The sequence below is a fragment of the Myotis myotis genome, unplaced genomic scaffold (genome assembly GCF_014108235.1).
Source record: "Myotis myotis isolate mMyoMyo1 unplaced genomic scaffold, mMyoMyo1.p scaffold_m19_p_6, whole genome shotgun sequence".
Lineage (NCBI taxonomy): Eukaryota > Metazoa > Chordata > Mammalia > Chiroptera > Vespertilionidae > Myotis > Myotis myotis.
The window spans coordinates 58049153-58103804 of record NW_023416368.1 but is presented as its reverse complement, the minus strand read 5'-3'; the positions used below and the strand labels follow the sequence as shown (position 1 = coordinate 58103804).

The 54652-nt window shown below is 44.7% G+C and overlaps 1 long non-coding RNA gene across 1 annotated transcript; it reads right to left on the bottom strand.

The window, feature by feature from the left end:
• Positions 1-23148: 23148 nt before the first annotated feature.
• LOC118659359 lies at positions 23149-53280 on the bottom strand. The gene is made up of 3 exons (XR_004968503.1): positions 52576-53280; positions 48962-49181; positions 23149-23954 (listed from the first exon to the last, which is right to left on the bottom strand). It is a non-coding gene; the product is annotated as an uncharacterized LOC118659359 (long non-coding RNA).
• Between the last annotated feature and the right edge of the window lie 1372 nt (positions 53281-54652).

Below are 54652 nucleotides of genomic sequence, written 5' to 3'. Positions count from 1 at the left end.
TGCAGGGGCCGCATCTGATGCCCGCCTCATCTCCTGGCACATACGTGCTGCCTGGGATTATGCCCGTAAGGCTCCGTTAGAATTGCTTGAGATATGTCAACCCTCGGCACAGTCGCCAACGTCTCACTTGTTTCCTTGCTTTCTTCCCTTAGTTCGTTGCAGTAGTAACATTTCTGGTAATCTTTAAAATGTCTCCTCTGAGTAACCTTTCATGGCTGTTTTCTCTTTTCTGAGAATCACATGCAAAGAGCTCTGACTTGCGGATTGTCACTCAGCAGCTGAATGCATCCAGAGGCTCCGATGTTCCTTCGATTTTCTTTATCTCAACTCCTCCAGGAAAATAACTTCACTTTACAAAAATGCAAACATTGTTATTTCTGAAGCACCAGCATCGTCACTGCCTTGTATTGTGATGATCTTCTACGACTCTTATTGGAACCGCAGTAAAACAACTGGCGTCGTTAAACACACTCTCATTGATGTGCTGTCTCACAGTTTCTCTTCCATGATTTCACGCTTTTTAAACTTCCTGCAAAGAAATGTATTATCGCATTAAACTATTTCATTGTCACGTCGTTTTTTTAAAAAGCATGCCCTGTCAGAAACCACAGCTATATGCTTGCATCTGACTATTTATAACCGGACAGAAATTAAAACAGCGCTTCCAAAACCAACGTTTCAGCTTCACAGACCGGCTAATCTACTTCTGCCTCCCGGTTTGCAGCTGCGGGAAGCCCTCCGCGCATGGCCTGCAGACAGCTCCTCCCAAACCGCCTCCCTGAGACTCCTCATGATATCTGGGCAGAAATTCCCAAAGAAAATGGCCAGCGGCGGCAGCAGCCCTCCTTCCATAACAGTTCCTTTCTACAAATGAAGGCCCCGTCGAATCTCCAGGTAGGAGCTCAGGGCTTTGACACGCAGCCAGTCAATGATAAACCTGGTGAGCTTGTTGAGTCGGTTTGTGGAGCATGTTTTAATTTTAGCTGTTCCACACTGACTAACAGGAAGAATTTTAAAGGAAAGTCATCTCATTAAATATGGAAGGTGGTAAAAAGGAGAACAAAGCCAGCGTCCCCTTCGACTCACCCAAGGGCATGATTTGCCTTGGTGCCCACACTAAAAGGTGTCTGGGCAGAGACACATATAATACCCTAGGCCATCGGTTCTCAACCTGTGGGTCGCAACCCCTTTGGTGGTCGAACGACCCTTTCACAGGGGTCGCCTAAGACCATCCTGCATATCAGATATTTACATTATGATTCATAACAGTAGCAACATTACAGTTACGAAGTAGCAACGAAAATAATTTTATGGTTGGGCCACAACCTGAGGAACTGTATTTAAAGGGCCAGAAGGTTGAGAACCACTGCCCTAGGCCAAGATCTCAGTCTATCTTTTTTTTTTTTTTTTTTTTTTTTTTTTTTTTTTTTTTTTTTTTGGTAGTGCCAGTCCCCTTAAGATGAGGTGATAAAGAACCTCTTTAAATGGAGAGAGGATCAGGTAAATATGTAAATAATAGAAAAAAATGAAACCACCTCTGCACATGTACAAGCCCTTGGCTATGCCTGTTGTTCTCTGTTGCTCCCCAGACCCATTTCTGCCTGGCGCCTTGCCCCGGGAGGCTGACATCTCCGGGCATCACCCAGGCTCCCTGCCCCTGGCTCCAACTTGGGTCCGACCCCTGGGAGGCACCATTAGTAGATTAGCGAGAAGGAGAAGAAAGAGGTTGAGGTATTCATTTCCTTTCTCCCCTTCTACCTCCCCAGCTTCTGGCAAGGTTCCCTTGTCCTCTTCTCAACAGAATTGCCAGGCCAGTGACGGGCAGGATGAAGGTGTCCACGCTTCCTGAAAGAGCCTGGTGTCTGTGGGATCAGGTAAGTGGCCTTTGTCAATGCCGTGGCTATAGAACAGAGGAAGCCAGAGAAAGTGTGATTGCAGTGGTTCCCAGCTGATCCTTGGGGCTACAGGGGACGGTGCCAAATGAGACTTTCTCTGAGTCCTCCTTCATACCCCTCTCTTCTGACAGAGCTAGTCCTGCCCCTGAGCCCCGTGCTCAGGCCCCCTCCCCTTCACTCATCTAACAGCTATTGATGGGTTACCCAAGACCTTTCATCTGTGGTAATGACTTTGAGCCATGATGGCACCCAAAAGTCACTTCCACGCTCCCTTTTCTCAATGACCCAATCCAATGTTCTCTCTGAAAGTCAAATACCCATTGTGCTTTCTTCCACGGTCTTTGAGATCCTTCATTCTTCCACTTTAAGGTCAGGATGAAAAATTAGAGTGCTAGCCACTGTAGGAGAAATTATAAATACAGGCACGTATTACAAGAGAGCATGTCCCAGAGAGGCGTCTTCTCCTGTGGTCAGGCACCACCACACGCACTGCCCAACTTAATCCTCTTAGGGACCTTTGAAGTAGTGAACACTACTTCCTTCTTTTCCTAGATAAGAAAACCGATTACTGAGAAGTTACAAAACTTGCCCAAGGTTACACTAGCACCTGACTGCCAAGGCCGGATTCAGACAGACAGACAGACGCCAGAATGCTTGTTCTTAACCTCCACACTCTACCTCTGTGGGAGCGCAAACAAGCCTGTCATCCCCTTTAAGCCTGAATTTCCTCCACTGAAAATAAGGGGCCAAGATGAAACCATTTTAAAAAGTCCCTCCTGCTTCAAAATTGTGCCGTTTTGCTCGGGAGGCTGTTTTATCTCCATCAGCCACCAGGTGGCGCGCAGCCAACTGTGCAGTGGGGATGCCAGGGCTTCAGGGTGAAGAACTGTCTGCCCCCTCAACCCTCTCTGATGTGGCGTGGGAATGGAGTGGAAACTTGTTCCCAGTCGTAATTGGTGCAAAGCTAGCTGCTTCCACATGGCAGAGCCAAGAGTTTCAGCAGTCGGTTTGACTCCTGTGGGCATATTTCCATCGGCTGCACGGCTGCTTCTCTTAGTTGACTGGTAAGGCAGGAAACCTGGAGTCTCCAGCCACCAGTTCCTGTTTGCTCTTCTGATGCCCCTTTATGTTTCCTGCAAATGGTGTGTTGGAAGCAACGTTCAAAAGAAATAGAAGTAAAGAAGTGGATGCATGCCGTAGCAAGGTGGGTGTTCTTAACCAATGACAGAGACCTGCTGTCAATGGCACCCCCAAACCCGCTCTGAAACCCCCGGGAGGCCTCTGACCAGGGGCCCCCACTTGAACGTATGAAAATGTATAAACTGAACTTGGCTTGTGAAGATGGAGATGTGGTTTGCCACAGAAGCAGAGCCAGGGGCCTGCTTCCCACAGACATGATTTCAAGTCCACAAATGCCATCTTCAGGGAGAAGCACGGATGGTGTGAGCAGGTGCGGCTCTGGCCACCTCAGGCGCTGAGACGTTATCGGACTTCTCCTCAGTGTATTGCCTCTTTTTTTCTGGCGGAGCAAACGAGATCCCGGCTGGCCCAGCCTTGGTCTGCCTCACTCCATGCTCTGATACAAACCCTGAGGATGGGGATAGGCACTGAGGCCGGGGACCTGCAAGTGGAAGGAGAAGCTGGAGACAAGGGTTCTTCCTTCTCAGAGCTCTGCCTAAGGTTCATGTGCGTGCACGTGTGCTAACGAGTAAAACCGGCAGTGCAGGCACGAGGGTCCCAAGTTCCAAATCACTGTTGGGCCCTCTACCCCGACTGCACTGGCTGCTCACACCCAGTCTCCAGATTCTGGAAGCATCTGTGGAGAGGTCTGGCAACTCCGAGGAATCAGACCAGTTACCCTGGGTGAGTCTTTGGGAAAAGAGGCAAAAATGTCTGCTGACGAGGAGAAAATTCGGGAGGTCACTATACTCCTTTAGCACTGAGTTTTCCCATTGGGATGCCTGTTGTCTTAGTGTAAAATTTAAAATATATATTTCAGTCTCCAAAAGATAATTTTTAAAAAATTAAGGATATATTTAGAAAGTGTGGTTTGAAAAGATGGCTCCACAAGAATAGAGTTTCTCTTCCCCTTCAGCTAGGTCACCCAGACACCCCAAGAGCTAGCAATGAGCTCTGGGTCCAGCATCAACATGCTTGTTGGGAGCAATTAGCCCTGAGTCAGGTCCAAATACATGTTGGGAGCTGATAGGACTTTAATCATCGCATCCCACTGTGTGAAGAAATAGGCACTTACATTAGCTCTCGGTCAGTGCTTGTGGCTCCCACATTTATGAGCGTGGAGCCTTGTCAGGCTGAACAAATAACATCACACCTGTGGCTCCTCAGGTCCCACCATCTTCCCCGGCATTGACTGTTCTTCCCATGAAATGTCAGCTCTCTTCAAATGAAGAGAACAAAGCAAGCCAGAGTATCAACGTGAGGAGAACGCAGACACCATCTGGTGGCCGTTCACCATAAATCGTGGCCTCACATGCAAATTCCTTGCACAAAGGAGCCTGACCTTCCCATGGGATTTGTAGGCATTGCCCGAGAAAACCTGGGAATACCCAGACGTCCACAGCCCGGCAGGCCTCTCTTTAATTTCCCCCAATTTAAAGTACTTGACTCCAAGCATTATAATAACATCCTAACCATTGCAGCGCAGGGAGGAAGCTCTGAGCTCCTCCACAGCCTGAGAAAAGGAAAGAGCCCTTTGAGTCGCAACGTTTTACATTTCTTACGAATGTTCTGCAGTCAAATAGAAATAAGTAGCCTGTCTGTAGGGGTCTCTTTCTCATTTAACACTTTCTTCACTGAGGAAAGGCCATTCTTACAAGACTAATGCACTACAGACTTAACCTGCCCCTCGTCCAGCCTCTTATCTCGGGCTCCCTCTGTCCTCTTTTGTAGATGACAGTGACTGAAGGGATTCTACCTTGACACTTGTTGATGGGTAGCCACGGAGCAAGGCTCTACCTGAGCAACGGCCACCAGCAGGTGAAATTCCCTTCCAAGGCCCCTCACCCCCACTTCGCTCCCGTCCTTCTCCCTCCGCTGACCACTTCTCTCCCTAACTCCGCAGCAGCCCATCCTGACCAAGGTGGGAAGTTCATGTCCCGATTTTGAAGAATCTTGCTTGCTAAAGCGAAATACCCTCTGATGTTTTCATTTTTAAAAGGGGGCTCCGCAAATCCGGCACGAGCCAAGGATAGCATTTCGAATAGTATGGTTTGGGGGCAGGGGTAGTTAAAGCTGTGTGGGGAGTGACGAGGAGCAGCCCTGCTTGAAGCCCCTCCCCCTAGAGTGGGTGCCCGCTTTGCCTGCTGGTGAGGCTGGCCCTCCCGAGAGGATCTCTAAGACCCTGAACCTCACGCCCTAAGAAGCAAACACCCTTCGCCCTACTGCTGGAACCCCACCTCCAATGGCTCTCATCTCCAGGAGCCGCGTACTTTTACCACTTCTTTCTCCTGCTGTGGGTGGGAGAGCTGTGTTCAGACTTGTCTCTTCTGAAATAAATAGTCGGGCACTTCTCAGAAACGGGTACTTCATGTTAATTAACAGGAAGAAGATGAAACAGGAACCCAGCTCAGAAGGAGCCGTCCCCCTCACAGATCAGGAGGAACAAGTTGGGGGAGGGGGCAGAGGCCAGGGTGTGGAGGAAGGAGGGGGTGCAGGTGAGCAGGTAGACATTTTCTCAGGCACAAATTGGTTTGTTTTTCCTGGTCTGGGATGAGAACAGGTAGGAACGAGGGCAACTCTCTTCTATCACTGGCCTGCCTGGACACTTCCGTTAAAGCTGGAGGTGGTCACCGACGCAGCCCATCAGCAAGGACGAAAGGCCAGGACAGTCTGAAGGAGCCGAGGCCCTGAGATCCTGTGGGGAGAACCCACATTTCTGATCTCATGAACATGAAGATGACCATCTACAAGCCATGGAGGAAGGCCTGAGACCAACGGTCCCTCACAGCCCTCAGCAGGAACCAACCCTGCCCACCTCTTAATTTTGACTTCTAGCCTCCAGAATGGGAGTTAGCAAGTTCCTATTGGGTAAGCCACCCAGGCCGTGGTCCTGAGTTACTCTAGCCCTGGGGAACTAATATGCTGCCTCTACCGCTGGGCATCCCCCGGATGGCTCTCTGGGTAGGTCCCTCAACTGCTCTGGGTCATTACTAGTTTGGCCCAACATATCCCAGAAACTTTTGCAGTCCGACACTCCAACCCTCTGGCCTCTGAGCCTATAAGCACAAAGGGCACATCTGGCCCACTCAGAGCTTCCGGAGTTAATGGCCCGAGACTGCTGTAGTGCAGCGTGTCCCAAAGACATGGCTTTCTAGCACTTCCGCTCCCAGAGATGGGGGCAGGGCAGAGGAGTGCTGCCTGATGTTAACGCATTGTTTAAAATTCTGTCTGTGTATGTTAGGCATTTGAAACACATTCAAAAAATGAATCAGTAAGTAAGCTACAGGGTATTTCTGCCCTCCCCACAAGCCTTGATCTTGCCTTGAAGTTCAGGGCACATTCTCCGTACGTGTTATTATTGGCTGGTGGTAGGGAGGAGCCCACGCCTTTGAACCCACCTTGCTAACCACACTCCCTTCCCGCCTCTTTCCCACAGCTCCCACGTCGGTGTGGCTGGGTTCTGCATGGGCATACGTGTGCACTGGGCGAGCGCGGAGTGTGCTTGGGTTGCAGGTGCAGGCTTGTTGGCTGAGGAGGTGCAGCAGGGGCGGGTGTGGCGAAGGTGGAGGCCAAGTTTGGCACATGCGAGCAACCCCGGGAACATTTCAGTGGGTCTGTGGGTTCTTGAAGTTGCCTCCTCCTCGGAATACTTGCATCTTGTTCCTTTTCAAGATGTGGATTAGGTGGGCAGTAACTGTGGGAACCAGACTTAACATTGGACAGGTCAATTAAATGGCCTGTTCTGACATTTTGATACTAAAGTCAGTGGTGTGATCATTCCAGAATGGTTCAACTGGGACGGGACCCAGGCCTCCCCCTGCAGAGGCTCCTGGTGTGGAACCCGCTCGCGGCCGCCCATGTGAATTTGATAAACTCGGAGGAGAGGTCCTGGGCAGCGGGAAAGACCCAGGCCTGAGGCTGACCAAATGCCACTTCTCAACTTCTCACTGCAGAAGTGGTGGGGGCAAGGGGAGCCCTGAAGGTGTCAGGAAAAGGGAGGGAGAGGGAGGAGGAGGGGGAAGGGACCAAAGTAGGCCCCTGGGAGGGTCCATCTGTGCTGAGTGACTAAAGTAAGGGTGATGTCATGAATAATCCGCAGACTTCCAGCTGCTGTAATTCTGTGTGAATAATTCTGATAATGACCCTTTACTCAGCAAGGGTGGCAGCCAGATAAGCAGATTGCTAGAGCTTTCCTGTCGGCTTATGCTCGCAGCGCACTCCGTGCCATCTGACCTGAGGTAACGCACAGCCGTGACTGGCATTTCCCCGTGGGCCTGCTGGTGCCGTGGGAGAGATGATGACATGGGACCTGTCCAGAGGGAGAGAGCCACCCCGAGAGGTGTCCAGGGCTGTTCCCTTCCTCGGCGCCCCTGGGGCGGCCCCTCCTCTCCTCCCTGTTGGTGAGCATCAGGCAGCCACCAGCACTCCCCAGGCCGGAAGCAGGGTCAGATGGACAGAGGCTGCCCTCTGGGAGGGGAGAGTTAAAGGTTTTCTTTCCTGGAAGGAGCTTTGTGTGAGGGGGAGACAGGCTGTCCCACAAGGAGGGAGGGCTGTGGGTTATTTGTGCCTCAAAGTCAAAAGTCTGATGCCAAGTGCCCTGTGCTCCGCACACTGTGAGGTGTTGTGCCAGCTTGCCCAGGAGCTCTTCCCTCCTCTGCTAAGAGTATCTCCATGGTCTCTGTGGAGAACCATCTTTCCCTCCACTCTCAATCCATGGGGCTGGGTGACTTCACCCCAGTCCTAGCCCTGGAGGGGAGCACACAGCCCAGCACTGGCCAGTGAGAGTACTGCCTCTCCCGGACAGCGATTGGTGCAGGTGCCTGCCAGTCAGGGACACTGGGATTTTTGGCACAGTCACTGGGAAATAGGTCCTCTCATGCCTCTGGAGTTGATAAACTAGTTGGATTCATCTTGCATGGCCAGGGGGTACCTCTGCCAACTTGGGAGAAGAGGCTGACCAAGAGTAAAGCCACCATAGAATAAAGCCAAGCAGAACTGAGAGATGGAGAAAGATGGAGAGAGGAAGAGAGGGAGGGAGGGAGGGAGGGAGAAAAGAGAGAGAGAGAGAGAGAGAGAGAGAGAGAGAGAGAGAGAGAGAGAGAGAACACAAATAAAATGAATAACATGGATGGAAAGGTAAGTCTGATTATAGGCTGAATGGGTGGTACTATGTGCTAGTCCTATTTTTCAACTTCTCTGTAGATGTGAAGTTATTCCAAATTGGGGTTGTTGGCTTTAAGAGGCTGGCACCCGCCTCGGGACAGCGCCCCTCACCTGCTGTGCACTTCGCTGGCTGACCCTTCCTGTCCCCCTTCCTGTCCCGCGGGCCCTGCTGTAGCTGCGGGAACAGCACATGAGGCGTCCTTCCACATGGATTGGTAGTGTTGTCAAGTGGAATTTAATCCTTCCAAGTCAGGGGGATTATTCTGGCTAAGCCATTAAAATTATTAATTAAAATGTTCGTGTCTGATTGCCTTTATTCTCATTTATGAGAATTCTCTGAGAGCCCATGCACGTTGCACCCCCCTCTCCTGGCTGCCCCGTGTAATCCACTTAAATCCAGGGCCAGGATGTCTCTCCTGATTTCTGCCTGTGCCCGAGGACCCTCTATGGATGGGACATTTGACGACATTCTCCAAGCTAAGAGGGGGCTGAACATTTTGGACTGAATACTTTTGGAGCCTCTAGTATGTGCAAGGCCACTTGGGTAAAGTCTGGTCATTGTCCTCAAGCAGCTTACAATCTAAAATGAGAAAGCAAGGAAACACACAAAAACCTAGATAATCATAGAAGGTGTATTTCAATAGGTCCCCACATGAGAACTATCAGCAAGCAATGAAAATGAATGGACTCATTAGTGGAAAACTGTAAGGACTCCAAATATTCAGAAGAGAAAAGGTTTCCTGTGGGTGAACACGTTTAAGGAGGCTTTGTGGAAGGAAGGGGGTGAGATGGAGATGGAGGATGAATAGGACCTGTGTACAGAGAGAGGGCTCCCAAGGGGTGGGCCCCATGCACCGAACCGTGGAGATGAGAATGCTCAGGCCTATTTGAAGTGCAGGGAATGGACCCGTTTGTCAGAAGTTGAGAGTGTGGGAAGGAGAATGAGAGAGAACTTTCTCTGAGTAAATTGGTAATGAACGTCCAAAGCTTTGGATCCCAGCAGCTTGGGCTTTGTGGATGACGGAGAATGAAAGAAAAAGTCTGGGGAGCAGGGGTTGAGGGGAGGAAGCTATTGACTACTAGGGCCCATTTATTTGTGCCCATTGTGATTCAGGTACTGCATATACTTATCTCTGACCCTCACAAAACCCTGCAGGCAGATATAAGTTCTTCTTGGCATGAAGAACTAGAATTCCTGGGGAGGTCAAGTACGTTGCCTGGAGCATGCAGGTAGGAAGGGACAGAGCCATGGGCCACACTGAGGCCTGTCCAGATTTCAGGGTGGAGCTTCCTCCTTGACCCCTCTCCCCACCCTGCTGTTTACTAGGGACAGAGAGCCCTAGAGCCCAAAGCAGGGCAGTGGCGATGGACATGGGAGAAAAAAGAAAGATGTGGGGTAAACGAGAAGGAAAAATTGACAAGACTGGTGAACAATTATATCTAGGAGGTGACTGAAGGGAAGTTAAATAAAGCTTCATTTTGCTCTTCAAGCAAGAACTTACTGCTATTACTAGGTTAGTTATTTGGAGAAAGAAAAAAATGATCACATTATGGACCCTGCACTTGAAAACATTATAGTCTAGCCCTAGCTGGTTTGGCTCAGTGGATAGAGTGTTGGCCTGTGGACTGAAGGGTTCCAGGTTCAATTCTGGTCAAGGGCACATGCTAGGGTTGTGGGCTCGGTCCCCAGTAGGGGGCATGCAGGAGGCAGCCAATCAATGATTCCCCTCTCGTCATTGATGTTTCTATCTCTCCCTCTCCCTTCCTCTCTGAAATCAATAAAATATATATATAGTCTAGCATAAGATGTTACAAATGTACATAAATATGTATAATGTGGGAAAGAATTAGATACATGCTGTAAGAGTGAAATATTCAAAGTGCTGTAGGTAGAAGGTAGAAGGGAGAAAATTAAGCATTCACGGAAGAGAAAATACTTGCTCTGAACTTTTAGTAATGGAAACAGCTTTGAATGGCAGGGGGAAGAAGTGAGGAGAGGATAGCCTAGATCAGTGATTTTCCACCGTTCTCATCTCATGGCACATAAACTAACTACAAAAATTCTGCAGCACACCAAAAAATATATATTTTGCCGATCTGACAAAAAAAAAATAGGTATAATTTTGATTCATTCACACCAGACGGCTATTGTTGTTTTGGCTGTTGTCCTATTTTTACTTGACAACCTAAGGGAAAAGAGGTCAGTGTCCCTGACTAAATAGTCAGGTGTTGCATGTTTTACAAATTCTTGCGGCACACCAGTTGAAAAATCGCTGATCTTGATCAAGGTTTCTCAACCATGGCAGTATTGATTGACATTTTAAACTGGGATAATTCTTTGCTGTGGGGGCCTGTCCTGTGTACTGCGGGATGTTTAGCAGCATCTCTGGCTTCTACCCACTAGATATCCCTTCCAGTTCTGACAGCCAAAATGTCTCCAGACGTTGCTACATTTCCCCTGGAGGGCAAAATCGACCTTGGAAAGAACCACTGTTCTAATCTAAGAGAATGATGTTAGAAAGGGAGTATGTTTGGGGAATAACAAAGCATCTGTATCAGCCTATTTCAAAATGTGTTCCTGGGAACATTAGCGTCTAATGAGATAAGTGATGGTTCCTTAAATAAGATTCATGGTTAAACAGTGTTGGGAAATACCACATACTTTCTCCCTCAATTGGAAATTCATAATGTACATTAGAATAGTAAAAGCTTTGAGAGATTATGCAGAAACACCAGTTGGCATTGGTTAATTTCATTATCAAAGAACTTAAAAAAAAATCAAGGAGCAAGTATTAACCTCCTCAAGGGCACTGTTGTATTGCAGGATACAACTTGAAAAATGATGGTACAGTATATTTGGCTGAAACACAGAGTATATGGAAGATTCAAAGCTGTAAAAATACAGATAGATCCTAGCACTAGATTCAGAGGGCTGAATTTTATTTAGTCTAAATTTCATTTAGAAATCAGTTTCATTTAGTCAACGATAGGGAGGTAGCCAGCAGGTTGATAATTAAAACTTTGGTTATTCATTCAGCACGTTAAGCAATCTTAATCTAGTAGCAGCAAGCCAGGTAGATTAGAAGATGTAGAAACAGGAAAGAACGTATATTGCAAAAGTAATGAGCAGAAATGATGGAAGGAAGAGGCTCATGTAAAAAGCATTTTAGAGATTAACAGAACATCGTGTCTGATTCGTTGGAGGGTGGGGCAAGAAATAAAGGAGCCAATGATGGTTACACACTTTTTAGGCTTGAGTTACTGGGATCTTCTTGAACAGAGAGAGGATAGTCAGGAAAAGAATTTGGGGGAGAAACTGTCTTGTTTTGGACACGTTGAGTCTGAGGGGTTAGTAGGACATCCGGAGTCAGATGTCCAGTAGGTAGCTGGAATTGAGAGTCAAGGGTGAAAATGGAACTGGAAATACATTTTTGGAAGTCATTTTCTTTTAGGTAATAAAAGAAGTTGTGAAGGTGGATGTGGCAGTTAAAGGGGGAAAGAAGGGGAGAGGAGACAGCTCAGAACAGTGACTTGCAGAACATCTGTTCTGAGACCGTGGAAGAAGGACGATGATGTCATGAAGGGAATGGAGGGTCTGTTAGAAAAGTAGAAGACCTGAGAAAAAAATGGTGAAGAAGCCAACGGGGAAGAAAGGGTCAAGAAACAATTGACCACGTTACAAAGAGGTCAAAGAAGACGCACACTGGAGGGAGCCACTGGATTTCAGACGAGGGTCAAAGGAAAAAGAATCTCTGTAAACTGGTGGGGCCAGAAACTAAATTTCAAGGAATGAGTGGGTAGTAAGGAAGTTAAGACAATGAATACAAATTCCTCTCCTGAAACGTTTGCTTAGAAGCAGTAGCCACTGAAGGCATTGAAACAAGATTTGTTTATTTGTTTGTTCGGGGATGGGGAGATTTGACCATGTTTACTGACAACAACTAAGGAACCAGAGGAGATTAAGAGATTCAAGAAAGAGGAGTGATAATTAATAGGGCAAGGCTTAGGATGAGTCAATTGAGATGAGATCAAGGTCAGAGATTCTTTTACAAAAGAGGAGAAGCGTGCCTTCCTCGAGTTAGGAGTAGGGGAAGAGAAGATAGATAAGAAAATAGAGAAATCTTGAGGTGGAGGCCTCCATAAATTCAAACCTTTATAAATTCAGAGATCTAGGTCACCAGCTGACACATGGGAGGCAGGAATCAGAATTTTGAGAGTGTAGGAAAGAGTTAGCTGTTACAAAAAATATGAAGAGTTTTTTTGTTTAAAAGATGGCTAATAGGTTGTCCAATCTAGAATGAAACCTAGAATTTGCTCCATGGACTTTAAGCTGACCCAACAGGTATAATTTGGTGACTTTCTTTAGGAATGCTCAGAAACAAAGAAAGCACAAAATGGACAATAAAAACAGACCAACAGGTGATCTGAACACTGGTGTTATTAGACAGGGACTTTAAAATAACTGATCGATATGATCAAGAAAATAAATGACAAAATGAAAAAATTTACCAAAGAATTAGAATCTATAACAGTAACCACGTTGCCCTGGCTGGTGTGGCTCAGTTGGTTGGATATCATCTCATGCACGAAAACGTTGCAGGTTTGGTTCCTGGGCACATACCTAGGTTGCGGCTTTGATCCCCATTCAGGGTTGGAGATTTTAACACACCTTTCTCAGAAACTAGATTTTAACACACAAGTAAACTAAAGCAAACAACAACAACAAACCAGGAAAGACATAGAAGATTTGAAACATATAATTCACAAGCTTGAACTAACTTAAATGCTCTAAATACTATACCCAACAACTGCAGAATAGATATATTTTATGTTCACATAGATCTTTTACCAAATTGCTCTAATGCTGAGCCACACAACAAATTCAACTTCAAAGAATTAAAACATTATAGATTATGTTGATGATTAAAATGGAATTAAGCAAGAAATCAATAACAAAAAATAAGTCAAGCCCGGCCAATGTGGCTCAGTGGTTGAGTGTCAACCCCATGCATTAAGATAAACATGCCAAACTCAAAAGCTAACTAACAGGCCAAATAAACAAGGTTTAAGTTTATTGGGCCACAAAAAAACCCAAAAGCTTCCATTTTTGTAGAAACATAGGTTTATTTTGATGGAGACATGCTGAATACAAAGGGCTGAAATAAATGAGTAATCATTAACATAAAATAATAGAACATTTTAATAAAAATTAATATTTTTTTCTTGAACATGAACTTATCAGACACTGAGTAACTGCACAAATTAATAAACGTAAAGCAAATAAACTTATTTTTTTTATTTTCCGAAAGTGAAATATTTCCTTTTGCGCACACCAAACAAATCAGTCCAAGACTAATGATATGGCAATCGGCTGCTAAAATATTCGCTGCCAGAATTAGTGGAGAGAAATAGTGCGCCTGCACGTAAGGCGCGTAAGGAAAATGAATGCAACACGATTATAGTAATCAGTCATTAGAGAACGTTGTAGTTCGTTATTAATAATTATGTATAACAGGATATTGTAAAAATAATTTAATTTTTATTAAAACGTTTCTTACATACCGTTATATTAGCTGGGCCGCAAAAATATTCATTGTGGTCCACATGCAGCCCGTGGGTTGCGAGTTTGACACGCTTGCATTAAGAGGTCCTGGTCCCAGTCAAGATACATGCCTGGGATTGCAGGCTCAATCCCTAGCAGGGAGCATGCAAAAGGCAGCTGGCTGATGTTGAAGTTTCTCTATCATCGATGCTTCTATCTCTCCCTCTCCTTTCTTCTCTCTCTAAAAATCAATAAAAACATAGTGTTGTTGTTTTTTTAAATTGATATTTCCCCAATATTATGATATTAGCCAATGCACTACTAAATATTTCTATGGGTCAAAGACAATCTCAGTGGAATTAGAAAATATTTCAACTTAGTGATAATGAAAATATTACATAAAAAACGTGATATGCAGCTAAAGTCACTCTTAGAGGAAAATGTATACTGTAGTCTTAAAATGAATAGTTTAGGAGAAAATATTTGAATAGCAAAGAAGACTGAAAATTAATGATCCATTCAGCTCAATCTATAGGTAAACTATTAGAATTAATAAGTAAAATAAAGCAAATCTGCTGGGAAAAAGGTCAATACACAAAAATCAATTATATTTCTAATATCCACAAAAAAATAATTAGAAAATTAAATTCTAAACTTGAAACCATGTACAATAGCATTAAAAATATCAAATACTTAGGAATAATTCTTTTTTTTTTAACTTTTTTTTTTAAATTAAATCTTTATTGTTCAGATTATTACATTAGTTACTCTTTTTTCCCACCATAACTCCCCTCCATCCAGTTCCCACCCCACCCTCCCCCCTCACTCCCCACCCACTGTCCTCATCCATAGGTGCATGATTATTGTCCAATCTCTTCCCTCACCCCCCTGCCGGGAGCCGGTCCATGCTTGCTGTTTCAAGGGACCTGGCATATATGGCATACTGTTCTTAATATGTTTGCTCACCTTCTTGGCACTATGTGTTTTGAATAAAACCTCTTAACTAAGTACCAGGAGGGTAATTAATCACTTAAACTACGAACAATCATGCTTAAGCTACATAATCTTTACTCCCTGGAATGGAGATAAGAAACGCCCTAACCTTTGGAATAGAGATTGATAGGATTGGAATCAACTGGTATAAATACAGATGTAACAACACAGAACTTAGAACACAGAACTTAGAATACAGAGCTTAGAACACAGAACTAAGAAGACAGAACCTACACACAGAACTTAGAAGACAGAACCTACACAGAACCTACAGACAGAAGAACTTCTCTGGAGAGAACATGGCAAAAGATCCTGGACTGAACCTGACTACAGAAATTGGCAAGAGAACCTGACTAGAATCTGGTGACTGAACCTGGCTGGAGAACCTGGACAGAACCTGGCTGAAGAACCTAGTGAGGGAACATGGCTACAGAACCTGGCTGGAGAACCTAGCAAGAGAACATGGACACAGAACCTGGCTGGAGATCCTAAGCAGAACCTCTCTGGAGATCCAGACCAGAACTTGGCTGGAGATCCTGGCTGGAGATCCTGGCTAGGCTGCTGATCAACTGAACACTGTCTCCGTGTCCTTCCTTCTTCGCCGACTCCGTCCACACCTTTCGGGACCCCTGGACCCGCTGGGGCTGGACCCTGGCACCCCCACATCCCCCCCCCCAAGAATAGTCCATTCCCTTTCTATGTCCCTGATTCTATTACAATCGCCAGTTCATACTGTTCATCAGATTATTTATTCCCTCGATTTTTAGATTCACTTGTTAATAGATGTGTATTTGTTGTTCATAATTTGTATCTTTACCTTTTTCTTCTTCTTCCTCTTCTTAAAGGATACCTTTCAGCATTTCATATAATACTGGTTTGGTGGTGATGAACTCCTTTAGCTTTTTCTTATCTGTGAAGCTCTTTATCTGGCTTTCACTTCTGAATGATAGTTTTGCTGGATAAAGTAGTCTTGGTTGTAGGTTCTTGGCATTCATCACTTTGAATATTTCTTGCCACTCCCTTCTGGCCTGCAAAGTTTCCCTTGAGAAATCAGCTGACAGTCGTATGGGTACTCCCTTGTAGGTAACTGATTTTCTTTCTCTTGATGCTTTTAGGATTCTCTCTTTGTCTTTTGCTCTTGGCATTTTAATTATGATGTGTCTTGGTGTGGTCCTCTTTGGATTCCTTTTGTTTGGGGTTCTCTGTGCTTCCTGGACTTGTAAGTCTATTTCTTTGACCAGGTAGGGGAAGTTTTCTGTCATTATTTCTTCAAATAGGTTTTCAATATCTTGCTCTCTCTCATCTTCTGGCACCCCTATAATTCTGATGTTGGTACTCTTGAAGCTGTCCCAGAGGCTCCTTACACTATCTTCGTATTTTTGGATTCTTTTTTCATTTTGCTTTTCCGGTTGGGTGTTTTTTGTTTCTTCGTATTTCAAATCTTTGACTTGATTCTTGCAATCCTCTGGTCTGTTGTTGGGAGTCTGTATAATGTTCTTTATTTCAGTCAGTGTATGCTTAATTTCTAGTTGGTCCTTTATCACAAGATCAAGGGTCTCATTAGATTTCTTGAGGATCTCACTACATTTATCAGCGGTCTCACCAGTCTTCTTGAAGATCTCACTACATTTATCGGCGGTCTCACCAGTCTTTTCGAGGGCCTTATTAAGTTTATCGGCAGCTTTTAGACAGTTCTTTAAAGACCTTAAAAGTGTGGTTTTGAATTCTATATCCAGCAGTTTGCTTTCCTCCAATTCTGTCGTTTGTGTCCTGTTTCTTTGTCTCGGCATTTTTTATGCTTTGCTGTGTCGATAGAGTTCCTTTCTGTGCTAAGTGTCCCAATTACCTGAGGTAGACACTCTTGGTGCACCCCCTTGTGGGCTTTGTGCACAGTCTTGTTGTAATTAAGCCTTGATTGTTGTAGTTATCACTGGGAGGAATTGACCTCCAGGCCAATTGGCTGTGAGAATCAGCTGTGTCTGCAGTGGGAGAACTTCTGTGCTGGAGAAACCCCTCTGGGGCTAGACTTGCTTCAATAGGGCTTTGGTGCTCCAGGAATAATTCTAACAAAAGATGTGCAAGGTCTCTATATAGAAACTATAAACAAAATTTTAAAAACGTTAAAGAAAATCTAAACATGTAATATTTTAAAGATATCAATTTCCCCCAAATCAATCCAGAGATTCAATGTAAACCTCCAAAATATCCTGGCAGGTTTGTTTGCTTGTTGTTGTTTTGTTGTTGTTGTTGTTGTTGTTGTTTAAAATATATTTTATTGATTTTTTACAGAGAGGAAGGGAGAGGGATAGAGAGTTAAAAACATCGATGAGAGAGAAACATCAATCAGCTGCCTCCTGCACACTCCCTACTGGGGATGTGCTCACAACCAAGGTACATACCCTTGACCGGAATCAAACCTGGGACCCTTGAGTCCGCAGGCTGACGCTCTGTCCACTGAGCCAAACCGGTTAGGGCTGTTTGCTTGTTTTTGATATGGAACTTGACAAATGAATTTAAATTATATATGGAAATACAAAGGGTCCAGGGCCAAGAATAACCAGGACAATCAAGAAGAAGAACAAAGCTGGGAGACACTAGCTATCACAAGTTACTCTGATGCTAGGTAATGAAGACAGTGTGGTATTGGCATGAGAGAAAATAGATCAACAGAACAGAATAGAGAAACCAGAAACAAACCGACCCTTGATTTATAACAAAGATGATATTGTAGCGCAGTGGGGGGAAAGGACAGTCTTCTTAAGCAGTGATTCTGGGTCAGTGGCTATCGATATGGAGAAAACCTCTTAATCTCTAACTCACATGATTAAAAGGAAAATCCAGCTGGTTTGTAGATCTAAATGTGAAAAGTAAAACAATGACACTTTGAGAAGATCACACAGGAGAATATTTTCGTGCTATTAAGATATGCAGAGATTTCTTAAACAGGACATGAAAGTCACTTAATCATAAGAGAAAACATTGATAAATTAGACTACATGAAAATAAAGAACTTCTGTTCATCAAAAGATACCATTTTAAGAGAATGAAAAGGCAAACCACAGACTGGGGGGAAAAAAGAGATATGTAATATATATTTCTAACAAAGAACTCATTCAGAATGAATAAAGAAGTCCTTTACGTTACTAAGAGAAAAGGGGAAAAAAACGGGTAAGGAACTTAGCATGCAGATCACCAGAGAATATCCAAATGGCCAGTAAAATGCAAATTTAAACCACAATTAGATGCCACTCTTTATCCACCAGAATGGTTAATAGTAAAACAACTGAGTGTTGGTGAAGGTGTGGAACAACAAGAAATCTCATATACTGTTGGTGGGTGCACCAATTGATACAACAAACTTGGAAAACTGTTTGATAGTATCTACTAAAGCTAAATATATGCATACATTATGACCCAGCAATTCTACTTGTAGGTGGATATTCAACAGGAGTGCACACATGTGATCACAAAAAGACATTTAAAATGTTCCTTGTAGTAGCCATAATAATACAAAACAAGAAACAACCTAAAGTCCCTCAACATTAAAGTGGATAAATAAGTTATGGCAAATTTACCTAATAAAATGTCATAAAGCATTGAAAATTACTTAATTATTGCTCTATGAAATAACAAGAATGATTCTTATAAAAATAATATTAAACAGAGGGGGTCAGACACAGAATAATATACATTGAATGGTTCCATTTATATAAGGTTCAAAACCACTGGCAACCACCTCACACCCACTAGGATGGCTATTATAAAACAAACAAAAACAAAAACACATAAAATAACAAGTGTTGGCAAGGATGTGGAGAAATTAGAACTCTTTTGCACAGTTAGTGGGAATGAAAAATGATGCAGCCACTATGGAAAATGATATGGTGGTTCCTCAAAAAATTAAGAATATAAATACTACATGATGCAGCAATCCTACTTTTGGGTATTTTATGTGTATTTTACCACAATAAAAAATTTAAAAAAATAAATGAATGAAGGCAAAATGAATGTGGTCATTGACATCAGTCCAGTGGTTACCACAAGTAAGCAAAGAAATGCAAATTTATTTATTTATTTTAATATATATTTTTATTGATTTCAGAGAGAAAGAGAGAGGGAGAGAGAAATAGAGACATCAATGATGAGAGAGAATCATTGATCGGCTGCCTTTGGCAGTTCCGACTTTGGGGATCGAGCCTGCAACCCAGGCAATGTGTCCTGACTTGAATTGAATCGTGACCTCCTGGTTCATAGGTTGATGCTCAACCACTGAGCTGCATTAGCCAGGCAAAGAAATGCAAGTTTAAACTGTTACATGTATGGGTTCTTCATATTGGCATATGGTTCTTCATAAAAAGCATCTTAGAGCCTGGCAAGCATATGGGGAAATTGCCATTATTGTACTCTGAGGTTGAGATTATAAATTGCAGGGCAAAAGACTAATCTTTATCAAAATTTAAAATAAACTTTCCCTTGGATGCAGCAATCTAATTTCTAAAAATGTACTTTAAAGTAAATAATCAACCAAAAATCCAAAATATGTTCATTGTAATGTAGTTTATAATAATAAAATATTAGAAAAATTTCATATACATCAAATAAGGCATAATAAATTACAATACTCACATACAATGAAACACACACACACACACACACACACACACATACACATCTGGAAAAATGCTCACCAAATTTAAACAGTCGTTATCTCACAGTGGTAGACGTGAACTTTCTTTATTAAAAAAAATTTTTTTTATTGCCCAGCCAGTGTTGTTCAGTGGTTGAGTATCCACCCATGAACCAGGAGGTCAGGGTTTAATTCATGGTCAGGGCACATGCCTAGGTTGTGAGCTCGATCCCCAGTGGGGGGTGTGCAGGAGGCAGCCGATCCATGATTCTCTCTCATCATTGATGTTTCTATCTCTCTCCTCCTCTCTCTTCCTCTCTCTGAAATCAATATAAAATACTTTTTTAAATAAAAGGTTTTTAATTGATTTTTTTTTCCTTAGCGAGAAAGGAAGGGAGAGGGAGAGAGAGAGAGAAACATGGATGTGAGAGCAGAAAGTTGATCAGTTGCCTCCTGCATGCCCTCCACCAGGGACTGAGCCTGCAACCAGGCCATGTGCCCTGACCTGGAATTGAACCAGCAACCTTTTGGTTCACAGGCTGAAGCCCAACCAACTGAGCCACACCGGCCAGGGCTCAGTTTTCTTTTTCTTTTTTATAAATATATTTTATTGATTTTTTACAGAGAGGAAGGGAGAGAGAGAGAGAGTTAGAAACATCAATGAGAGAGAAACATCGATCAGCTGCCTCCTGCACATCTCCTACTGGGGATGTGCCCGCAACCCAGGTACATGCCCTTGACCGGAATCGAACCCAGGACCTTTCAGTCCGCAGGCCGACGCTCTATCCACTGAGCCAAACCGGTTTCGGCTCAGTTTTCTTTTTAATGTTTGAATTTTTGAATGAGTACTGAGTTAAGAGAAAACAGGAACAATAATTGGAATATTCTGGTCTGTTTTAGTCATAGGCAACACTTTCACATTCCTATGTTCGTTGTCATGCTTCCCACTTATTCTACCAACCTCCCATTAAAATGGCAAATCAGACTGAGAAGTAAAGGATGGATGGGCTCTTTGGGGTTTAAAGTCTCTGCTGCATTTACACTGAGAGGTAAGACTCCAGTGGACCACCACAGCGACTGGAAGGCCTTCTCTCTGCCCCAGGCACATTGCAAAATATTACATTGCTTTCCTTGAGCTGAAATGTTTGCTTTCCCCCAGGAGCTGAGGCTGGGCCTCCTCCTCTGACCCCCTCTGGAGCAGGAAGGCAATGCCTTGTCTCCCCACCCCCCCCCCCCCCACACACACACACACCCTATTCAGAGTTGTCTAGCTGGGAGCTTTGCATTTCTGTAGGCCTTTCCCTAGGAATCTAAGAGCTTGGAGCCATTAATCCTCACTACAATGACAGGTAGAGTGTCCTACCAAAAGAAGTTTGAGCCGTTCAGTCTTAATGGTAATCTCTCTTCCACTTTCTTTCATTCTAATCAGCAGCTAGGAGATTGGTAAGGAGGCAGAAGGAGGCAAGCAAGAAGAGAGAGGAAACATTTAGGACCCGGGCTCCGCAAGACACTGCTTCCCAGAATCACACTGTTTTCATACACCACTGACATAAGAACTCGAAGAACTGGAAATTTTGACTTTCTCTCAAGTGGCTGCTGCCAGTATAGACATTTCAGTGAGCTTGGCATTCTCTTCAAAGGGTCAACTGTGATAAAATTCCTACCTTTAATTGGTTACAGTTTTGAGAACTGGAGATGCTCAAGGTATTGGCCCCAAAGCTTCAAAAATGGACCCTAGGACCTAACTGTAAGCAGCTCTCTGCCCTGACCTGCAAGGAGGGCCTTTCCTTCGAGAACTCGACCAGGAAGCCCCGGGTCACGTGGATCCCCCATGCCACCTCCCCACTTGTGCAGGGCACCTCCCGCTAATCTGGAAGTCTGGTTATAAGCCAAGGGGGCCTGTTATGTAACTCTGAAAGTTTAAACTTGGGAAAACACACGCATAGCTAAACAAGGGCCTGGTGAAAAGGAGCAAACATGTTTGCTCCTAGATCCTATTTCTCTATTTTATTGCCCTGAAAAGCAATTTATTGTATTCATTATTACATCTCCCTACCTTCCTGGCTGCCCAAATGGCCATGTCATCCAATGAATTTATAAAAGTCCTTTCTGCCTTTTAAAGGGCCCTTAAAATGTCATCTCACGTGTGCAAATAGAAGTGAAAATTGTTTAAGTGCCCACTGTACTCATCTTTGCATGTCTTTCTTATGACCCACACTGAGGGCCACATCTCCCAGCCCCAGGGAGTGCAGGCGGCTCCTCCCTGGAGCCTGTGTTCCTGGGAGGGTCAAAGGCACTGAATAAGCTCCCCTTTCCCTCTAACCCACAGGAGCCTGGAAGCAGAGCCTGTACCAGGAAGTTCAGTGATGGTCTGAAACGAGGGGATGAGGGGCAAACTGAGAGGGAAGGGCCAAGGTCCCAGTGATGGGGCCCAGCCCCCAGGCCCCAGCTTTGGGCTCTGCACTTCTGTTCCCCATCAGCTCTGTGCTGCCAGGAGCCTCCACAGAGAGCTGCAGGGCCAGGGGCCCAGGGGGCAGTCAGGCAGCTGCAAGACGGGCAGCCTTTCCAGGTGGTGCAGAGAGAAGGAGGGAAGGGACGGAAATGCACCCTGTCGCTGAGAGGAAGGCAGACTGGGCCTCAGGCTAATCCCTGTGAGAACTGTTTGCTCGGGGAGACCGGGCACAAGTCCAGGAGTCAGGCCCTGGGTGCTGTCCCATGAGAGAGATAATTCCACCACCCACTCTGCCTGCTCGGTGGGAGACAGCTGGGAACCAGGAGGGGCACTGTCCCTGGGAGCACTCCCCCTCCCCCCATAAACGGGGGCATTTGTACAGCTGACACCAGGCCCTATGGGAGGGTTCTGTCTATGAGACTTCGGGAGGGGAAGGCAGGTGGTTTATCTCAATGCCAATTGGTGAATTTAGCTTTGACAAAATGAGAAAAAATAAAGACAATGCAGTGAGCTTTTTAAAAAGCTAAATGTATTTAATTTAAAGATTGTTCTTAGTCTAATTCTGTGTCCAGCCGAACGTTGCAATTTACTTTACTGATGGAGCCACTAGGTGATCATTACTGTTGTTTTTAAAGCCTTTACTGGCCAACTTGTCCAGTTTTTTTCTTTTGATTTTATTGGCCCATGAAAGCCCAGAGGTAAAAAGCATTCGAAGGCATGTTTTTTGGCCCCTTTCTTCTGTGATTATTCTGCCTGTGTCTTATTTCATAGTATGTACACCTAGCATTCATTTCCTTTAGTTATTCAACAGATATTAAGTAAGCATCTACTATGTGTTGGATACTTTATCGAGATATAATGTTTACTTCAGGGGATAAAAGATTTTGATTATGCCAGAAAGGAACAACATAAAACAAAAGTATTAAGTGGGTATCCTATTTATCCTCAACACATTTAATCCACGAAAAACTTAACTATGGTTTAGCCAATAACATTTCATCAGGCAGCTACCATCAAGAAACTTTCACTTTGATCATAAAGCATAGTTGTTGTTTGTTTTTTTTAGCAAAATTATTATTTAAAAAATAATGAATCTAAATTCTCCCCAAATTAAAGTGACCACTGCTCCTCTAATTGTCCTTCCTTTTTGTTTCTATCTAGATCAGTGGTTCTCAACCTGTGGGTCGTGACCCCTTTGGTGGTCAAACGACCCTTTCACAGGGGTCGCCTAAGACCATCCTGCATATCAGATATTTACATTATGATTCATAACAGTAGCAACATTACAGTTATGAAGTAGCAACGAAAATAATTTTATGGTTGGGTCACAACATGAGGAACTGTATTTAAAGGGCCAGAAGGTTGAGAACCACTGAATTCACCATGGCATGAATTCTACCCAGAAAATGAACGTGGTAGAGACTTCTAGGGACGGGTTTCAGGCTCACTTGTTACTGCAGCATAACCTAGCCTATCCTGACTCTTTCAGCCTTCCTAGTTTAAATGTATTTCCCCTTGAGTGCTGAGTAGGGCTGATCTAACACCTGGATGAAGTAAGTTATGCTTCTAACATGTGATTTGAAGGTTTTTCACCCCAAATCACTTCTCTCTTCATTTTCTAAGTTTCTACCTAAAGTAATTTGACCTCAGGCCTCTTTAAGCTTCCCTCTCCTCAACTGTGATGTGGAATAAAAACAGTTCCTTTCTCACAGGGTTGTGCTGAAAAATATGTAATATAATTTGATTAAATCACTTCACATGGTGCCTGCCACATAGTAATAATTCAATGGTGACTATTATCATTAGTATTATGGTTATTAATTTCCTAGGGCTGCTGTAACCAAGGACCACAAACTGGGTGACTTAAAACAACAGAAATGTATTGTCTCACAGTTCTGCAGCCAGGAGTCTGAAATGAAGGTGTTGGCAGGGTTGGTTCCTCCGAGGGCCCTGAGGAAGGGTCTGCTCCGGGCCCCTCTCCCAGCCCTGCTGGTTTGCTGACAGTCTCTGGTGTGGCTTGGCTCCTGCGGTGTCACTCCAATCCCCACCTTCACCATCACATGGCATTCTCCCCGTGTGTCTCCGTTGTCACATGCCCGTTGTCTGAGAACACCAGTCACATTGGATTAGGGGCCCACCCCGCTCCAGTACATCTTAACTTAATTACACTTGCAAGGACCCGATTTCCAAATAAAGTTACCTTCTGAGCTCTTGGGGGTTAGGACTTCAACATATCTATTTGGGGGGGAACCCAATTCCACCCACAGCACAAAGGATAGGATTTTGTTTATTATTATAACTTTAAAATTTTATATTACTTAAAAATATTTTTATTGCCCTAACCCAGGGGTGGGCAAACTTTTTGACTCGAGGGCCACAATGTGTTCTTAAACTGGACCAGAGGGCTGGAACAAAAGCATGGATGAAGTGTTTGTGTGAACTAATACAAATTCAAAGTAAACATCATTACATAAAAGGGTATGGTCTTTTTTTTTTTTTAGTTTTATTCATTTCAAACGGGCTGGATCCGGCCCGCGGCCATAGTTTGCCCACGGCTGCCCTAACTGGTTTGGCTCAGTGGATAAAGCGTTGGCCTGCGGACTGAAGGGTCCCAGGTTCGATTCCAGTCAAGGGCATGTACCTTGGTTGCGGGCGCATCCCTGGTGGGAGGTGTGCAAGAGGCAGCTGATCGATGTTTCTCTCCCATTGATATTTCTAACTCTCTATCCCTCTCCCTTCTTCTCTGTAAAAAGTCAATAAAATATATTTTAAAAAAATAAAAAATAATTTTTATTGTTGTTAGAATAATAATAATAGTTATTATCGTTTTCATTGTTTTTCTATTGTCAAGTTTTCACACTGGCAGATCATCACCAAATGCAGGCCTCACGGCAGTTTCTTAAAGCAGACCAACACAATTCCCTGTTGGGGCTCCCCCATCCAACCCACATACACCCCACCCCCGCAACCCCCTACCCCCAAGCAGAGCAAGTCACTCCTCTTCTCTCCACCAACACTTCCACTGCAGTGATTCTCCCCTCGCCCTCTCTGCCTTGTCTTCACCTTCTCTCCAACTTCTGCTGGCTCACATCCAAGGTGAGGAGGACCTCACCGATGGAAGCCAACCGCAGCCTGACCTCACGGCACGTGCACTGTGCTATGAGATAAGGAGGCTGCCTCTGTGACCCTCCCAGCGGGGGTCTCGCTGCTGTGGAGCCGCTCTTCACACACCACCGGGGCGTCCTGGACACCTGAAGATGTCTGCCAGGAGCTGTCCCACAGCATCCATTTTCACCGGTGTGCTGCAAAAATGCCTCAAACATGCAACCCCTGACTCTTTAGTCAGGGGCACTGACCTCTTTTCCCTTAGGTTGTCAAATTAAAAAAAAAAAAATGACAGTAGCCAACACAACAATAGCCATCCAGTGTGAATGAATCAAAATTATACTTTTTTTTTTTTGTCAGATTGGCAAAAAATACATTTTTGGTGTGCTGCAAAATTTTAGTAATTGGTTTAGTAATTGGTTTATGAGGTGAAAAAGGTGGAAAATTGCTGCTCTACAGGAATAACTTGCTTTTACAATCTCTGGCCTTCATTAGGGTGGTGTGCCATTCTTCCTCCTTTTTTGGTTATTATTTTCTTTTGCAAATGGTACCCCATTTTTAATGCATGAGGGGTGTTTTACTAATTAAAGAAAGCCTGTGGCTGATCCTGTTGTCAACCAGATAAAATAATCAACTGCTACTGTATTTTGGGCAAATTCAGATTTTCAGAGGTGATACTGGGTTTGCTTATACGGCCGTGCACCTAGGCATGGCTTTGCAGCTTAAAGACTTGGGTGTGATGGTCAATTCGGATGGAGCAATGGCAGGCATATGCGGGCCATTGACTTCTGACTTCTGTCAGGGCCTGTCCTCCAGGATCGTTAGTCCCTGGAGTGAGTGGCCACAGTGGGCCCATGACACCCAGGATTACTGTGTGGCATCGAATCCGGCCCTCCCAGAGTTTGCAGACTCCCAGGAAGGAGTGCAGCTCTGATCTGGAACCTCATTCTTCATCCCAGACTGTCTGTGCCTCACCCTACATCCACCTCAGGAGCGGAATGACCGGACCCAAAAGAATCTTTGTGACTACATTTACTACCTACCCTGGCTTACAGCAAAGGGGAAAGGGAAGGGGTGTTCTTTACCTGTTTTAAGTTGCCAGATTTAGCAAATAAAATAATATGACACCCAGTTAAATTAGACTCTCAAAAAACAAATAATTTTTTATCACCCTAATGCAGCATAACTATAGTTAATTCAGCATAACTATAGTTCAGTAGTGTAAAGTATATTCACATAACAAGTGATTTTTTTAAAATATAAGTATGTCCCAGGCAATATTTGGGACATATTTATACTAAAAATAATTCACTGTTTACCTGAAATTCAAACTTAACTTGGTATGCTACATTTAAATCTAGCAACTCTCCCACCACTTGTCCTGGCTCAGCTCACTCATTCAATTGTTTGTTTCTGTTCCTGGTTCCTACTGGTTCTAGGCTCTGCAAAGACAGAGGATCCTTAGGGAACCGAGGCCGTCCTGCTCTAACCTCCTAGGTGAGAGGCTGCCAAGCCTAGGACACACACTACAAGCTTAAAAGGTGATTTCGAGCAGTCGAGTCCCTGAACAAAATCATCATCAGGAACAGGGTATCTCTGGCACTTCCCATCTCTCTGTAGTGTCCACTTGTCACCCTGCCCCTCCCTGGGCAGCCCCCTTCTGGGTCATGACTTCCTAGCCAAGCCCTAACTGATAAACATCAGGTGCCGATATGTTTAAAATGTGACCTTCTTTCAGACATACTTATTCTCTCTCCCCAGTGGACTCAAGTGATCAAAACAGAAGGCTGCTGACCAGACAGAGTGGCATCTGTTGCCTGTGTGGGGTGAGTCTGCCCAGCCCTTGGGGCCACGGAGCCTAAGACTGCTCACCTCACCTAAGACTCCTCACCTTGCAGCTCTTCTGAGAGGAGTGAGTTATTTACAAGAAAAGCTTCAAGGACTCCATGTTTAACAGCAAATTCAAATTCCCCTTGGAGTTCTATTTTATAGAACCTAGGCTCCCAGAGTGGAGCTAGAAAAAGAAAGCCCAAAATGAGAAATCTTTAGAGAATAGGCAGCTCCAGTATAACTTAGTGCAAACCACTCCCGCCAGGCGCCTGGGGACAGGGACAAGAAGAGCTTTCTCCTCGTTGCTGTACCAGGAGTCCTGGTGAGCTGTACGAATAGCTGCCCAGCTTGAGTGGTTCCAATGGACTCAGATACATGTGCAGTTGGTGACGGACAGTGTGTTAGGCAACATTAAAATACACATAGTGAACCTTTTAACTATGTTATTACATGCTGGGCATACAAAATGCCATATTTGTATTGCACAGTCATGTGGATTTTAAATTTTAGTTAGCAAAAATTAATTAAACAAGAATGCATGGCTTCTTTTAAAAAAAAAAAGTTTAAAAAGCCCTGGCCGGTTTTTCTCAGTAGTGAGAATGTTGGCCCATGGACCAAAGGGTCTCAGGCTTGATTCCCAGTAAAAGGCACGCACCTCGATTGCAGGTTCAATCCCCGGCCTCGGCTGGAGTGTGAGCAGGAGGCGACTAATCGATGTGACGCTCTCACATTGATGTCTCTCTCTCTCCCCTTTCCCCCAACCCTTCCAATCTCTCTAAAATTCAATGGAAAAAATATCCTCATTCCTTGGGTGAGGATTAAAAAAAATTTTTTTTAAGTTTAAGAAAATACACAGAGTGACCCACATGCTCAACCAATTTATACCTTCAGAGATTTTTCTTGCAACCGATTAGTTACATCAAATAAACCATGAAAACATCTCAATAGATTTCTAATAGTAATTCAGTCTTCAACACATTGAGCACAATCACATGCCCGGCCAAACAGAAGTTGGGGTATAAGGACAACTAAGACACACCCCCTCATGGAGATGCTTATGATCAAGTGGCAAAGATTGGCAACAGGACTCTCCATCATGGCACAGAGTGGAGTGACAGAGGTGGGCACAGGACGCATAAGCACACAGAGGATGGCTATCGCCCGCCCAGGCACGGAGTAATTGGGAAAGGTGGGCCAAAAGGCTTCCTGAAGGAGGAGGTTCCGGGCAAGGTGTGGAAGAGCAAGTGGCAAGTTGACCAAAGGCGTCGCTCCTTTGGCAGAGGCTGTACAATAGGAGCCAACCCAAGTGAGGCCGCCGCCTCTGGCTCAGCTCTACTGACCCCACTATTCTGGTCCCAGAATTTCCTTTGAGTCTCTCTCTCGAGTGGTCCCTACCAATCATGGTAGACAGAGAATGGAAATCCTCTTTCATAAACTTTCTCTTTATTCATTTATTCAAGCAGTTAATTAATTTTGGGAGATTCCCAGAGTGATTCTAGCACTTCCATCCAAGCTTCAATTACTGAAAAGCTTCACTGAGTTTGGTCTCCAGAGTGTTCAGATTGATTCTTTCTTGTCTTAATATTGAATAGGCTGCCTCTGAGGCCAGCGGCTTAGCGGGCCTGCTCAGCTGTAACTAGGGATTTTGACCACCAGCTGGGCTTTCAATACCACTTCTGCTCAAGGGCCTGGTCAGAAAGGCTGTTCTTGGCTCAAATAGGCCTTGTCCCACCCCTACTTCTATAGCCATTTCCTCCAGCAGCCATGTCAACATTCATTCTGTTCACCCACTCAATTCACACGTAGAGTGCATTGCCACCCAACTGAAATACTGAAACTGAATCAACGATAAGACTCTTGGGGAAGGTCTATGTAATAAAATATGAGTGAACCACAAAGGATCAATGTCAGGGAGGGGATGTGAACCCGGGGGGCGTCTCAGTCCAGGGAAGAGCAGGTAGGGGGCCCTGAAGATTCCTTTTAGATGAGGAGACTCTCCAGGCGTCATACTTCCCAAACCACACCAGACATATTTAGTTTGAGAAGAATTGCAGGAGGAATACAACAGCTAGATACATCAAAACTTAAGAAGACTGACTAAGAATAGCTTGGAGTGGGCAGAAGGTATCTTTAGACTGAGCAGATCTGCTGAGGCATGTGGCATTACAGTGTTAGTAGTCTCATACAAGTTCAAGTGTAGACCCCTGGTATCCTTATGGTAAAGTATCTTTTTACTTAAGCTAGCTTGCAAACAAACACCTAGTCTGAAATACTACTGTAGGAAAGTAAAAAAATAAAATCACTTCTGAGGATGAGAACATGACACAGAGAGGAAGAGTTGGAGTGAAGAGATGTGGGGACTGAATGAGTCTATGGAAACTCAGGGCATAATAGGTATTGAGGAGGTTTGAGGTATCTAGACAAAAGCTATAGTGGAGCCTCTAGGTTGCTTTGAAGGCTATTAACAATAGACTGGAAATAGAATTTGATTTTCAATCATTTTAACATTGCTAGTCCTTCCCCCAATAAAAAGAGAAAGAATTATGACAAGTAAAAAGATATATTGCCCTAGCCGGTTTGGCTCAGTGGATAGAGCGTCGGCCTGCGGACTGAGGGGTCCCAGGTTCGATTCCTGCTAGGGGCACATGCCTGGGTTGCGGACTCGTTCCCCAGTGGGGGGTGTGCGGGAGGCAGCCAACCAGTGATTCTCTCTCATCATTGATGTTTCTGTCTCTCTCTCCTTCTCCCTTCCTCTCTGAAATCAATAAAGAAATATATTTTAAAAAAGATATATTTTATTTAAAAAAATTTGTATACATTGAAAATGATAAAACATTGCTGAGAGAAACTAAAGACCTAAACATTGAAGGCATTTATCAAGTATCAAAATTGTCAGCACATCAATTCTATTCCCAAATGACCTATGGGTTTAATGGAATCTCAATCAAATGCCAATAGGGTGTGTGTGTGTGAGAGAGAGAGAGAGAGAGAGAGAGAGAGAGAGAGAGAGAGAGAGAGAGAGAGAGAGAGAGAGAGAGAGAGAGAGAGAGAGAGAGAGAGAGAATTGGCAACCTGATTCTAAAATTTATGTGGCAATAAAAAATATCTAGAATAGTCAGGATAATCTTGAAGGATAACATTGGAAGATTTATATAGCAGATATCAAGATTTATTACAAAGCTACAGTAGTCAAGATAGTATGGTATTGGCACAAAGAGATTCAAATAGATCCCTGGAACAGAACTGAGAACCCAAAACAGACCTATACATACCATTACTTTATAACAAAGGCACTCTTGCAATTCAGTGAAAGAAAGAGTGATCCTGGATGAATTGCATATATCGATATGGGAAGAAATGAACTTTGACCCCTACTTAACACTATACACAAAAATTTATTCAAAACAAATTATAGAGCGTAATGTGAAAGGTAAAACAATGAAGTTCCTAGAAGAAAACATAGAAGAACATTTTCATGATTTCAGGGGTAATCAAAGATTTCTTAAGTAGGGCACAAAAGACACTGAGCATTAAAAATCAGGTTGATCAGCCCTAACTGGTTTGGCTCAGTGGATAGAGCCTGCAGACTGAAGGGTCCCAGGTTTAATTCCAGTCAAGGGCATGTACCTTGGTTGTGGGCACATCCCCAGTAGGGGGTGTGCAGGAGGCAGCTGATGGATGTTTCTCTCTCATCAATGTTTCTAACTATCCCTCTCCCTCCTCTCTGTAAAAAATCAATAAAAATATATTTTTTAAAAATCAGGTTGATCAAAGGACTTGTATGCGTGCATATAAGCCTAACCAATGGACACAGACAACAGCAGGGTGAGGGCATGAATGGAGGGGTGGGGGGAGGCAATGGGGTGATAAGGACACATAAGTAATACCTTAATCAATAATGAAAAAAATGAAAAAAATAAAAATCAGGTTGATCAATTGGACCACATTAAAATTAAGAACCTTTTCTTCACCAAAAGATACAATTAAGAGAGTGAAGAGACAAACCACAGAATGATAGGTGTTCACAATACATGTATCTATCATAGCATTAGTGTCTAGAATATGTAGAGAGCCTCTACAAATAGAAAAGTATAATCCATTTTTTTAAATGAGCAAAAGACTTAAACAGGCACTTTGCCAAAGAGGATATCCAAATGGCCAATAAGCATCTAAAAGTTACTTCACATCAGCACTGCATCAGGAGATGCCAATTAAAATCACAATGAAATATTATTATACACCCACCAGAATGACTAAAATTAAAAGGCCAGCATGACAAAGTGTTGACCAGCATATTGAGCAACTCGCACACTCATACTTCACTGGTGAGAATGCAAATTCCTACAAACATTTTGGAAAACTATTCAGCAATCTCTATTATAGCTAATCTATGCATTCCTTAAAAAACCCAACAACCCTATACTAGGTATAGAGAAATCACTGGTGAGTATAACTCAGTTCAACGGTTAAACATCAGCTCAGTGAGAGTCAACTTAGTTCCAAAGGAAAATGAACTTCTGCAGGGAGAAATTTGTAGGCAAATAAAGGAAATAGCAACAGAGTGTGGGGATTGGGCATGGGGCTAAGTGGTGGGGAGGAAGTCTTCCAGGCATCCCCCAGCCTTTCTAGAATCTCAGCTCCACTGCTGGAGCCAAGGCTGTGGCTGGAGGTGTTGATGGACAGGCATTCCAAGGGAGTCATGGGGGACAGTCTCTCAGCCTGCAGTGACAGATACATTTGAAGCTATAAAAATAAGGAAAATAAATGACAAAAAAAGGAAAGTCAAGGTCAACGTGGATGGACCTAGAGCGCATTATGCTAATACAGAGAACAAAATGATGGTTGCCAGAGGGGAGAGGGGTTGTGAGAATGGGAAAAAAAAGGCGAAGGGATTAAAAAGTACAAATTGTGCGGTGATGAAATAGTCATGAGGATATAAAGTAGAGCATAGGGAATAGAGTCAATAATATTGTAATAACTATGGATGGTGCCAGGTGGGTACTAGATTTATCAGGGTGACCACTTGGTAAGTTATATAAATGTCTAAGCAATATGCTGTACACCTGAAATGTATAATATTGTGTGTCAACTGTAATTGAAGAAAATTTTAAATGCAAAAAACAAACAAAGAAAAGTCAAGGTGTTGAATTCTGTGAGCCAGCTCTCTGCAATAAAGCATGTCAGCCAGGATGTAATCATGGAGTATGTACCGGTGTGGATAAAGTTCCCAAGAGAAGAAAGAGGAAGAGAATCCAGTCTAGAGCCAAGACAGAGCTCTCCCCTGGTAACCACTGGCTGAAATCCTCAAAATACCCTGATGGAAGTCATCATCACCATCACTACCATCATCATCATCATCATCATCATCATCATCATCATCATCATCAAGAGCTAATTGTTCTAAGTGTTTTACATACATTTCTCAATTAATCTGCAATAGTCCTACACATATAAAGTAGGACTATTATTATCCCTATTTTACATATGAGGAAACTGAGGCTTAGAGGAGTGAAGTAACTTGCTCAAGGCTAACACAGAGAGTTAACACCAGAACAACCTCCTAGTTACACCTGTCTGATCTAGCACCACACCCCACTTGCAGGAGTCGGTCCAGCCCAGTGGAGGTGTAGACAATGAGGCTGTTGCCAGGCCAGGATCCTGGGACCGAGACAAGAAGGTGGGAATGAAAAGGGGGCTATAGTACCCTAAACCTGATAAGCTCACAAGTGCCCCATGGCAGGCCTTACAAACGCGGTGATGGAAAATAGCCACACAGGATGGTCTAAACATAAAAATTCCTAAGTGGATCATGGTGGGTAGTCACGTCCTGGCCTGTAGCTGCCTTGATAAAAGGTCAATCTTTATCTTCAGCGAGTCCTGTCTATTATCTTTGTGCATCTCGGACAACAAGCCTTTGAAATGTCAGAGTAATTTTATTTTCCAGACCCCTCGGAGGCACAGCTGCAGCAGGCACCAGAGCACAAGACCCAGGACTCCGCACTGTTATCTTGTTGCCCGTATACCGTCCCTGTGTGCTGTAAATGTGGACTGGTAACTATCCTGTACCCACCAATGTAAAAGAAGTATGTATTTTTCCATTCTGCCTTTGACCCAATCCTAGAGACTTCCAGCTCTGCTTTCTCCCACCTCCTTAATCTACCATCTGTGGATTTCATGTAATCTTCCTTACTCACATTTTCTCCTTTGATTCTTAATGCATGAAAAGAACCGTAAAAATACCATTCGTCAGAGCATTTTCTCAATCTGCTGAGATATTGCTTACAGGCATACTGTCAAAATTTGGACTCAAGTAAACTATTAGAAAACTTTCCTACCAGTTTCATTGTTCTGTTCTCAACAAGGGAGCAGGCTCTGAAGGTAAGGGCAAGATCATGACTAGTACTTCAGATCTACTAGTCCTGGCCAGGCAAGGTCACCAGCTAGTCAGTGGCGGAGCTGCACTAGAACTTTTCCGATGCTGTGTCCTAGGCTTTTTATTTATTTAAAATTCTTTTTATTTTAAATATATTTTTATTAATTTCAGAGAGGGAGAGAGAGATAGAAACATCAATGATGAGAGAGAATCGTTGATCGGCTGTCTCCTGTACACCCCACACTGGGGAGCGAGCCCACAGCTTGGGCATGTGCCCTGACTGGGAATCGAACCGTGACCTCCTGGTTCATAGGTTGAAGCTCAACCACTGAGCCACGCTGACTGGGCTGTGTTCTGGGCTTTGGTAATAGAATGAAATAAATGGAGGCTTGGCATTGCCGGGATGGATGTCACATTGGTGCAGTGAGTACACAGAGGGAGGACTGGGCAAAGGGCACTAGGGGGTGTCAGGGCTGGGAAAACTTTCCCTTTACCCCTTTAGTTCTTCTGGCTGGTCCAATAATTCAAATGACATACAGCAGATTAACAGGAGAAAATAAAATTTGTGGCCATGGGGAATTCACATGAGCATGAAAACTCCAAAGACAGTGAGGCAAAATGAAGTAGATATGTCATTTTGGACTAAGGAAGGGGAGGTAGGCAGTTCACAAGTAGACGCGGAAAAGGCAACATTTGGATAACAAATTATAGCAGGGCCACTCAGAAACAAGGGACCCAGGGGGGAGCTGGTGAACAGATTTTAGTTTGGATCCTCCCTGACGGCCACATTTAATTCTTATGTGCCAAGGTGAATAGCTAAGGTTCCTTTCTGAAGCAGGTTTTTCTAACTGAATTCCTTTAGGGAGGAACAGGGTAGTGTCAGAGGTTCTTTCTGAGTCTCTTGTTTCTCAATAGCCTGCTTAAAGTCAATATCCCAAAAAGCAGATTTCAGGGTGGCAAAACTTTAGTCCCTCAGGGGGATATGAGAAGACGGTACCAAGGACGAGGAAGTGACTCCTCTAGGAGGGGAAGCTTTCTTTTCTTTCCTTTTCTTTCTTTCTTTTTTAAAAAAATATATTTTTATTGATATCAGAGGAAGAGATAGAAACATCAAATGAAAGAGAATCATTGATGGGCTGCCTGCTGCAGGCCCCCTACTCGGGATGGAGCCCACAACCTGGGCATGTGCCCTTGACCGGAATCAAACCTGGGACCCTTCAGTCGGTAGACTGATGTTCTATCCACTGAGCCAAACCAACTAGGGCTAGGATGGGAAACTTTCCAACTGATGCTACTTCAAGTTCTCTAATTCCACTTAAAACCTCAAAGGAGCCTGATGGGCTGTGTTTGCGCTTATAATAAAAGGAAGAGATGGCTCAGAATCAAATACTGCAGTTCCAGAAGAAAATGCCTTGCTATGTGAAAGAAAGGCTGGGGAGAAGAGAGAGAAGACCGCTTCCTCAAATGAATGAATCAATCACATCTTCTCAGAAACCCTATCTCACTGCCTTTTGCCTGGGGGACCAGGAGCCCCTGCCTTGTGGATCTGGAGTAGTCCCCAAAACCCCTCTCAAAACTTTGGATGTGCCAGTCAGAATTCAGCTTACGGGAGTGACACAGACAAAATCAAAATATGGATTTATCATGGTTACCAAGCCAACCTAAATGGCTCCCATGAATATTTGCCAGTTGCCTGCTACCAATCCCTCAACTACTGAGTGAGTCCAAAGCAGAATGACTTTTGTTTTTCATGTTGGGAATGCAAAGTCAGGTTCCCAAACAAAAATAGTTTAATTTTTTAGCATGGGTATCTGGCAGCAAATTTCATCCCTAACCTGTTCTAAGGTGAAGGCAAGTAGAAATCATGACTGTTACTGACATTTTTTTAAAAATTACGTACAATCCATTAACTCTGGTATTTCATCAAGGATCAGCTTACTTCCCTGAGGGCTCTCCCCGTGGGATTAGAGACAGCCTGGACTAGAAGTGCATAGACCTGAAAGGGGTCACATTCTTGCCTTTACCCCTCCCCTTCCTCCCTCCCTATCAAAGTCCCGCCCCCTCCTCACAGCCCAGTTCCATCCCCATCTCCTCAGTGCGGGTTTTCTCAGAACAGAAACTCAACATGATTGCTTCCGTGTGAGACCACAGACCCAGAAATGAAAGATGGGTGAGAAGGTTGAACAGTGGGTACCTAATGGATTGGGAAAAGGTCTACTTTTCTGTATAAATGTTATTTTTTTAAAAAAAATATTTTTATTGACATTAGAGAGAGGAAGAGAGAGAGATAGAAACATCGATGAGAGAGAAACATCATTGACTGCTGCCTCCTGCACACCCTCCACTGGGGATCGAGCCTGCAATCTGGACATATGACCTGGAATTGAACCCTGACCTCCTGGTTCATGGGCCGACATTCAACCACCAAACCACGCCAGCTGACCTATAAATGTTATTTTGATTTTTTGAAAAGATCACTGTAACTGATACCTTGGTGACATTTTGATTGTAAACATCAGCAGATATAGGCTCTACAATCCCATAACATTTTATTCTAACTGGCCATCAAATGATTCAGAACTTTCAAAGTCCTAAAATGCACGAACCCCTAAAAATATATTTGCAGACTTCTAGGGATTTATGGACTATAATTTGGATCACATTTTATAATCCCACTGGCATCAGGGTTTCCAGGAAAACTCATTAGTGGTTTAGGGACCGTTAGGTTCACATAGACAACGTGACTGCTGGCCCAGGAGCTGAGCAGCGTGGGGGTCTCTGGCTTCCCTGTAACCCTACTCCACTGAGCTGCTTGGCAGGGTCAAATGTCTTCCTGTGGTGACACCTCCTCACACAGGCACTTTCTTTATGCCTTCCCCTTTCTACAATTTCCACCGCACTCAGACTGGAACAAAAACTCCCACTTCATTCCACACAAGGAAGTAAAAACAAGCCAGATGCACAATGTTACATGAGCCTAAGTAGAGCTAAGTTTGTCTACCTTCAAGCTGGAGAGTCTTATTTGTGGTAATAAAAGTAATTATCTCCTCCAAGGTATTGCATTTCTCGGTGTCATGCCTCTCTAGGGAAAAACCAACCAACGGAAAAGGCCTTTCTTCCTATGATTATGTGGGTTTTCTATGCTCAGCGTTGGCATAGTTGGCATCTAGCTTTAACTGCCCTCCCAGCAGAAGGATCGTGGAATTGGAGGCTTGGTAAGAGGTAAGAGAAGCAGCCCTTCACCTCACATGGCCAAGAGTGAACATTTCCAGGAATTCATCGTCCCTCCAGTCTGTATGCTCCATTATTGGAAAGGGGAGAAAAGTTCTGTCTTGAGAAATGTGTTTGCCTCGACCACTATTCCATTAGTGTCAATTCAACCATCGTCACTCTTCTGTGGGACTGTGTGTGCCTGTGTGCATAGGTGTGTGTGCGCGCGCACACATACACACACACACACACACACACACACACACACAAACACACACTCACATGCAGACTTTCTAAAACAGACTTCATAAGAGGAGGTCTTTTCAAGATTTTTGTAAGATCTTTTTTCAATGACCTAGACCAGTGGTCGGCAAACTCATTAGTCAACAGAACCAAATATCAACAGTACAACGATTGAAATTTCTTCTGAGAGCCAAATTTTTTAAACTTAAACTATATAGGTAGGTACATTGTTATTAACTTAATTAGGGTACTCCTAAGGCTTAGGAAGAGCCACACTCAAGGGGCCAAAGAGCCGCATGTGGCTCTTGAGCCGCAGTTTGCTGACCATGGACCTAGACGATTGAGGTATTCAAAAGAATCGTTACAAGGAACTAAATAGTGTTTTGGGTGCTATTAACTTTGACCTTCTGTGACGTAGTCAGAAAGACTTTGGAAGGCTTTCCTTAAAAGGTTCCAGGCCAGCCGTGGGCTTTATGTAATGTTTACTTTGAATTTATATTAGTTCACACAAACACTCCATCCATGCTTTTGTTCCGGCCCTCCGGTCCAGTTTAAGAACCCATTGTGGCCCTCGAGTCAAAAAGTTTGCCCACCCCTGTTCTAGGCATTCAATATATTTAATGAGAAATAGCAAGTCAGCTCCTTGGGACATCCTGGTTCTCCAACACAAATATACAAATGCACCATGAAGGTGAGTGTGACAAGTTTATCTGACCTTGATGTTTGGGGGCAACAACCTCAGAGCCAGGGAGATGGCAACATGACAAGAAGAGAGATGTCCAGGCAGGTGTCTTCTTATACTGTTCCAGGCCCAAGTGCATCTCTGCCTCCCAAAGTCAGGAAGTGGGACTCTTTGGCTCAGGTTAAAAAGGTGGCAAGAGAGAGCCATCATGGGAAGGAAATGGTTGTGTGGGAGAACAGCTTGGCCACTCTGCAACCTAAACGAGATTAGGTTTCTCTCATTATTTAAAATTCTGGTGATGGGAAGTGGAGAGGAATGCCACAACTCAGGAAGCAGTTATAGGAGTAGAGAATCTGAGCTCAAAAAGAAGAAAATCTCTATTCCTACCACGCTTTTGCCCAAATGAAGTGACCAAAGGGTTTACATGCAAATAAACAGCTTTAGGCTTTATTGTCTTTATTTATTTTTTAAATATTTTTATTGATTTCAGAGAGGAAGGGAGAGGGAGAAAGAGATGGAAACATCCATGATGAGAAAGAATCATGGATCAGCTGCCTCCTACACATCCCCTACTGGGGATCAAGCCTGCAACCCAGGCATGTGTGCCCTGACCAGGAATCAAACCAGTGACCTCCTGGTTCATAGGTCGATGCTCAACCACTGAGCCACGCCAGCTGGGCTAGTCTTTATTTTTAAAATAGATTCTCAGTCTATAGCGAGTGTCTTTGGCAAGATTGTAAATTCAAGAACAGCCAACTATGGAATGAGTGCTCACATATAGTTAATATTTTCAGTATTTTTTTCATCATAAAACTAATACAGAAAAAATAGATAATGAGAAAAATTAAAATCCCATCGCCAGTTCCTTAGCTTTCTCGTCTCTATTTCCTGGTCAGGGAGCTGCCACGGGGTCTCCAGCCATCAGAGTATGCTGGGCTGATCCCAGGGGCCCCGAACCAAGATGTAGGGTGGATGTTGTGGGCACAAGATCTCCTCTGAGTTTCCTCAAAAAACTGAAAATGGAACTCCCATTTGACCCTGTGATCCCTCTTCTAGGAATATATCCCAAGAAACCAGAAACACCAATCAGAAAGGATATATGCACCCCTATGTTCATAGCAGCACAATTCACCATAGCTAAGATCTGGAAACAGCCTAAGTGCCCATCAGTAGATGAATGGATTAGAAAACTGTGGTACATCTACACGATGGAATACTATGCTGCTCTAAAAAGGAAGGAACTCTTACCATTTGCAACGGCATGGATGGAACTGGAGAGCATTTATGCTAAGTGAAATAAGCCAGTCAATGAAGGAAAAATACCACATGATCTCACTCATTCATGGATAATAGAGACCATTATAAACTTTTGAACAATAATAGATACAGAGGCAGAGCTGCCTCAAACAGATTGTCAAACTGCAGCGGGAAGGCCGGGGAGGGTTGGGGGACAGGAGGTAGGGGGGTAAGAGATCAACCAAAGGACTTGTATGCATGCATATAAGCATAACCAATGGACATAAGACTCTGGGGGATAGGGGAGGCTAGGGGACTGTCTAGGGCAGGGGGGAAAAAATGGACACATATGTAATACCCTTTGTATTACTTTAAGCAATAAAAAAAAAAAAAAAAAAGAAACTAAATTGAAAGAAACCCTGGGGATTAACCCTGGTTTTGTCATTAACCCCTGTATGACCTTAGGCAATTTCCCCCCTCTGTCTGTCTCCTTTTCCTCATCAATTAAAGGATGGAGCAGTTGAAAAAAAAAAAAAAAAGATCTCCTCTGGCTCTGCCATAGAAGCTGAGTCAGAGCCCTGCCCGGGCCTGCCTCTCCCACCCGCGCTGGGCTCCACACAGCAGCAGGTGACTGTGGCTCCTCTGAACCACGTAAAGAAAGACTTCATTGTAGACTGGATTTTGATCCCAAATTCAAATTGGGCAACTCCCTCCTCTTTCCTCACTCCCTTGCATTCTTTGGTCTCTGCCTCATTCATGTTTTAAATCACACCAACTTGCTACATTGAGTGAAAGAGTGCTCCTATGCTCCAAACCCTCCTTGACAGTCTTCCAAGAGAGGGGCCGTGCTATGAAGTGGTTAGAGCACAGATGGTGATGTTGGAAAAATCAGAATTTAAATCCGATTTTGCTGTGCAAACTTGGGCCTTTGTTTCCTTATCCGTAACCCGGGCCTAATCATTGTGAGCTGATGTGAACAGAACTTACCTCCTCGTCTGGCACATCGTGGGCTTCCACAAAAGACAGCTATTAAAGCAGATACTAGAAAATGAAGGGTGGTCCCTTGATATCCCCGAGCGGTTCAGCTTTGAGCTTAGGCAGTATTTCCCTCTGCACATTAAAATCATCTGGAGAGATCTGAAAAACGGCTGGCCCAGCCCAGACTCTCTGCGGGTGGGACCCAAGCATCAGTCGTTTGTAAAGCTGCCCAAGTGATCCAGTGTGTGGAAAAGTGAAGAAGCATTGGAAAGGGAGCTGAGTGATAAACCGCCCAGGGCAGGTCTGCTGCAGTACAAACACTCAGAGGGAAGCCCCCTCGCCTCCAGGAATGCCCCTGAGGGTCATTGCACAGGACAGCATACAGTCCAGAGACAAGATGCCCAAACGCCAGGCGGCTGGGAGCCAATGAAAGTATTTCCAGCCGCAAAGGGGCCCAGCCCTCCCAGGGGGCCTGCGGCCTCCGCATCCCTCCCTGACACTGTGGACAAGAGGAAGGGGCTCAGTTTCCCTCTGCCCTGGCAGGGACCAGGCTCTGCTCTTTCTATGAAGGCCACGGCTGCCTGTTTCTAGCGAAGAGCCACGGGCCCTGCCTCCCTCACCTCGGGGCACCTCCCTGTGCCTCTGTTTCTATTTTCAGACCTCAGGCTGCATTCATAAATAACCTCCGGGAATACTGAGCAGGTCCCAGTGCTGTGTACCTTTCCACTCAGGAAACAGACAGGGAGTTCAACAGGCCCAATATCCGCTAGTTCCCACAGGCTAAGTATACCGATGACACATATTACAAAGAAAAAAACAAAACAGGCTGCTCTGGGTTGGACGGGGAGTCCCAGGGGAGGGGGTTTCCAGAGGCCACCAGCACCCTGCCCTCCCCTGCTTTTCTGACAGTGAGAATTTTGCTCTGGCCTCTGAATCCACGGGGAATTTCGGAATTTCGGGTTATGGAATGTGGGGGCTCTTCCTCAAGGGCCTGTGGCAGAGAAGAGGGTGGGGAAATGGGTAGCAGAGCAGAAAAAGAGAGCAGGAACCAAAGAGTATGAAGAAGGGCACTCTGGCCTGTGGAGTGAATCTGTGAAAGGAAAATGGAGAACGAACCACTTAAAAAAAGAAGACAAGGTGGAATAGGGACGTTAAAATATAAGTGAGGAAAGGATGCTGAAAGAATTTTTTTTTTTTTTTTTTTTTTTGTCATGGAGTACCACACTGATGGTAATTTTTTTCCTATCTATATTATAAAAGGCCAGTGGCTGTAATGCCATAACACCATAATGACTAAACGACCGGTCACCAGGAGGTGCATAGAGCACCTCTTGGGGCCCTCCTCCCACCCCCACCCCCCATCCCTGGGGCGCCAGCAGTGTCCACAAAGCGTGTGAGGCTTTGCGGGGCAGCGGACATGGCCCTGATGGCAGGCTAGGTCTAGGGCCATGGTCAGCAAACTGCGGCTCGTGAGCCACATGCGGCTCTTTGGCCCCTTGAGTGTGGCTCTTCCTAAGCCTTAGAAGTACCCTAATTAAGTTAATAACAATGTACCTACCTATATAGTTTAAGTTTAAAAAATTTGGCTCTCAAAAGAAATTTCAATCGTTGTACTGTTGATATTTGGCTCTGTTGACTAATGAGTTTGCCGGCCACTGTCCTAGGGGATCCTACATGCACACAATTTAATCGTGTGCTGGGCCTCTAGTATAAAAATATTTAATGAATATAGTTTTATTAACAACAAAATAAATATTCTTTAATTTAGAAAAGGAGAAGATTCCAGGTGGGATTATAAATTGGTACGAGGACTTTGGAAAAGAGTCTGGCCGCCCGTACAGCACAGTCAGCAATTCCCATTTCAGGTATATCCCTGGGTGCAGATGTTTGCCAAACATACAGACAGGGTGATCGTGAAGACACTGTTCTTACAGCCACAGCCCTGGTCCACTGAGGGAGAATGGATGAACTGTGGAAGGGAACTACAGCTACTTGTATTTGCGAAGATGAACCTCCCAAGCATAATATTGGAAAAAAGCATCAAGGACAAGTGTCACTGAAATGACAGTTTTATACCATTTATACAAAAACCCTCTAGAAAGCAAAATATAGTTTAGTAATAACTATATATGCTAAAACTATGTAAAAAAAAAACCCCACAAAATTCAGGGTAGTGGTTTTTACCTCTGGGAGGAGGGACAAGGGGAGAGGCAGTCAGGGAGGGTGACAATCTGGAATATTCTGTTTTATCAGCTGGTACTATGTTTATTTGATTACTCTTCTTTAAACCATACAAATGCATTAAAAAGCCCACATCTTATGTGTGATATATTTTATAATAAATAAATAAAAACATGAAGGGGGGAGATGGTGAAGCAGTAAGGAAAACCAGGGAGAAATAGGAGGAGAAATAAATGAGAAAGGAGACGGTGAAGAGAAGAAAGCCATTCTGGGGGAAGACAGCAGTCACACTTGGTCTGAGCTGCACAAGTACACCCGGGTGTTGTAGAGGCTGCATGTATGGCACCAGAAGACGGTGTTCCCCAGGCCTCACCCTCCATTCACTGTCCTCCCCGCTCTATACTCTCTAGCTGGTGATGTAGTCATTCCCCCCCCCCTTTTTTTTTTTATAATGGAGCTAGCATTTTTATTTCCTTTCAATACGATAATTAATGTCAATTAGCGATTACTAAAGATGTAGATTTAATTAATTAATTAATTAATTTATTGTTTAAAGTATTACATATGTCTCCTTTTTCCCCCGATTGACCGCCCCTCCACCCCCACCACTCCCACCCCCCAGGACAAGCCCCACCACCCCAGTGTCCGTGTCCATTGGTTATGCTAATATGTATGCATACAAGTCCTTTGGTTGATCTCTTAGCCTCCCCCTCCCACCTCCCCTGCCTTCTCTCTGAGGTTGGACAGTCTGTTTAGTGCATTCTCTCCCTTTTGACAGTCACTGATGTGCTGATGATGACCAAAATTCTGCCTCTAAATAAGTCACCTTCATTGAGCCTTGGACTCTTGCTATAGACTGAAGGTTTGTGTGCCCCCCGCCCCCCGCCCCTCCTCCCCGCCCCCCCCCCCCCCCCTCCCAGCCCCAACTTCATATGTTCAAACCTAATGTGGTGGTATTTGAAGATAGACTTTTGGGAGATGATTAAGTCATGAGAGTGAGCCCTCATCAATGGGACTAGTGCCCTTATAATAGAGGTTCCAGAGAGTTCCCTCACTGCTTCCGCATGTGAGGACACAGAAAAAAGACAGCAGTCTATGAACTGGGAGGTGGGCTCTCCTCAAACACAGAATCTCCCAGTGCCTTGATCTTGAACTCCTTAGGCCCCCGGAACCATGAGAAGTAAGTCTCTGTTGTATATAAGCCACCCAGTCTATGTTGTTTTATGATAGCAGCCTGAACAAACTAAGATAGCTACTATGTCTAACTGCCTATTGGATATCTCTACTTGGCCATCCACATGAACACTCCAACTCAAGAGCATTATACTCCCTCTCACGAAGCTCTTTCTTCTGTGATCTCCTCCTGCCCTAAATGGCACTATCACCCAGTGGCTGGAATCATAGAAGTTACCCTGGTTTCCTTCCCCATCCTCTTATTCTATAAAGGTTTGGACTTTTAAAAAATATATGTTATTGATTTCAGAGAGGATGGAGAAGGGAGAGATAGAAACATCAGTGATGAGAGATAATCATTAATTGGCTGCCTCCTGCACACCCCCTACTGGGAATTGAACCGTGACCTCTTGGTTCATAGGTTGACACTCAACCACTGAGCAACACTGGCTGGGTCATACAGACTGAACCAACAGATTGCTCAAAACATTAGAAGCAAGATTTAGTCCACATGTTTAAAATAAAATAGGTATATTTTAAAACCTAATACTTTAATATTTAGAAATATACTAACACAGCGGTATATGTCAGATTATCTGTTATAAAATATTAAAGAATGTTTTCAAACCATGAAAGTTTAAGTAATTGTACACGAAAGAGAGAATAATGACTTAGTTCAATATTCCTCATGCCCCCTCCTCAACTCTGATGTTAAGGGGAAATTGAATCACATGTTCCTCTCCATAATTTCCTTCGAATACCTCCACCACTATATCCACTCTACTTACCTACTTAAGTGTTTGTCTCCCTCAAAAGACTATAAACTCTTATCAGGGACAAGTAAAATGCCTGCAGTATAAGGTTGTCAGGAGATTCAATGATATAATGTGGTAAAGTATCTAGAATAGTGCCTGGTATATCATAAGGAATGTATAAATACTTGTATTTGTAAAATACAAATTATTTTTGGTGACCTAGAAAAATGTGTATTTTATAGTGGTTGCAACTATCAAGTGAATTTAAAAAATGAATGAAGGAAACTTGAGTTAAAATTCTAGTTACTATGATATATATGTCTCCTAGTAACAGCTACAAACCATAGTGAAATCCTCTATTTGTATATTGCTCAGAGATTCCCAAACACAAATCAAATCTCATTATAATAAACCTGAAGACTCTGTAATTGCTGTTGTAAGTAGGCCACCAGCTGGCACTTGGAAATGTTTTGCTATACAGAGTTCTTGTTGTTGTTGTTATTATAATTACATGTATCATGATTGAATTTAACTAAGAACTTGTCTAAAGCATGCATACACTCACAAAAACCATGAGGATTTAAAGAAAGTATATAGGACAATAACCTCATGTCCTTATTTTTCTATCAAAAGAACTACCATGCATGCAGCAATTTCCAAGATGCCTCAAAGGAACTGGAAGCTTTAGTTTCTGACCTGGCATGACACCAAGAAAACAATTTCTGTTTTTAAACATTGTCCTGCTTTCTGACTCTGTGGCATACCTGCCTACTCCTTGGGCCTGAAGTCTGCTTCTGAGTAAAGAGAGTAGAGAGGCATTATAAAATGTGATTTTGATCCCAGAAGTCCTATTGCTTAGCAAATTAAGTTAAATTAACTAAAAATAATTTAGGAAATTTAGAAAAAGCAACATCACACAAAATTAAATTTCCCCCTAAATTGAATTCCAGGATGTTGAATGATGCAACTGGTTAAATGAGACTTGTTAGTTCAATAAATAACCAATCCGTGGGACTTACTGTGCTTGCAGTAGGGGTGGCACAGTGACCCAGGCACAGCCCCTGCCCACCAGGAGTTCTCAGGAGGAGAAAGCCACAGGGAAGCAGGCCATTACGATGCCCTTCACCAGGCTCCCTCGGGGCCAAGCTGGAGAGTACAAAGGGGTACCTGTCATCTACAGTTATAAGTAAAAACCCATCGGGGCCTCCCTAGGAGCTTTGCAGCTAATCCCTTCTCAGATTTGCCCAGAATAAAATGCAAACCTTACCCTAAAAAAACCACACAGCACAAAACAAAACCCACACCTAATCATCTTACTGAGATGTCTTCCCAGATTTGAGTTAGTGGCCATTTGCTGCTTGAAAGCAAATGGACTTAGAAGCTTGCCTTGGTTTTCCCTATTCACACAAGTGTCTGATCTTGTTTCTATCCTTGCTTAGTTATTTGCTGTAATAATAACTTGTGGCAGTGAGTTCTCCTGGGTTACTATTCACTGTGCACGGGAAGGATTCTTTGTTTCATTGGTTTAGATTCGTGTGGGAACCACTATGCTCCTGTTAAGAGAAAAGCTGGTTAATAGCAGCTAAAAGGGGCCATTCATCGCTCTGCTGGGGATACGGACGGGAAAGAGGGTCAGAAGTTCTGGCACCTGGTCCCCAGTCTGTACCCTTACACAAGTCATTTCAATCATGTCACATCTTCAGCTATAAGAATAAAAGAAATGTATTTTAAAAGGTCACCTATTAGGCTGGTGTACTGCATCATGGCGCACAGATCAGCATGGGGGAACAGCTTGGGGAGGCACCAAAGAGCAACGGTCTTAAATTCTATCAAATATATTTGTAACCTTACTTCTCATTTCATTTGCCAGATCTCTTGGAAGTCTTTCAAACTAAGGGCTTTAATATTCCATCACCAAGTTAATGCATTTATTGGGCACTTATATCAGATCTGAGACTAAAACATCAGGGCAATGATTCTCAAAGTGTGGCCCAGGAACCCCTGGGGGTGCCAGACTCCTGCAGGGGCTCCACAAGGCCCAAATTCAAGCATAGATGCCTTCAAAGTGCTAGGTAGATAAATAGATTCTAATGTCCTAGAGGATGAAAAGTTCATTACAGTTTCAGATTTGATATTGCAACTAGTCTACAAAAAAACTATCATTTGTGAATTTTTGCATAGTATCAAAAAAATCTACAATTATTTGAAAAGGCTGTTAAAATACTCTTCTCTTTTCCAACTACATATCAAAGTGGGGCTGGATTGTCTTCATATACTTTAACTAAAACAACGTTTTGCAAGAGATAGAATGCAGAATCATATGTGAGAATCCAGCTGTCTTCTTTCTATTAAACCAGACATTACAGAGATCTGGAAAATTCCAAACAATGCCACCTTTTTCACTAAGTTTCTGTTGTTTTAAAATGTGGTTATTTTTCATGAACATATGTTACTTGTGTTCATGTGTATTAGGTATGTTATTGTTATTTTCAAATGAGTTAAGTAAATATGTTTAATGCCTCTGTTTTTCATTTTAACACTGCAGATATATCCACAGATCTAGCCAACATAAGCAACTATTTGATATCGTCAATAATTTTCAAAGCTTAACTTTTTATATTGAGATAACTGTAGATTCATAGGCAGTTTTAAGAAATAATGCGGACAGATATCAGGTACCCTGTACTCAGTTTCCTGAGTAAGAATGGTAACATCTTGCAAAACTATAGTACAACATCCTAACCAGGATGTTAACATTGATATGGTCACAATATAGAACAATTTCATCACAAGGATTCCTCATTTCCCTGTAAGCCACACTCACTTTCCATCCACCTCCATGTCTTTCTTAACTGCTGGTACTCACTAGTCTGTTCTCCATTTCTACAATTTTATGATTTCAAGGATGTTATATAAATGGAATTATAAAATATGTAACCTTTGGGATTGGCTTTTTTAATTCAACATAATTTTCTGGAGATTGACCCAGGGTTTTTAATGTATCAATAGTTGATTCTTTTTATTGCTGAGTAGTATTCCATTGTATGAATGTACAATAGTTTGTTTAGCCATTCACTCACTGAAGGACACCTGGTTACTTTCCATTTTTGGCTATTACAAATAAAGCTGCCATAGAGGTACAGGTTTTGGTGTAAACATAAGTCTTTGTTTCTCTGGGATAAATGCCCAAAAGTATAATTGCTGGGTCATGTGTTAGTTTCATGTTTTGTTTTTAAAGAAACTTCCAAACTGTTTTTCAGAGTGGCCGTTTCAAATATTGAACTTGTCTTGTATTTCTAGATAAACCCCACTTAGTCAGGGTGTATAATTTTTTCAATATATTGCTATATTCTATTTGATAATTTGTTTATATTTTATTGATTTTTTACAGAGAGGAAGGGAGAGGGATAGAGAGTTAGAAACATCGATGAGAGAGAAACATCAATTCAGCTGCCTCCTGCACACCTCCTCCTGGGGATGTGCCCACAACGAAGGTACATGCCCTTGACCGGAATCGAACCTGGAACCCTTCAGTCCGCAGGCCGACGCTCTATCTACTGAGCCAAACCGGTTAGGGCTGATAATATTTTTAAAGGATTTTTTTTGCATGTACCAGTATATTCATGAGAAATATTGGACCCAAAATTTTTGTATACTCTCTTTTTCTGGTTTGGGATCAGGGTATTACTGGTTCCATAAGATGAATTGGAATGTATTCCTGTCTTCTGTTTTCTGGAAGAGGTTGAGTAGAATTGGTATTCTTTTTTAAATGAATGGTGGAATTCTCCAGTGAAACCATCAAGGATTTTTTAAAAAAATATTATTTTACTGATTTCAGAGAGGAAGGGAGAGGGAGAGAGAGATAGAAACATCAATGATGAGAGAGAACCATTGATCAACTGCCTCCTGTACAACCCACACTGGGGATGGAGCCCGAAACCCGGGCATGTACTCCATCTGGGCATGTGCCTTGACCGGAAATCGAACCCATGACCTCCTGATTCATAGGTTGACGCTTGAACACTAAACCATGCCAGCCGGGTCCATCTGGGTTCTTTTTTAAACAAGTTATTTAGTTACAAATACAATTTCCTTAATAGTTAAAGGGCTACTCAGATGATCTATTTGATACTGAGTGCATTATGGCTGTTTGTTTTTGGAGGAAGTGGTCCATTTCATCAAAGTTGTCACATGTATGTGCATACACTTGTTCATAATATTCATGTATTTTGATATCTGCAGGTCTGTAGTGATAGCCTTTGTTTCTTTCCAAATATTGGTAATTTGAATCTTATTTCTTTTTGTTTTGCTAAAAACTTAATCAATTTTATGATCTTTTAAAGAAACAGCTCTCTTTTCATTGATTTTCTTTATTTGAAAACAGATGTTTCTCTGTTTCAATTTCATTAATTTTTATGTTATTTTTTTCTTCCGCTTTCTTTGAATTTAAGTTCTTGAGGTGGGAGCTTAGCTTAGATGACTGCTTTGCAACTTTTCTTCTTTTCTAATGTAAGCATTTAGTTCAATAAATTTCCTTTTCAGCACAGCTTTATCTCTATGCCACACATTTTTTTAATCTAGGGGTGGGGAACGTCCCACCCACTGGCTGTATAAGGCCCGCGAAATAATTTGGTCTGGCCCTGCCAAGGCATTAGGGGTGAGTTAATTAAATGTGTGACCAAATATAGCAGCTAATTTTTAAGTTGACAATTTTGTCTGGCCTGTGAGTGATGTTATAAATATCCAAATGGCCCTGGTCAGAAAAAGGTTCCTCACCCCTGTAAACCACTCTAACAATTTCTGTCTTCTACCTGTCATGTGGCCCCACTGCCACCACGGAGAGGTGGCCTCGTTATTCTGGGGAATGGTGCGAGTCCTGACTCTCCACTAAGCTGCCTCTGGCCCCGCTCACGAGGCAGGAGGGGATACTGCCTCCTTACTGCCAGGTGGCCCACTGGTCTCCGCTGGCACGGTGGGGCTATGTGTGTGGTGGGGGGAGGCTCATAGGTGACAGGGATGAGAATTCTGGCCCCCTGCTTGGCCTGCTCTGACACCCCCTGTGGGGATGTTGGGGTGCTCATTACAACCTAGTGGGGGCAGAAGTTGAGGTCCCCACTTGGTCTTTTCTAGGTGGTTTCGGTGGGGCCGTGGCTTTTGCCTGAAGTAGAGTGGTCACTGTCTGAAACCTTTCTGTCTTGCTAAGCTGCTGCGTTCCTGATCCTTCAGCTGGACAGGGGAGACTTTTGTTGGGGCTTTTGTCTGGGCCACTGATATTTTGGGGTTGATGCTTCTTCAACTCCAAGTCTGGGATAATATGAGATAAGAAGTAAACCCAGGGACTCACCTCTGTGTCATTTCTGGGGTCCCAAAGTCCTAAGCCATTCTGCCACCTTCTCTCCACAGTTCAGAGCTTTATGTTTGTTTTACATACGACGTCCAGGATTTCTGGTTGTATTTTGCGCAAGGAACGCACAAGGGAAAGTTTGTATAGCATCTTCCAGAGCAGAATTCTCCACAGCAGTTGGTTAAGAATGTGAAGGGTCCCGGGTTTGAGACCCTCTGGTCTGGAGGAGAGAAAATGTGTAAATCATTGATCCTTACTCTCGGCCTTGCCATCTTGCTGTGAATGTGACACACTAGAATTTTTCATACCTAGCTCTTCTTGCTAAACTATATATTTTAAATAAAATAAGCTACCACCTATTATAAATGGTAGAAGCTAATCCTTTTCCATTTGTGTTACCATCGTAGGGAGGGGCTTGCTTTTCTACCCTCCACCCCAGGAAACCACACTGCTCCACACCACACAGCGATACCATGGATGGTGGCAATTGGTGTTTGCAGCTTGCGACAGTTTACAAAGTGTCCTCATGTAGATGATGACATTGATCCTTACAATAGCCCCATAAGGTCAGCAGAACTGGTATTATCATCTCCAGGGCTGATATTTGGCTGCCACACACCAGCACAGTTGTGCTGGCTGCTAAGGTAACAAAATCCTCTGTAAAAGCTGCTGCCTACAACCCCCAAGCACTCCCCCTTCTCCCCCAACACCTGTCCCTCCATGTCAGTGGTTCTCAACCTTGGCTGCACATTAGAATCACCTGGGAATCTTTTTAAAATCCTGATTTCTGGGCCTCATCCTCCGGAAATTCTGTTTCTTTGTTACTAATGTTGTGGCCCCGCCCCATAACAAAGAAACAGAATTTCCGGAGGATGAGGCCCAGAAATCAGGATTTTAAAAAGATTCCCAGGTGATTCTAATGTGCAGCCAAGGTTGAAAACCACTGTTCCATGATCCTGCAGCTGAAAGGTTAACACGAGGCCAAGACGGGGCCTGGCTGGTGTCAGATCTAGTTCCCGAGCCCCTCCTGTCTATCAAATGCCTTGACTGCCACCTCTTAATCTTCCTCATGAGACGCTGAGGCTCCAAGAGCAAGGGACCTGCTCACGGTCTCCAACCCTGGATGTCAGGGTCCAAACACACAGATCTTTCCTGAGCCAATAATAGACACAGAAGTATGGGCAGTGGGGCTGACAGAGGGCCCCTCTGAGCCTCCCCACACACCCTGCTGGTCTCTTCTGCCCTTGTCTGTGCCTGGGCACCTGCTATTCCTGCAAATGACTCAGACACCCGCCTGCAGAGCTTCTCCCGGAACCTCAGCCCCAGCTGGTCTTCCCTGTCTAACTTCCCGGCGACACACCTCCCCAGCCTCTCACTCACACAGCATTTTCTCTCAGGGGGCTCTATAATAGAGCATGCCTCATGGTTTATGTTGCTCCTCTAAGAGCACCTGCTCCTTGAGATGAAGGGCCACCATATAATCCCAAACCACGTGGACTGCAATGTTGTGCACACCACGGGTTCTCTGAAGCCTGCAAGCATCTTGGCGGGATTGGCAGGTCACGAATGGCCTGAGCAGGAAGACGGCCGCTCCGCGGTCTCTCCTCCTCTCTCCTTCCTGCTGGCCGCCCGCCCACTTACGGCTTCTGACATGTACACACCCGGGAAACAAGAGATGTCTGACTCCGCGTCTGCTTCTCATGTGCCCGCAAGCATGGAAGGAAAGGTCTCTACGGGACCGGTGTGTGGTGGGTGCATGCTCACTTCCCGGACCGTTTCCTAGGACATGTGTACTTAACAATGTTAAAACGGACATGAACTTTGATGAGCTAGTTGGAAAGTGGAACTAAGTGCCACTCTTTGGCTGACCTTCGGAGATCCCCTGGGCTGGCGAGTTGTTGGGAGAGTAACCAGGCCGGCTGCACAGTGTCCAAGCCTCTGGCTGTGCGGCCTCACGGCCCACGATGGCCTGTCTCGGCCGCCACAGCTGCGTTCAGAAAGCACTTCACGACATGCTCTGCGAACACAGCAGCCAACCGGTGGGATGAGCCTGAGGTTGATGAGGCCTGACTGGCTAGGACAGTGGTTCTCAACCTTGGCTGCACATGAGAATCACCTGGGAATCTTTTTAAAACCCTGATTTCTGGGCCTCGTCCTCCAGAAATTCTGTTTCTTTGGTACTGATATTGTGGCCTCGCCCCATAACAAAGAAACAGAACTTCCGGAGGGTGAGGCCCAGAAATCAGGGTTTTAAAAAGATTCCCAGGTGATTCTCATGTGCAGCCAAGGTTGAGAACCACGGGGTTAGGAGAACACTGACCAATGGCCGTGGCTGGGCAGGTGTGTGAGGGGACAGTGTGGGATGAAGAATTCCCTGGAGCTGACGTGGGGTGTTCAGTCTCCCAGCTCCCTGCCCCTCCCGGGCCTCCTCCTGCTCTGTCCCATGGGCTGCTCTTTTAAGGGGTTTTGAGGTAAACCATGTTTCCCCCATGCTCAGAATTTAGACATTTCCTGTGAGTGGCCAGCTACGCACGTCGGCCTGCAGTGTGCTTCTTTCTTGAGAGAGACACCGTGAGAAGGTAGAGAGGAAAGGGAGAGGAGTGAACACGACAAGGAAGGAGAAGGGGGAAGAGACTGAGGAAAGGACAGGCCCCGGCGAGCCCGGGCCACCTGCCAGCGCTGGCCGTGCCCCACCAGCTGTCAGTCAGCACAGGAGGGCCCTGGGCCTGAGGAGGCGCCGCTGTGGGGACGGCGGACACCCTCTGTGAGGACAGGATGCTCCGTGGGCCAGGAGCCTCCTTGTTTGCTTTCCTGCGACTTCCACAAGAAAACAACCCGAAGCATAAAACTCGCTGTCCCTTTGCTGCCCGAGGACCACGTGTTCTGTGGCAGGGCTGAGGCCAGCATGCCACCTGAGTGTCCCAGGGCACTGACAAAGCCTCTCTCTCTCTCTCTCTCTCTCTCTCTCTCTCTCTCTCTCTCTCTCTCTCTCTCCAGGCCTTTCTCATACAAGGCACACCCCTGGGCAACACGGGGCCCTGGTGCAGCTGGTGGTGTCAGCGGGCTGGGTTTTGTGCCCTCAGTCCCACACCTCGGGCCTGGGCCTGGGCCTGCCCCTGCCCCACTCTGGACTCTCCTTTGCTCCTTTTTGTGGGGACGACAGTTGGGAGAATTTTGTTTTACGTAACTGTGATGGCGGCTGCCTACCTTGTGGAGAATGAAAAACCAAACCAAATGAAATCTCTTTACTGGTTTCCTTTTGTAAACATTTCATCCCCCAAGGGCTGGGGAGCTCTAAGGAGCACAGTCTTCCCAACGGTAATTACAGCTTCAAGAACACGGCAGCCCTGCGTCTGAGTCTGCAAAGCCCAGGGAGTTGTTGATTTTGTGTGAGCCACACCCACTGTGCAGTTCCCCAGCCAGGAGCAATGGTGTCCAGGACACCCCCTCCCCCACGCACCCCGCTCCCCCACGCTCCCCTCTCCCCCACGCCAGGCCTGCGCCTCCCTGCCCTGAGCAGGAGGCATGACAGGGCGCCGCCTGGGAGGGCTCCTGGACGGGGCACCCGCTCGGCTACCCACCCAGCCGTGGGCGGCCCAGGTGGGAAACAATACCTTCATTCACGGGAGGCAGGTGGTTCCGTTGCAACACAGAGTGAGAGGAGGCAGGCCTCGCGGTGAGAGGCTATTCTGGAAAGGGGAGGAAATGTGTTTCCAGAGGGACAGGCCACCAGGTGCTGTCGATGTGCCCAGCCCTCCCACCACTCCAGGGCTGGCGGCAGCTGGGACACTGCCGGCATGGCTAACCGGTCATTAAAATGCCATTGTGTCTTGGTTCTGGGTGATAAATAGCGGCTGTACCAGCCTCGCCGTGTCCCAGCCTCCTGGGCCTCCCATTGCGAGGTCCCCGTTCGTTCGTTCCCATGGCCCGACTACTAAGGATTCCTATCAGGGCCTGCAGGAATGTGCTCGCCCCCACCTGTCAGTGCTGTCAGTCTGATTGTCAAACCTCACCCACCCCCACGCCAATCAGAATTAATTGCCTTCCCGAGGAGGCACATAGCTCATGCGCACTCACCGGGCATTCTCCACATTCTTTAGCGTCATTTCTATGTTGTGCACTTACGTGCATTCAGGTCTGTTTCCCCTTCCCGGGAACCTCTCACCCAGTGTCCCTCGGTGCCTAGGATGGACTGGCTGCCACCACCTACATCAGTGGTTCTCAACCTTCCCAATGCCGCGACCCTTTAATACAGTTCCTCATGTTGTTGTGACCCCCAATTTCATTGTTACAAATGGAACATAATTAAAGCATAGTGATTAATCACAAAAACAATATGTAATGATATATGTGTTTTCCGATGGTCTTAGGCAACCCCTGTGAAAGGGTCGTTTGACCCCCAAAGGGGTCGCAACCCACAGGTTGAGAACCGCTGACCTACATGGTCGTGATGTTCATCTGCCTTAGGGTTGGCTTGGAAGTGGGGAGACAGGGTGAGATGAGGCCCATGTCTGTGTGGGCACGTGTGGGTAGGGCCTGAGGGGGCACTTCTGCCACCTCTGCTGATCTGAATGTAGAGAATGAAGACGGGTTTGGGTGGAGGGAGGGAAGCCACACAGCAGGACAGCCTGGCCTCACAGTAGCCAGACTGGAACGGCAACAGGCCTCTCCCAGGGCTCGGCTCTCCCATCAGGCTATTCGGCTCTGCTCAAAGCTGAGGGTGCCTGTCGGCTGAATTAGCTTCTGTTCACATATGAGACCTGAGGGAAAGCAGTTCTAAGCACATGGCCAGAAGATACCCCAAGGAGTCCTCTAACGCAGCCTCTCTCCCCACAAACAAACAAAGCGATCTAGTGTTGGCCTCTCTTTCCAGAGCCTCCAGCCTGGCGATGCTGCCCGTGGAAACAGGACGGTGAAGAAACCAAGAGGGCGGCAGTCCTGCCCGGGCGGGCCACGCCTGGGTGGAGCGCAACCAGGGGGGTGGCTGTGGGCCAGCAGCAGAACTCGGGCTCGTGGAGTCAGAATCTTACACAATCTGGGGGACACTCTGTTAGAGAAATCACCCCAAATTACAAGCACAAAATGAGATACAGGGCCCTGGAAGAAGCCCACACAAGGAAGGGGCCTGAATGCTATGCTCCATCAGCTTGGCAGTACATTCACCTCCGGTACAGCACCCTAATAAGCAGGAGGCGGTGTGTGTTCGTTTCCTGGGGCTGCTGTGACAAAGTACCGTGAACTAGGTGAGTTCAAGCAACAGAAATTTATTGTCTCAGTTCCGGAGGCTAGACGTCTGAATCAAGGTGTTGGCAGGGCATGCTCCCTCCGAGACCTGTCGAGGAATCCTTCCCTGCCTCCTCCTAGCTCTGCATGGATTGCCAGCTCTTCGGTGTTCCTTGGCTTGCACTGCGTCACTCCCATCTGTGCCTTGGTCTTCACACGGCACTTCCCTGTGTGTCTCTGTGTTCACCTGACCTTCTTCTAAGGACACCAGTTATGTTAGATTAGGGCCCACCCTACTCCAGTATGACCTCATCGGACCTGATTACATCTGTAATGACTCTATTTCCAAACAAGGTCACATTCTGAGGTCTGGAGGAGTGGGACTTCGGCATGATTTTCTGGACGGACACAGTTCAATCCATAACAAGTTGGGGAGGCGGGGGCAGCAGCAGCGGTGGTGGAAGCACT